The sequence below is a fragment of the Balaenoptera acutorostrata genome, chromosome X (assembly GCF_949987535.1).
Source record: "Balaenoptera acutorostrata chromosome X, mBalAcu1.1, whole genome shotgun sequence".
NCBI lineage: Eukaryota > Metazoa > Chordata > Mammalia > Artiodactyla > Balaenopteridae > Balaenoptera > Balaenoptera acutorostrata.
The window spans coordinates 118,945,269-119,017,357 of NC_080085.1; the positions used below are offsets into that span (position 1 = coordinate 118,945,269).

At 42.7% G+C, this 72,089-nt stretch overlaps 1 non-coding gene across 1 annotated transcript; it reads left to right on the forward strand.

Moving 5' to 3' along the window:
- Positions 1-38,441: 38,441 nt before the first annotated feature.
- On the forward strand, positions 38,442-38,513 carry TRNAV-CAC (transfer RNA valine (anticodon CAC)). The gene has a single exon. It is a non-coding gene; the product is annotated as a tRNA-Val (tRNA).
- Positions 38,514-72,089: the final 33,576 nt, after the last annotated feature.

The window sequence follows — 72,089 nt, forward strand, 5'->3', positions numbered from 1 at the left end:
GGAACCAAAATAGAGCTGGAATGGCTACTAATATGAGACAAAATAGACTTTAAGACAAAAGTTGTTACTAGAGACAAAAGGGACATTTCATAATGCTAAAAGTGTCAATCATTCAAAAAAACCTATAAACATATATACACTTAACAAGAGAGATCCAAAACACCAGACAATTTTATTTTATGTTTTTAATACACTATTTTCAAAGCAGTTTTAGGTTCACAGCAAAATTAAGCAGAAAATACAGAGTTCCCACATACCACCTGAACAACTTCTCCCACTATCAACATCCCACACCGGAGTGGTACATTTTGTTACAATTGATAAACTTACATTGACACATCATTATCATCCAAAGTCCATAGTTTATGTCAGGGCTCACTCTTGTATATTCTATGGGTTTTGTGGAATGTATTATGATATGTATCCACCATTATAATATTGTATGGAATATTTTCACTGCCCTAAAATAATTCCCTGTGCTTTACATAAACCATTTATCTCTCCCTCCCTCCCACCGAACCCCTGGCAACCATTGATGTTTTTGCTGTCTCCATAGTTTTGCCTTTTCAGGATGTCATATAGTTGAAATCATACAGCATGTAGCCTTTTCAGATTGATTTCTTTCACTTAGTAATATGCATTTAAAGTTGTTGCCTATCCTTTCATGGTTTGATAGCTCATTTCTTTTTAGCACTGAATAATATTCCATTGCACAGTTTAATTATTCGCCTACTGAAGGACACCTTCGTTACTTCCAAGTTTTGGCAATGATGAATAAAGCTGCCATAAACATCCATGTGAAGGTTTTTGGTGTGGACATAAGTTTTCAACTTCTCTGGGTAAATACCAAGGAGGGTGATTGCTATATCATGTTGTAAAAGAATGTTTTATAAGAAACAACCAAACTGTCTTCCAAAGTCGTCTCATTTTACATTCTCAGCAGCAGTGAATGAATGTTCCTGTTGCTCCGCATCTTTTGCAGCACTTGGTGTTTCAGTGTTCTGGATTTTGGCTATTCTAATAAGTATATAATGGTATCTCGTTGTTTTAATTTGCAATTCCCTAATGACCTAATTCTCTAATGTTGAGCATGTTTCCAGATGCTTATTTGCCATCTGTATATCTTCTTTGGTGTGGTGTCTATTCAGATCTTTTACCCATTTTTCAGTTGGATTGTTCATTTTCTTATTGTTGAATTTTTAAGAGTTCTTTGTAGCTCTGTTCATGTTTTCTTCATTCTTTTCTCTATCTGTTCCTCAGACTGAATAATTTCAATTTACTTATGTTCACTGGTTCTTCTGCTTAATCAAATTTGCTGATGAGTTCCTGTAGTGAATTTTTCACTGCAGTTATTCTGCTTTTCATCTCTAGAATTTCCATTTGATTTGTTTTTTATAATTTATGTCCCTTTAGTGAGGCATCTTTCTCATACCATTTTTTAGTTCTCTAGACATGGTTGCCTTTAGTTCTTAAATATATATAAAATGGCTGATGTTTAGTCATTGTCTAGTAAATACTACATCCAAACTTCCTCAAACACAGTTTTTCTTCATTACATTTTTCCTGTGTATAGACCATAATTTCTTGTTTTTTTTTTGCATGCCTCATAATTTTTTGTTGCAAAATGAGCATTCTAAATAATGTAATGTGGCAGCTCTGGAAGTCATATTCTTTCCTTTCCCAGAGTTTGCTGTTGTAATATGTTTGTTTAGTGACTTTTCTGAATGAATTTTCTAAAGTCTATGTTCTTTTGTGTTTGTGGTCTCTGAAGTATCTGCATCACTTGAGAGGGGTCTTATTAAAATGCTCCTTCCCTACCCTCAAATTCTACCATACAGTTCATACAATTTTCCCCATACAATTCAGCCACACTGATCTGTGCTTAAGGGGGGAGATTAGTAATGTATAGTGCTTAAGAAAAAGGGCTTGAAATCCAGGCTGCCTGGGTTTAAAGTCTTGTTCTGGCACTTACTAGCTGGTATCTGCTTCATTAATGATTAATAATGATATAATGAAAGGTGCTTAAAATAGTGCCTGGCACAGTACAAGTGACATAGTCAACAAACATTAGCTATTATTTTTTTTATATATATTTTATTTTTGGCTGTGTTGGGTCCCCGTTTCTGTGTGAGGGCTTTCTCTAGTTGCGGCAAGCGGGGGGGGTCACTCTTCATCGCGGTGCGCGGGCCTCCCACCACCGCGGCCCCTCTTGTTGCGGAGCACAGGCTCCAGATGCGCAGGCTCAGTAGTTGTGGCTTACAGGCCCAGCCGCTCCACGGCATGTGGGATCCTCCCAGACCAGGGCTCGAACCCATGTCCCCTGCATTGGCAGGCGGACTCTCAATCACTGCGCCACCAGGGAAGCCCATTAGCTATTATTTTTAAGAGATTTGACATTATTATATTCCCTCAGTAGGTCCTTTGTGCTTGATGTACTCTCTGCCTGCACTCTTCTAGGACTTCTTGTGGCTGGCCTCTTCTTGTCATATGAGTCTCTGTTCACATGTTACCTCTTCAGAGAGACTCTCCTGACTACTCAATATATGAAACCTTCTTCCATCATTCTCTGTTACATTACTCTGTTTTATTGTCTTCAGAGCATGTGTCACTCTGCAGTTTTTCTATTTATTTATTACTTCTTCATTGTGTGCCTGTTCACTGCACCCCCCAAATACAATGCTGCATGAGGACAGGGGCCATGTCTACTTTTGGTTACTTGTCAGTGGATCCTCAGGGCCTAGAGCAGTTCCTGGTGCATAATGGGGACTCAATACATATTTGATTAATGTATTTCCTTTGCACAGCCTTTACAGAAGAAAAATAATAAAAGTTATAGAAAAGCAAGTGGAAGACCTAAATAAACAGAGCAACATACTGTATTCATGGATAAGAAGACATGGTATCATAAAGATAAGAATTCCTTCTCCCAAAAAATCTAGAATTAATAGATTCCAAACATGGGTTTTTCATAGAACTCAATAAGCTAATCTACAATCCATATATAAGAATAACTGATCAAGCATAGTCATGACAATTTTGAAAAAGAATGTGGAGGAGAAAGTTGGAGAAGGATAGAACTGCAGGGAGAAATAAAGAAACCCACAATTATGGTCAGAAATTTCAATAACCTTCTCTCAATAACTGATATAAAAAGTAAACAGAAAGTCAGCAAGGATACAGTAGTTTGGAAAAACACTATCAACTACCTTGACCTAAATGTACTCTACCCAACAACAGCAGAATGCACATTCTTTTCGTGTGCACATGGAGCATTTACCAACATACACTACACTCTAGGCCATAAAACAAGTGTCAATAATTTTTCTTTTTATTGAATGAAAGATTCTTTAAATTCTATAGTGCTTTATAATTTTTGAAAGTTTCACACACGTGATTTCATATAATCCCATAATAACATTTAATTGTATTTCTATTTTTTAAATTTTTTATACAATTTTGAAAGGTTACTTTCCATCTACAGTTATTACAAAATATTGGCTATATTCCCCGTGTTGTACAATATATCCTTGAGCCTATCTTACACCCAATAGTTTGTACCTCCTACTTTCTCATCCCTATATTGCCCCTCTCCCCTTCCCACTCCCCACTGGTACCCACTAGTTTGTTCTCTATATCTGTGAGTCTGCTTCTTTTTTGTTTTATTCATTAGTTTGTTGTTCTTTTTAGATTCCATATATAAGTGATATCATACAGTATTTCTCTTCCTCTGTCTGACTTATTTCACTTAGCACAATGCCTTCCTAGTCCATCCATGTTGCTGCAAATGGCAAAACTTCATTCTTTTTTATGGCTGAGTAGTATTCCATTGTATATACATACCACATCTTCTTTATCCATTCATCTGTTGATGGACACATGTTGCTTCCATACCTTGGCAACTATAAATAATGCTGCTATGAACATTGGGGTGCATGTATCTTTTCAAATTAGTGTTTTTGGTTTTTTCAGATATATACCCAGGAGGGGAATTGCTGAGTCATATGGTAGTTCTATTTTTAGTTTTTTGAGAAACCTCCATACTGTTTTCCACAGTGGCTGCACCAATTTACATCCCCACCAACAGTGTACGAGGGTTCCCTTCTCTCCACATCGTCGCCAACATTTGTTTTTTGTGTTCTTTTTGATGATAGCCATTCTGACCAGTATGAAGTGATATCTCACTGTGGTTTTGATTTGCAGTCTGTTCTCTTATTTAATGGAATTAAAATGGAAAATATGTCACAGAAAGTTAACTGGAAAATTCCCAAATATTTGGAAAGTAAAACAACAAAACAAAAACCCCACCCTTCTGGATATCCCATGGGTCAAAGAAAATAATCAAAAGAAAAAGTAGAATTTTTTACACTGACTAATAATGAAAAGACACTATATCAGAATTTATGGGATGTCACTTAAAGCAGTCCTTGCAGTGAAATGTATGGCACTGAACACCTCTATTAGAAAAGGAAGAATGGTCTGAAATGAATGACCTCAGTTTGCACCTTAAGAAGCTAAAAAAAAGAAGTACAAAGAAAACCCAAAGTAAGTAGAAGAAAGCATAGGTCAATGAAATAGGGAGTAGAAAAACAATAGAGAAAATCAAAGAAACCAAAAGCTGGTTCACTGATAAGATCAATAACATTGATAAACCTCTATATAGACTGATCAGGAAGAAAGAAAAAAAACTGCAAATTACCAATGTTAAGAGTGAGAGAGGGGACATGATACAAGTGGTATCCTGGAAGGCAAGGAGGAAGTGTGTCAAGGTAGGAGGAAGTAATCAACTGTGCCCAATGCTGCTGCTAGGTCAAGAAATAATGAGGATGCAAAACTGGCGTTGGTTGAATTCCCTTGTGACCTTGGTAAAAGTTCTGGCAGAGTAGTGGGGAGAAAAGCCTCAGTGAATCAGGTTCAAAAGAGAATGAAATTAATCCTTTGTCAGTTGCTTCGTTTGCAAATATTTACTCCCATTCTGAGGGTTGTCTTTTCGTCTTGTTTATGGTTTCCTTTAATGTGCAAAAGCTTTTACGTTTCATTAGGTCCCACTTGTTTATTTTTGTTTTTATTTCCACTCCTCTAGGAGGTGGGTCAAAAAGGATCTTGCTGTGATTTATGTCATAGAGTGTTCTGCCTATGTTTTCCTCTAAGAGTTTTATAGTGTCTGGCCTTACATTTAGGTCTTTAATCCATTTTGAGTTTACTTTTGTGTATGGTATTTGGGAGTATTCTAATTTCATTCTTTTCCATGTAGCTGCCCAGTTTTCCCAGCACCACTTATTGAAGAGGCTGTCTTTTCTCCATTGTATTTGCAAACGAAGCAACTGACAAAGGATGAATCTCCAAAATATACAAGCAGCTCATGCAGCTCAATATCAAAAAAACAAACAACCCAATCCAAAAATGGGCAGAACACCTGAATAGACATTTCTCCAAAGAAAATATACAGATTGCCAACAAACACATGAAGGAATGCTCAACATCACTAATCATTAGAGAAATGCAAATCAAAACTACAATGAGGTACCACCTCACACCAGTCAGAATGGCCATCATCAAAAAAATCTACAAACAATAAATGCTGGAGAGGGTGTGGAGAAAAGGGAACCCTCTTGCACTGTTGGTGGGAATGTAAATTGATACAGCCACTATGGAGAACAGTATGGAGGTTCCTTAAGAAACTAAAAATAGAACTACCATATGACCCAGCAATCCCACGACTGGGCATATACCCTGAGAAAACCATAATTCAAAAAGAGTCATGGACCACAGTGTTCATTGCAGCACTATTTACAATAGCCAGGACATGGAAGCAACCTAAGTGTCCATCGACAGATGAATGGATAAAGAAGATGTGGCACATGTATACAATGGAATATTACTCAGCCATAAAAAGAAACGAAATTGAGTTATTTGTAGTGAGGTGGATGGATCTAGAGTCTGTCACACAGAGTGAAGTAAGTGAGAAAGAGAAAAACAAATACCGTATGCTAACGCATACATATGGAATCTAAAAAAAATGGCAATGAAGAACCTAGGGGCAGGACAGGAATAAAGACGTAGACTAGAGAATGGACTTGAGGACACGGGGAGGGGGAAGGGTAAGTTGGGACGAAGTGAGAGAGTAGCATTGACATATATACACTACCAAATGTAAAATAGATAGCTAGTCGGAAGCAGCTGCATAGCACAGAGAGATCAGCTTGGTGCTTTGTGACCACCTAGAGGGGTGGGATAGGGAGGGTGGGAGGGAGATGCAAGAGGGAGGGGATATGGGGATATATGTATACTTATAGCTGATTTCACTTTGTTATACAGCAGAAAGTAACACAACATTGTAAAGCAATTATACTCCAATAAAGATGTTTAAAAAATATAATGAAAGAAGAAGAATTTAAATCCATGAGTATAGACAACTCTTGAATTTTGCTGCAGAATGGAGCAGAGAAGTGGATCGGTATCTAGAAGAGGAAGTAGGGTCAAGAAAGAGTATACTTTTTAAGATAGGAGAAACAACAACATGATTGTATGGTAACGGGAATGACCCATTAGAGAGAGAAAATTCGATGATGCAGCAGGGAGCAGGAAGAATTGTTAAGCTCGTGTCTTTGAGCATGCAAAAAGAGTAGAATCTATTGTGTACACAAGAAGACGAGACGCTATCCTTAGCCAGTAGCACAATGGCTCATTCATAATAACTGGAGAGAAGGACAAGTCCAGGGGTACAGAATCTCCAGGTAGGTGTGAACACATGGTACTGGGAACTTGTGGATGATCTCTTCTGATTACTTCTGTTTTCTGGAGGAAATGGGAAACAAGGTCATTCGCTGAGAATGGGGATGGGAGAGGAGGTAGTAGAGGCTTGAGTAGACAGACGAAGATGTCTAAAGCCCCTTTCAATTCTGACATTCTGTGATCTTGAAGCACAGGATAAAATACAGAAGAGCCTTCACTTTTTTCCCCTTGGAGGGAGAAGTAAGTTCTTTCTATATAAGAACCACAGAAAAAAAAAAACTGCATGAGATTCCATGTGATATCAAAAAAATAGAAATAACCTAAATATCCATTAGCTGCTGGAAAGTTTAACTAAATTATGACCCACCCACATTATGGAATAGTATGCAGTGGATTAATAAAGTAGTTCTATACTAGTCCACATGGGAAGATCCCCTCGGCTTGTAAGGAGATGCAGTAGACGTCGTTTTTCTTCTCATTGCTATTCTCTTCCTTCCTCCCTTAAAAAGTCCTCAGCTTTGAATCTTGTAATCAGACTAAACCCCTCATCACCCCCTCTTGTTGCTGTTGTTCACAGACCCCCATGTTTTGCTGACACAAAGTGACCATCCTTCTATAGTTAAATGCAAACACTGGGAAGCAGGTATTAGATCATTTTGTTTCCTTTGCCATCAAAAAGGCCCCAGAGCAGTGAAAAGAGGCAGGCCAAAGAAAGAAGTCATATTCTGTGGTAATTGTTGCTAATACACAATGTCACACCTCTCAACCCATATTTCTGAGGATTTTAAAGTACAGAAGACTGAGTTAAGGCAGGGACCCAGGAGAGCAGGTGATGGAGACCATAAAGGAAGCATTCTTTTCACACAAAAGTTCTCTATTATGGGGTTTTTAAAGATGTCTTAATGTCTTATTGGATCAATTTACCTAAAGTAATAAAACACTATTTAATGGAAAAAGCACTGATCATGTGAAGCTAATGTTTTTATTGAAAAAATTTTCTAATATTCCTAGGCTAATTATAGTTTATGCTTCTGTCCTTCCTACCATTTAAAAGCATAAAAACAATAACTAACTTTAAGGATCAAAAATTGTTTGCAGGCACTGAAAAAGTATGAATGAAAATTGATGATGTGAACAACTAAGAAAAAGGAAGAAAAAAACGGAGGTGAAGGAAGAGGAAGAAGAGAAAGAGAAGGACAAAGGATGAAGAGACAATGATAGGAACCATCTCTGCCTTAGAGAAAGACGTCAACTTCAGAATCAGGGTAGTGATATTACAAAATGGACTTCTGGAGTAGATTTGCTTGCTTTCTTTTATAAGCTTATAGTTTCTGTTTACACTGTCAAAGCTTTTTGAAGAATATGATACTACTTCTAGCTTGTAAATTCCTTGAGGGCACAGGCCGTGTCTTATAGATCTTTGTATCTCACATAACATCTAGACAATTACTAGCCACAGTGGAGGTGCTCAATAAATATCTGTGGAAGGAATGACTGCAGAAGCCGAGGGATATTCTTTTTAAAAGGAGTAAAAAACGAAGTTTAATAAAATTTAAAATGCATTTTCCAAATATTATTTTAGGTTAATTGTAAATCCATACATTTCAAAGTAAATCTACTCTATTTTTGCCAAATAATTTCTATTTTATTTATTTATGTATTAGCTTTTTAATTATTTTAACATGCAATGAACTCTTTATGGCTCATGAAAACTTTTTTTTAATATGTTTTCTTAACTTTTCATTTTGGAAATTTCCAAACTACAAACAAATTTAAAGAATATAACCTTCACCTAAATTCATCAGTTGTTAATACTTTGCCAAATTTATTTTATAGCAAAAAAAATTCCTTTTGGAGCCACTTCAATAATACAAAGAATGTTGAAGCTTTTTTGTAGAAAGCAGAAAGGGTATTTCATCAACTCTGATGATGAAGTAAAACCTCAAACATTTCTAAGACTTTAAGACCTTGATGAAAGAGACTGCCAGGCCTATTTTAGTTCACAATTTTAAATCAACCTGAGACAAGTATAATTAGAACAGTTCTTTTTTGACATTCACTTAAAGCACGGATATATTTTTAAATTAAAACATGAATTTTTTTGGTTATAAATCTGTGAATAATTTTGACTAATAAGTGTAATACCATCTATATTAGTCTTTTGATTGGTGGTATATATTTACTTTGATTTTTAGAAGATAAATATATGATTTAGCACAGAACCTGGCACAAAAGCATTCCATGTTCTTTTTATTTTACCTGTGTTATAGAGGAGAGTTAAATTTGTAAATCTAGAATTAAGTATGATATTTGTACACTGCATGTCAAGGTTGAATTGTAGGCTAGATAATAAACATTTCAAACCACATATATGTCCTGGGAGTTAACCATACATTTGAACTCATTTCCTGCAATGCAGTTATCTTTGCTCACAATGGATTTCCAGGTTTCTTTTTTTTAATAACATTAGATAAAAATTTAGAAATTCGCAGTTTGTCTCAGTTGAATTTTGGTGCCCTGATTTTTCATATGCAAATTAGGATAGCTTATCATTATATATCATATATATATATGTTTTAAGGAATAAAAATATTTATTTAGCTCTTCCACAATTCACAAAGTCTTTTCACTAACATTACCTCATTCATTCTTCACAATATTCCTATGAACAAGCTAAGGATGTAGAGAGATCTGGAAATGTTTCACCCCATGAACAAATCAAAGACAGGCATTTTTTGAAGGGTAGATTCAGTAAGGTGGAAATTCTTCACATATGCTAAATTCTGCCTTGAGGAAGAGGAATCATATTTATTATGTTGCTTCCTGGGCAGAACTAAGACTAGTAGGTAAAAAATAATAGTAGTAATATAAAAAATAAGAAATATAAATAAAGCAATAATAAAGATCAATTTTACCATACATGATGTGGCAGGTACTTATAATTAGCACTTTACATACATTCTTTCATTTAATAATGGAAAATATATTATTATACCCACTTTACACATGAGGACACTGAAGCTTTGAAAGATTAGGTAACTTGCCTAAGGTCATACAGATAATCAGTGGTGGTGCAGGAATTTGAACATGTATCTGACTCCAGAGCCAGTGACCTCATCTTCCATGTTATACTCTCTTTTCTTTATGCCATACTGTCCATACATGGGAAATGGAGTTACCTGAAGGATTCATTCCAGAATGTACTAGGGGTGAACTGAGAACTCTCAATGGTGTTAAACGCTGATATTTGCCATGCAAACTGGCTCTGAACTACCGTTGGTTCATATTGAACACTAGGACTGAGTGGGGAGAACCTGGGGCATTCTGAGTGTTCTGGAAATAAAGCATTGACATTTGTCCCAGAAAAGAATAAGAGGTAGTGGCTGAATAGTTCCTAGAGGTCAGGAAGGCAAGATGGCATCCAGAATCCACATGGGTAAAGAGCAGGAAAGAAGCTAAGTACCACCATCCATCTAGTTGTTCAAACACAAACCTATCAATCATCTCCGATTTGTTCCTGTCTTTCCACTTAAACTTCCCCAATCTGGCTCACCAGGAGGTCCCATCAACACTATCTCCAACATATTTACTAAATCCCTCCATTTTTCTCCATCACCACCATCCTAGTTGAGATTCTCCTCATCTCCCACCTGAATAACCGCAAGAGCCTCTAGCTGGTCTTGCTGACACTCCAACTCCTACAATCTATCCTCACAAGAAGCCAGAGTGATCTTGTGAAAATGTAAGCCAGATCATGTCACTCCTCTGCTCAGAATAGTTCAGGAGTTCCTCTCCGGTCATAGGATACAGACAAATTCCTTCCTGAGACCTACAGAGTCCTCACATGGGCTGGCCCCCATTTGCCTGCCCAGTCTCCTCACACCCCACGCTCACCCTTGCGCTCTCCATGCCCCGGGAAAGGTAGTGGAGTGGTTGAGAGTCTGGGCTCTGGAGTCAGACCGCCTGGACTTGAATTCTGGCTCAACCATTTAGTAACTCTGTGACCTTGGGCAATTTACTTAAGGTTCCTGTACCTCAATTTCCCCTCTCTGTAAAATGGAAATAATAACAGTTACCTAGCTCATAGACACTAAACTCACTATGCAGTCCAAAATGTCGATAGTGATAGGTCGAAAAACCCCGTTGCAGGAAGAATGTTTAAGGCAAAAAAGGAAACAAGTTTCACTGGAAGAATGTATTAGGAGGAATGGAATTGTTTTAAGTGCCACTTTTTGTTTTCCCCTCATGACAGGCTAATCTGAGCATTAAATGTAAAATATGCCTTTCACTGTTTATCAATACAGGTCAAAATTAGCTAGCTCTTCTGGAAGTTATCACTCTTCAAACAGAATAAAGCACAATGTTGAACTACAGAACTGACCACCCATGATTTTGTCCACCAACACATTCTTTGCTCCTTTAATTCCCATTAATCCACAGTGGTGGATAGGGTTCAAAAATCTTTCTGAGCACACAACTCTGGGCCAGTCCTGACCTCTTGCTGCCATCTTATGGAAATAGCTTCTCCAACGGCCTCGGACCCTGTGGTCCTAGCTACATGAATGGTAGCTTCCATTTTGATTAAAATTCTTTAGCCACAGTCATATTTCCTTTTGTCTTTGTGGCAAACCGTGTGAAATAGATGAATGTGTCAGCACACACAAGAGCAAGGAGATGGGACTCTTATAATTGTAAGCTATTCACAAAGTTTTTCCATAATTGTGAATTCAGGGCACAGTTTTTATGCCCAGAAACAAATGGTTTGCAAAAAAACTCATCTTAGCACTCTTTTTCCCAAAAGGTTGATGATAACTATTGCTTTGTTAAACTTTATGAATTACATTTCAAAAGAGAAAATACCACTCTAATCCACTTTCTATTGATGACAGCAAGATTAACTGTTGCCTCAAACTCGTGTCCCTCCCACAATGACTAACGAAGTATTTGTATGTGTTGCCCAGGGATCTAGCCTCTCATTAAAAAGACCCATGTTGCAAATACCAATCTAGAAACCTTCTATTGGCTTCTAGAACAAATACAAATAAGCAGATTATGTCGTTTATCCCCTCTCTCTTTGTATCTGTAGTTAGATGTATGGAATAGAATGTGATAAAATAGATTTTAAGGAAATCGTAGCAGACAGAAATTTTGCTGCTGAGGAAAATACTTGTTTTAAGAAATACAAGCACCAATAAAAAGATCTGCCAGGCGCTTGGAGTTGGGGAGAATGGGGAGTAATGATTTACTGGGTACAAGGTTCTATTTTGGGTTGATGAACATTTTTTTGTTTGTTGGTTTGGTTTGGGTTGGGTTTTTTTTTAAGTGGGTGTTTTCATATGATTGGATTAAGATTGAATTTAGTAATGAAAGTAAGTTAATGTTTTTAAAAAATTACCATCTTAACCATTTTAAAGTGTACAGTTCAGAGGTATTAAGTACATTCATGTTATGGTTGTGCAACCATCATCACCGTCCTTGATGAACATGTTTTGTAACTACATAGCGGTGGTGGTTGCACAACATTGTGAATGTACTAAATATCACTGAATTGTTCACCTTAAAATGGTTAATTTTGTTATGTAAATTGTACCTCCATTCTAAAAAATGTATACATGTGGCTACTGAAATATAGTGGTTATATAACGCACATTCAACTTGACGTTCAGAGGGTTAACCTGCATCTCCAACATCATAAAATGCCTCCTGCATGTTTGCATACTTATGGTATTTATACATATTATAATTTTCTCCTCCTTTTTGATAAAACAGGATTTCAGCTAATAAAGGTAACCAAATTACCAGGAAATATAATCCAAGAATATTAAAAATATGTCATTGAATTTTAAATTATTGGTGAACCTAACTACTGAAAATGGAAGCTGTGTCCTGAATGTTTGTCAATTCCAGTTCTTCAGCTCTATAATGAACAGCAGTAGGTCTTTCACTCACTGAGACCAATATGATTTTTTTCCTACCTTGCATCTCTATTTCAGCTGAAAGAAAAGGAGAAAAAAAATCTTCTATGAAATAAGTGACCTTTCTATTTATTGTAGATCACTTCCGAGTTGCTTCAGACAACTGGCTTTTTTGTCCAGGTGTCTTGTTTATCTCTCCCTGTGTTATGGCAATAACCCAACCATTCTGACATCCCCATCTGCAAAACCAGGTGGGAAACTAACACACCATTACTCCATGCCTCCAGAGCCCCTTTTGAAAAAGGCTTCAACAGAAATAGATAAATTCCCCCCTCCTTCCAAGGCCAACATAACTCAAGGCAGCGAGATCAGACAAAAAATTCATTTATGGTTGGTTGGCCGAATCCCCTCCCCCTCCCCCAAAGGCCAATATATCTCCTGGGGTGTTTGGTATTTCCAGAGAGGTCCCTAAGTTGAGAGACAGAAGTAAATTGTTTTATATACACCTAACACACACAGTCAGAAAAGTAGAAAGAAGTAACTCAGCGGGCCAGTGCTAAAACCTTGCGAGAGAGACACGTGCGCGCGCGCAGCCAATCTATAAAGCCTAGTGCCTTCCCTCAGGCTGGTTTTTTCTATTCCCTCTTTTCTGCCCGGATACACGTGTTGGGGGAAGGGACCAGAGGCAAAGTTCGCAGGGCTTTCTTTCCTCAGCAACCCGGGCAAGGAGCTCCAGACTTCCCCTCCCCTCCCTCTCCCTTCATCCCAGAACGGCCCCCTGCATCTCCCCCCAGATCAGATTGATGCCACCGTCGAGTTAGTTCCTAGGGAGAAGTCCTCTTGCTATGGACGGTGAGCCCGTCCACACGGGGGCATGGGCAGGGGCAGCGGGGGCGGTAATGACACCTCACACCAAACAAAAACGACGATTATCAGATTGTATTTAATTTCTAATGAATCATTAAGACAAATAAGACCATTTTCGTTTCCATTGGACCCCTTTCCTTTCCGTGGGCCTCTCTTGCCCGCGCGGACCGTCCCCACATCCCCGGAGCCTCGCCGCTCTAAGGCGAGCAAGGAGTCCCCAGATAACTATTTAGTATAAACAAACCGTGAGGCTTTAATGGAATTACCTCAGCCTGCTAGTAAATAATTTATAGTAGGCAGTAAATAAAATATGGTTCTATGTCTTTAAAAGAGTTGTCAAGTGGAAAACACCCACCAGAGGGATGTAAACCCCGAAGATTGCCACGCTTAAAGACGCCGGTTGGGGTGGAGAGCCGGGGAAAAGACAACATGTTTTTATACCCTGAGGGAAGACGTCGGTGCTGCCAGAGCCGGAGCCGGCAGCTTTCAGGGAAGGTTTCCGCGGGCAGGAGGGAAGAGACACGAAGTCTCTTTCACTGAGCTGAGGGGCAAGTGATTAAAATGCAAAGGAAGGAGGCTGCACTTTCAGAATAATACCTTCCATTTGAAAGCCTAGACGCTTTCAAATTCGTTATCACACTTAATCCTCGCCACCACCCTTCCAGAAAGATCAGGCCGGGACCATGATTCCCATTTTGCGGATGGGTTAAAAAAAAAAACAAAAACAACGCTCTGAGGCTAAGGGCCAGCCTTCAGGTTAAGTGGATGACGGAAGTGTCCAGGTCTTTGCAGCTCCGGCCCGAGCAGTCGTTCTTCCCCGCGGCGCCCCCAGGCTAGTGCCCCCCACCAGACAACTCACGCTGCCCGCCCAGCACACTAGCCCAGTTTTACAACACTCCGGCATCTCTTCTGTTTTCGGTGACCTGAGGGCCCTCTAAATAAATTTTCTGCCCGCCCCCCCCCCGCTCTTCTCCGTATCACCCACCCCCCGAAGGCGCATCCCCAGTTCGGAGAGGAGGACAGATTTATGAGCGTCTCCTCAAGGTTACCCCCAAGACAACCTTGACCATGAAACCAGAATCTTGAACACTTGACCTAAATTTCCAAGGGCATCTGTTTCCGTCTGTAATTGTCACCAGGCTTCATTTGAAATTCGATCCTGTGTCACTAATGGTATTAACAGGAGCTAAGGTCCAACCTTCCAACGGGAGACTGTTGCATATGATTTTACTTCCAAACGAAAGTAAATCAGTTTCTATAAACCTGCAGCAATCCCCTCCCCGAGTACAATAAAACTGTTGTCGCAATCAATAAATCTCTGGTTTGGGGCAATGAAAATTAGATAACTGTTCTCTCTCTCTTTCTGTCTCTTCTCCCCCCACCCCCCACCTCCATAAGACAAAGCCACTATTCAAAGAACGGGGCGTCTTGTTAACCATTTCTGAAGTCCCTCGCTGTACCCGGCGCCTTTCAGACACGCACCTCTCAGTCATCGGAGAAAACCAGACGTTTAATTATGGTGACTTTTGTTCGATCATTACGGATAATAAAGGCAACCTTTTCGCTAGATACAATTATAACGCAAGCTGCTCCAACACCTGCACGGATCGCATTTGTCTCCAGCGTGGTTTCTCTCTCCTCCTCTAAACTGCCTTTGAATTTCTCCTTCTCTTCTGACCAGAAGATTTAATATGTTGTAAGAGATAGATTTCACGAAAACGCCTTGTCCCTTCTGTAGCTACATCTGCTCCGACCTATTAAGAAAAGTAAGACATTTTGATACTAATTGCAAATAAATTGTGATGTGTTCACCGAGTAATTGATTTAATGAAGTTCATATGAAACTCCTGAGATTGGCCAAGTGAAAGGCCCCCTGGTGCGTCTATTGTGCAGGGAAAGGAAGGTTGGTTTTTCCTTTTCTTTCTTTCTTAAAACACACACACACACACACACACACACATATATAAGTGGCGTGGCGGGTGGGGGGGGGTGAGGAGGGGGGGTCGGCACAGATGTTACCTCCGCAGTCGACGCGGTGGCGGGAAGGAGCCTCCGGGATCGCGCCTCCCGCCCGCCCGCCGCGAGCTCCGAGTCCCGCCAAACGAAGCGCCGGCGGCCGCGCCCCGACTGGGCCCCGGCAGCCCGGTACGCGCAGTTCAGCGGCAGACACGGCCGCTAGCGTCCTCGGAGTTGCCGAGGTCGCATCGGGTGTTGCCGCTAGGTTCTGCTCCTCCGCTTCCCGAAGTCTCGACGCCGGCCTCGAAGCCACTTTCCCGGCCCACAGGCCAGAGGCCAGGAGGCTGAGCGGGAAGGAGGGGGCACCAGGTGGCTCCTCGCTCGGTCCCGGCCCCCGGGCCGCAGCCGGGGAGAAGGCTGCTGTAGCTGGTACACGCCACCCCCTGCGGCTCGGGGGTTCCGGGGTGCTGGGGGCCCGGGCCCACCCCGCAGTCGAGAATCTGGACAACGAAGCCGCCTTCGGCGCTCACGCCGATTTTCCTTTTCAACCTTTCTGACCAAATTGGCAAGTTAAGGGGCTGGGGCTTGCGGGCTGCAGAAACGGAGTAAGAATTTTCTGAACACCTGCTGAGCCACAATTAGCTCCCTCCTTCCCAGCAGAGGGTATTATTGCTCCCCTTTAACAGATGCAGACACTGAGGCCGGAAGGACCCTTGGAGGTTCTCGAAAAACGTTCCCGTTTTCCCCCAGAGCCCTCCAAACATTCTCTTGGGTAACTTAGTCTGGAGGGCGTGGGGGCCAGGGCAGAACCGGCCGCAGGGCCCGGCCCATGTCTCCGGGTTGGCTGCGCACAGCCGGCGGCTCGAGTTTGGAATTTTTGTTTCGTTTTGTTTTAAAGACAGAGGAGCTCGTTTGAATAATCAGAGCCTGAGCTGAGCTAGCGGTTGACTCCAAGTTCCTCGGAGTTGCCCCGCTGATGAACTTTCCCCGAGCTGCTTCCTCCCGGGTCCGGGAGCCGCTAATCGGGGTCCCAGAGCGCTCGCAGGCCCCAGCGGGGCTGGGGGAGGTGCTGACTGCACCGCGGGCGTTCGCTGCCCGGACCCGCGAGCCCGGGTGGAGGGGCGAAAGGGGGCCCTCCCAGCCGCCTCCACCCACTTCGGGGCAGCCGCGCCCACTCTGCGCGGGGACTGGACCGCCCGCAGCGTGCAGGCCGGTTCTCCTTGGAGGTGGCAAAGAGTTTAAAACTCAGGCGAACGCAAACGGTCACCGCTGGGGTCCGACAGCGTCCACGTTCCCTCCCCGAGGGGCCAGCCCTGGCGCGAAACCAGGCGAAGGAAGCAGCCCCTTGCTTTCCCCTTCGACATTTCCGACTGGCTGGTGTTCCAACGCCCGGCCCCGAGCGCCCAAGAAGCGAGTGGGACCCGCCTGGGCCGGGCCGCCAGAAGTGCCAGCTCGTCCCGGGGCGGAACTGGGCACCAAGTGCTCAGCCTGCTCCTTCCCGGGGAGCTCCGCTCCCCACGCTTCTGTCGGGGTTCGCCCGGCGCAGGCCCACCCTTTCGGGGGCTCTCGGCCAACCCCATTCGTTGTTGGGACCGAAGCACCTCTCCTTTTGTCTCGGTGGAGCCCTTTCCTCCTTTTTCTGCCGGGACGCAGAAGGATGGGGGGGCTAGGCCACCTCGCCCCGGTCCGGGGAACCCCAGCTGGCCGCCCCTGCCCCAGGCTCAGCATTTCCGCCACCCGAGAGGGACTGGCTGGCCGTCTGGAGCCCCCTCCCCCATCTGTGGGCCTCGGAGTAGGTGAACTCGGAGCAACTTTCTCCAGCCCAAGGTCACAGGCACACTTCCTGGGGCCGCGAATCCCCGCCCGCCCCGTTCCCCCATCCGCTTCAGCACTGACGCCGGCCCGGAGGCCAGGGTGCCGAGGACGCGCGTCGGCTCTAGCGCCGCGGGGCCGGGAAGTCGGGGGGCCTGGGCCGCAAGGGTCTTCGGGATTGCGGCGGGAGGCGCCGGTCGGCGGAGAAAAGTTAGACCTGAGAGGCTCGGCGGGCCACGATTGTTTCGGATGACCTTTTCTCCCCAGGAAGTGGGCACCAGCAGCTGATAATCACGGACGAGGGGCGTGCAGTCTTTGTGAACATTTTTCACATTCCTGGGACCTGGGCAAGATTGACAGGGGCCCTGGAAGGTATGGGACTCGCGGTATCCCGCCTAGTTTGAAGTTGCAGCCTGTGCGCCCCACGACCCTGCCCCTCCCGGGCTCAGTGGACCCCAGGACGCGGCTGCACCCCCGGTCCGGGCGCCCCGCTGCGGCGCCCCCTAAGGCCGGGAGGTGGGACCCGGCGGGGGCGGGGAGCCCCGGGGCGGGGGCGGGAAGCTGGGTGCGCGCGGGCCCCGCCTGAGAAGCGGTCACCCGCGGGGGCTTGGCATCTGAAAGTGCGATATGGGTAGCTGGGAGTGGAGATTTACGATCCTAGAGGACAGAGCGTGAAAGGGGTATCATCATCAGTTTTGACTGAAAGAAAGAAAACATATTTTTAACAAAAAGAAGGGCCCTTGCCATTCACCCGCGTTGTTAGGACAACGTGAACTATCCTTGAAATGATTAGTTCCACTTCAAAGGAATTTACATTCAACAGTGAAAACTCAGCCTCTTTTTATTTATTCGAAAAGACTTTTCACTACGGAGAGTCATATGTTCGGTCCTTCTATTTATTTTTCCGCATTCACGGTGCACTTGTATTAAATCAACAGAAAGAGCTGCACAACGCACTCATTATGCGGACCAGCCCGGGGTTCCGGGGACCCAGAGCTACAGGTAGACGGGGCGGGGGAGAGGGTGCTGGGGTTGAGGTCTGGGACCACGCAGGCGACCGCCAGGCAGAGGGGATGCGGTGGAGAGTTAGGGGAGCAGGTCTGCGGAGGGGGAAGCATGGCACCGAAAAAGAACCTGACCTAAGCCCCACCCAAACGCAGTAACCGGAGATCTCCAGCGCTGGGTACAGCGCCTGGCACGCTTCACTGTTTCTCGTGAAGAGAGTGGACCCGAAGTTTCCAGCGACACCCCAGAAAGCTGTTAAAAACTGATCGGGTTGACACAACTTCGCCGGTCACGATTCAAGCCCATCTCCACAAATTGAGAAGACACACTCTCATGTCTTAGTAGCTTGGGATGTTTGCTCTCACACATATTCCCAGGGCCCACAAGTACACGCCCCAACGGCACCCCCGGGTCGCCACTTGTCGCCAAATCCAGGAAACCTCTAATCAAAGGAACAAAAGTAAAAAGTTTCGGTGAGCCGCGTCTTGGGGGCGGGGCGGAGTGGGGTGCTACCTCTCTAACGGTCTCCCGAGCATCTCTGGGCAGGGGCTGGGATAAGGTTCCACCGCCTCCGGCGACTGGGCAGCCGCCGCCAATTCTCAGCTTCACCTCACACACACCTCCAGCCCAGGAGCCCCGACACTCCCCACCCCACTCCAGACTTGCTCTTTTCTTCAGCCCAGGGCTAAGTTTTTCTCAGCAGTAACGGTGATGCTGAACTTTTTCTTGATGACCTTTTCCAGCTTCTAATTAAAGGGGAAGGAGAATCTGTGTTAGCCATTGTATTCAAGAGTTTGTCCACCATCTCCTAATGTATCTTGATTCACACAGCCCCCCATCACACACACACACAAACTGAGCCTATACGTTGAGTTATTGTCAACATGAATTCTAGCAGTTACCCTTTCTAACCAGGTTTCTGGGTCTCCCTCACTTAGATTCAGAAGCAGTGGCCACAGGCTGCTTAGCTAGGAATTAAAGGTGGCCGACATTTGCCACCTGTAGCAAAGATGTGAGCTGGGGTAGTGACTGGGGAAGGCCCTCATTCTCCTGTCTCTGCACAAGACCTTTCAGGGTTGAATGAGAAGTCCGGTTTTGTTCAGCATCCTTCCTCCCCCTGGATCCTCTTGGATTTATTTCACCCTCTTGGTCTGATGGTTTCCTTTTGCTTCTTCTCCTGCCCAAACCTGAAGTTTATCCTGAGACATCCCTTGACCTCTCCCTCTCCTTCTAAAAGCTCTCTGGAACAGCTTTCCTGTCCTCTCATCCCTGACCCTTCACAGAGAATCCAACTACAGTAAGTCAGAACCCCGAGCAGAACTCTGGATGTGCCAGTCCCCCAGGTGGATTGAGAGAATGTGCAGACAATCATGAGATTCAGACCCCCACCCCTAACTAGATCTACGCCTTAGTCAGTGAACTCTTGGAGACTTCCACATGGGTTAGTGTTTGTTCCTCAGTGGTATCTACACTTCGCTGCAGGTAGCAAATGCATTCCGGTATCCAACCCTGTACGGTTGCCTTGGAGGTGCCTCTCTTGATCTCATGAAGAAAGGAAGGAAGGAAAGAAAAAGAAAGAAGGAAAAAAGAAGAAAGGAAGAAAAAGAAGAAGGAAGGAAGGAAGGGAGGGAGAGCGGGAAAGGAGAGGCCCCAGTAGAAAGCAATACTGGGAGAGCTCTGGGAGGCCTCCAGCTGAAAAGGCTTGAGAATGAGAGGCTCCCGGCTCCCAAGGCAACTCTGGTGGGGGGAGGGCAGGAGGAGACGTGTGAGAAAAGTGACACATCCTAAAGCACACCCCAGGAGAGCTGGGGATCTAGGAAGGACTCAAAATGTATTTCTAATTACTTTTCATGCTCCCAGGAAAGAGGCTCCTTTTAAGTTCTATTTTAAAAGCTGGTTATTGTTCTGAGTCATAGTCTACACTCTGAAAGCGCTGTTTATACATTTTAACTTTTTGTATGGGGTAGAAGGATGGTAAATGCTATCAATATACTTTTCTGGCAAAATCTGTAGAAAATCAAAACTTGGCAACTTCTTCAATAATAGTTTTCTCATTATAAGAACTGATTAAGAGTAGCAAAGACATTGATTTGCAAAAAAAATTAAGAATCTAGATTCTTTATAAGAAATGAGGAAACTCTCATTCATGTCTTGTTTCTGTTTAATGTATCTCTCAGGTAGCTGAGGCTCCAAATGTGCAAATGTGAATTATGCAGACATGACTGCAGAGCAGACATCCAGTCAGCAGAGGGCAGACTCGTCACTGTCAAACCCTATTTCCAGATTTGGAGGTGACAATGGTAGGTAGGGGCCAGAATGGTGGATATAATCCCGTTGGAATGGGGCTCCAGTGGAGATCTAGAAAATGAGAATAAATGTCTATTTCTTGAAAGTAAAAACAAAGAGAGCAAGAGAGGACATGTTGGTAAGTTTTATACCCAAAGAGAGTTCAAAAAGTAAAAGTATCTCAGGACTGGAAAAACAGACCTTGAAAATCTTGATTTGACCGCTTTGAGGTTGAGTTCAGAGTATCCACCGAGTAAAGACCTGATGTTTGCTGTATGCCCATGATACCTGGAAACACTTACGCCTTCTCAAAACCACGAAGCAGCTGGAAATGCTGTAAAGATCACTGAATATGACATTGAAAGCCCTTGGTCCTTGTACCTTCCAGTGAGTTCTTAGTCAAGTCACTTCCCCTCTCTGCGTTTCAGTTTCTTCATCTGTAATAGGAGTAGATCACCTCTAAGGTCCCTTCTTGCTCTAACAGGATGGGATCCTGGGAACAAAATGAAATCTGAGCCCACTTAGAATTTAATCCTCATATTCTAGGATCCTCAAACCCTGGTTTCGAAAAGATGGTAACACGCAGGCAGGGATGAAGGTAGCAAGCAATGCTGACCACTTTGTGATGCTAACTTTTTGCGTTATCCAGCTTGAGAGCTGTTCTGAGAACGACACTTTAGCTTGTGTGCTAGAAACAGTGGAAACAAAGATGCCCTCAGGCTGATGGACCCAGACAGCAAATGAGTTGTAAGTAGAAATTCTTGAGGGAAAAAAAAAAAAGCCCTGAGACTGGGGCACTGTCCACCAGGGGAAGGCTGAGGTTTCGGGGTCAGGCCAGAATGCTAAAGTTTGAGTGGACCCTTAACATTCTCCTGGCCTCGGTCTAGTGACCTTGGGGAACCCTCAGATTCAAGAAGGCCACTGTCATGTCCGTTGACAGATTTGTGTTCCTCAGGCCTTTTCAACCCACAGTGAAGTTTTGGTTTTCCTCTGGTGAGCAGTTTTTACACTGATGGGAATACCTGAAGCAGTTGCTTGAATTGGACTTTCTTGTTTCTGTCTAGAGTGTATAGTAGATTGGTTAACACAAAGAGCAGGGCCACCGCTGATTTTGTTATTCCACTCTTAATTGGCATGAAGCTTCTAAAACTGACAACAACAAAGCCATTGCAGCTGTGGATGTGCACTTGTTCACTGGCTGAGTAGCTCAGAACGTGTCGTGAATAGGAAAAATCATGACATCCTTGAAGGCCTAAAGTCGACTGTGTTCTGGAACCTGCCTTCCTCTGTCGCCTCCACCTCACTTCCCAGCTTTATGTGGCCAAGCTGTGGGCTCATAGACTCTGAAGCTCCAGATAGACTAGTCTGGCATTCAGCAAAGTTAAGTGTTTGGGAGCAAGTGCTGACACTCGCCTTAGGCCTGCCCAGTCCAGTACTGTGGTCACTAGCACATGGGCACTTGAAATGTGGCTAGGCCAAACTGAGGTGTGCTGTAAGTGGAAAATGCACACTAGAGTTTAAAGACTTGGTACAAAAAAATGCTAAATATCTCAGTAATAATTTTCATATTTTACATGTGGAAATAATACTGGATTCAATATAATATATTATTAAAACAATTTCAACTGTTTTTCTTTTCACTTTTTAAATAGGTCTACCAGAAAATAAAAATTACACAATTACACAAATGGTTCACAATTGTGCCTCAGATTCTGACTCTGTTGGGTAGCACTCCCTAGGCAGTTGGGAAAGGGCTCCTAAACACCTACTCTGTGCCCAGCACTAGAACAGACCATATTTTCTTGCTGATGTATCTCCAGAGTCAAGTACAGTGCCTGACAGATAGTAGGGGCTTACACTTGCATGAATGCCCCCTCCAATACTCCAGACCTAGAAAACACTGACTTTGGAAGAGACAGCCAGGAAGGAGACGCTTTCCCCCAGGCAGCTCCACCCTGCTGTTGCATGCTTGTGAGTAAAAAGAGCTTGGGAAATTGCAGGAGACCTTAGTTCAAGATTCAGCTCAGCAAGTCACTCACTCACTGTGTGACCTTGAGCAAGTCACTTGTCTCCTAACCTCCTTCCCTTCCTCGGTGTAGTAAGAAGGTTGTGCCACATAGATATCCTAGGTGCCTTCCAGGGCTGATATTCTGGCTCTTTGAACAGGGAGGGGCAGAGAAACCTTTACCCACTCACAATCACCACGCCTCTCTCAAGTTCCCTTTGGGCTCCCTCTTGCTTGCTTTGCTTTTCCTCGTTTCCTCTTCACCTTTGTCCATTACACTCTGTGCTCTTGATCTCTCTCTCCCCCCATCCCCCCAAGCAATGCTGGTACTGTCTTTCTCCTGCTTTTGTATTGTTCTGCGTCTCCAGTTGCTGGGGATGGAAAACGAGGACGGAAAAGAAAACCTTTCCCATCCCGGAAGTGACGGCAGAGCAGGTTTTGGAGGGAGGGGGACTCCTCGTCCACCTTTACTTTTAGCACTCTGGCAGCGGTAAGGGACAGTACTGGCAAACAAGAGGCCCAAGATTTAGAGCAGTCAGGAGCTAGAGCAAGATTCCAGCCCAGACTTTTCAAGGAGGCCGTCACAATCTCAGCTCCTCTTGCTGGCACTTGCTAACCTGCTGGCGCTCTTAAAGTTTCCCCTAAAGTTAGGGATTCTACAGCGCCAGTTTGAAGCATTTGCTCATCTAGCTGTTGAATGGGAACAAAAAGCTTCTAGGTCATAAACCCAAATGCCTTCTCAGGGGTCAGGTAGGGAGCATCAGTGGGTAGGGTGGGTGAGTGGGAGACAATAAGGAATGGTGGGAGCCATGGCAAACCAGAGAGGGCTTGTTCTGGCTAAAGGCATTCAAAGTCTTCTTCCTTTTGATTTTTTAAATGCTGTGGTGATGAAGCAAAACACAACTCTAGCCTGAATTTGGCTCATATCCAATGTACTTCAAAGTTTGCCAGCCTGCCTAGCTTATCTATTGTCTAGGTTTTGGCTCGATTCTTTCTAGATATTTTTTAGGATGGTGGATGACATACTAAGACAAATAACTTTAGAATTCGTAGTCTATATTTAAAGTGTAATTTCCAATGAGCATATGCAAACCTTCCCTTCCTTCCCCTACTCTTTCGTCCTAGAAGCAATACTCATCTCTACCCTGGGGTCCTCCGTTGCTTTCAAGCGTTGCTTGAACATTAGTTATGTTTCAACTTCAAAGCAAAGCAAAGTGTCTTTTTGCGATTTGCATGCTTTGAGATATGATTATATATTTTCAGCAGATTTCTCCAAATACTTAAAATACTAGTACTTATATACACATAAGCTGAAGTTCTTGATAACTTGGCATTTCTTCTAATGGGAAGAGTTACTCTGAAACTGTCCAGGCTGTCATGGAGGTGGAAGGGTCTCAGAGCACATCCTGCCAAGGCCACATCTGCCTCGCTAATGCATCTTTCTACCTACTGAGGGGAAAGATGCCTTCACACCCAAATGACCTAAATACACAGAGTCATCACTCCTCTGTCATCCTGCATTGTCACCCCAGGAGACAACGGGCACTCTAAAGACAGGACCTGTGTCTAAGCCATCCTGTAGCCCCAGCACCCAAGTCTGGCACTCAGAGTTTATTGAACTGAACTGTCCTTCTGGACTGTTATGGAACCGAACTGGCTCCTTCCCTAAATATGCTTTTTCCCTGTTCATTTATTTATTTAGCACACATCCATTGCAAATATGTTTTCTGCTATGAAAATGGAAGGAGCAAATGTTTAAGCAGATTCTTTCCCTTGTAACCTTTTCAAAGAAAGGCATACATCCTGAGTATCATTTGTTGAGTGCCAGCCGCTCTTCTAGGTACTGAGGACGCACTGGTGAAATGACAGTCCCCACTGTCACAGAGCTCAGGACTGACAGTGGCAAAGGCTGGGCTTTAGTGGAGCTCAGGCATCACTTCTTGGAGGAAGCCTCCATGGCTCTTCATCCTCCTCCCTTGTGCCTCTTTTGTAATTTGCGTGCCCCTCGCCACAGACCTTGTTGTTCCATGTTTTAGTTGGCTGTCTGCTTAAAAGTTCTCCCAATCTGGACTCTCAGCTGCTCACATCTGGAGACTTGGGTTCCATCATTGCTGCATCCCCAGGGCATAACTCGGCTCCTGCTGTAGAAGTGGCACACAATCAAAGTGTGCTGACTTAGTGGATGAAGAATTGACAATTCTATACAGAGTTTGAAAATGACCAATGAGACTTAAGGATATTGGAGTCAGAACAATTTGTCGTTGAGGTCGAACACAAAGTAGTGAGTGGGTTACTAGAAGACAAAAGAAAGAGCATCTTGGCTCTGGGGTGATGGAAGTTCCATGCTGGAATCTGCTCTCACTGCATTCATCTGAGCATTCCGTTTCAGAGTGACATGAAACACTGTAACATTGTAGTTCAGTGGAAGACCACTGGATTTTGGAGGAGATGTTAATTTGAAGCAGAAATTTAAGAATATCCTTGGAGTCTATTTCTTTCACCCTTCCTGCTACATATATAGAGAAAGACACTAAGTCTATAATCCATATCCAGATCGATATCTCTATCTTTCTATCTTCAATTTTCTTTTGCTCTTCGGATTTAAAAATGCTTTTGAAGCCGAAGAAGAATAATGTGGGGAAACTAAACCATATGACGTTAGCATGTGGGAAGTGGGAGTGAGTGCCTTCAAAACATGTATTTTGGGGGTTCCCTGGTGGCGCAGTGGTTGAGAATCTGCCTGATAATGCAGGGGACACGGGTTCGAGCCCTGGTCTGGGAAGATCCCACATGCCGCAGAGCGACTGGGCCCGTGAGCCACAACTACTGAGCCTGCGCGTCTGGAGCCTGTGCTCCGCAACAGGAGAGGCCGCGATAGTGAGAGGCCCGTGCACCGCGATGAAGAGTGGCCCCACTTGCCGCGACTAGAGAAAGCCCTCGCACAGAAACGAAGACCCAACACAGCCATAAATAAATAAATAAATAAAATTTTAAAGTCCACTGTTTCAAATGTTTCTTAAAAAACAAACAAACAAAAAAAACATGTATTGTGCTTCCTGGATTTGAATTTTTTCTTCTTTCTTTCTTTCTTTCTTTCTTTCTTTCTTTCTCTCTCTCTCTCTCTCCCTCCCTCCCTTCTTTCTTTCTTTCTTTCAAAATTGTGTGAAGCTTTTTTACTTAAAGGTAATTGTTGGGGAATTGAGCATTATGTTTCCAGTTGTACTGATATAAAATATCCAGCCATTTAGATTCCTGTGTTGCAATTCCTTTTTCTATAGCTTTTCTGAATTCTTTTCTATCCCTGTCTCTGCCCATTGCACCTCTGTATTTTCTAGAATAGCACCCTCTTAACCTCAAATACAAAACACCATCAGAGACACTTTGGAAAGTCTCTTACACTGGGACAGTGTTTGAAGCATGTCCTTTTTTCCCCTAACATTTCCTGGGGAATTGTTTTAAACTAAATGCACCCTCATCTTCCAGCCTTTCATACGTCAGCTCTTTCCTTGTTATCATTCACTTAATAAGCTTCCAAAGACTGATGATTTCACCTGGGCGATGCCAAATGTCCTGTAAAATACTTCCTGTTTTCTTTCCTACATGTATCCCTTTGAGTCTGTGTTTTTCCGTAGCCCTTAACTTTGGGCTTAGGCAGATTGCAGTCAGCATCTGCACCTCCTAAAATGCCCCAGCGCCTGCATTCTGCTGCTCTGGTGCTGGGTCATCTTGATACCCATGGTCCCCACCTGTCTCCCCTGCGTGTCTCTTGCACACAAGCATAGAGCCCTCACTGGCTTCCAGTCAGAGCACTGTATGGAAAAAGGAGCCCTTTGAGTTGAGGGTCGGGGCCTTAGTGGGGAAGCTCCCTCTTCAGTGATCACAACGCACCTCAGTAAGCATTCTTTTCTGCCCCATTTTCTCCAGAGAGGAGGCTTGGGGTCTGTCATGTTGGAGGGCTGCTGAGAATGGTATAGCTTCCTTCCAGACCTGCCCCATGATTCTCCTAGACATTTCAACCCAGCCATGTGTTTGTTCCCAGTTGACTGAGTTCCTGTCATCTGAGGAATACGTTTAAAGTGGTTCAAGTCTGAAGTGTAGTGGTTGGCTTGACCCCGGCTGACAGGGCTGCTCGTGTTATCAGCAATTAGAAGAGCTCCCAGCCATTCATCTGTCTCCTTGTCTCTTTTCCCTTCCCTATAACCTTCTCGGCTAGGGGAAAGAGACAGCGTAATCACTTTTCCTGTCTGACCTCGACCAGGGAAAAGCTAAAAGAGAATCAGTTAGTTCTAGGAGATGAGAGGGTGTGTGTGTGTGTGTGTCTGTGTGGTGGGTAGGGAGGAGGGAATACAAATCAATCTAAGATTTTCTGGCCCCGTATTTTCATTTAAACATTTGAAAGGAAAAAATCTGAAGAATTAGTCATCCAGTTGCCAGTCGGAGATCTACAGCCAAGGCGAAAACACCTGCTCTGTGTCCAGCTCTGTTCCTGGTAGAGGAGGAGACTTAGAGGACGAAGTCCTTGCCCTCAGGTTATGGCCCATCTTTCTTCGGCTCTTTGAGGACTTGGAAGAGCAGTCTATACTTGAGGCCTCTGCTTCTTTCCTTCAACCCATGTCTCAGGTTGGGTTCTCTGGGAAGCAGAGTCTGAGACAGAGTTAGAATGCAGGATATTTATGAATGAGTTCCCTTGGGATTAACATCTGTGGAAGGGAAGGAGAGGAGGCGGGCTTAGGCCGAGGGAAAAGATGGGCCGTGATGCAGGCCCAGTGATTGCTCAGCCAACCTCACAGGGCTCTCCAGATGGAGGTGGTCCTTCAGAGTTGCCCTGAGCTAGACTGAGATGGCTGGGGCTTTATGCTCCCACATAAATCAGTCATTAGATGCGTGCCACCCTGAAAAGAAGTGTGACCTTTAGGTGAGGGGTCTCTCTGAAGCTGAGGCCATCTCTGAAGGGGCTGGCTGCTGAAGACCCTGTGCAGATACTACTCCCAGCAGCTGAGCAACAGATTTTGCATTGAAGGGAGATCTGGGTGGTACATCACAGTGGCTACCACAACCCACTGTAAGGTGGCTTTTCAGAAGCCAACTAAATCCCTCTTGCCAAGGTTAGCAATGAACCCCTCATTAGAAAGCTTAACAGACTTGCCCTGGTCCTCTTCTTACATGAATTTTCCGAGCACTTGGCACTGTTGATCAACTTCTCTGGCTTCGAAACCTCCCTTCACTTCTGCTGTAGTTCACTTTTACTTTTCTGAAACTCCTTCAAAGTCATCACTCTACTTTCCTCAGTGAACCATTCAATTATAGGTGCTGTCCCCGCCCCCTTGTTGCATCCTAGCTCCTTCTCCCTCTCTCTCTCTCTTTTTTTTTTTTTTTTTTTGGCTACACCGCACAGCTTCTGGGATCTTAGTTCCCTGACCAGGGGTCGAAGCCGCACCCTTGGCAGTGAAAGCTCAGAGTCTTAACCACTGGACCGCCAGGGAATTCCCTCTCCTTCTTTCTTTTCTGTGTTCTTTTTCCCTCTGGATGATCTATCCCATCCACCTCCAAATGCCAAGCTACACCTCTTTTCTGAGCTCCAGGTGTATTTCCAGCTGACCACTAGATATCCACAACATAAGTGTCCTGCTGTCGCAAATTCAGCCTGTCTGTATCAGTCAGCTTGGGCTACCATAACAGAATCCCACAGGCTGGGTGGCTCAAGCAACAGAAATTTATTTCCTCACAGCTCTGGAGACTGGAATTATAAGATCAAGGTGCCACTAGGGTTGGTGTCTGATGAGAGCTCTCTCACTTTGAGTTGAAGATTCCCACTTTCTTGCTGTGTCCTCACATGGCTTTTTCTCTGTGCACAGATGAAGAGAGAGAGAGATCTCTAGTATCTCTTCCTCTTCTAATAAGGACACCAGCCCTATCTGAATAGGGCCCCACCCATATGACCTCATTTAACCTTAATTACCTCCCTAAAGGCCCTATCTCCAAATATGGTCACATTGGGGAATAGGGCTTCAACATATAAATTTTGTTTTGCAGGAGGCGGGGGACACAATTCAGTCCAAAAAACTGTCCTAAAATGAACTCTTTATTCTATTTATCCTATCACTGTCCCTCATACTTGCCCTTACCCTCTCTTCCCTTCTCAGTAAATCACACCACCCAGTGGCTTAAGCCAGAAACTTGAGAATCGTCATTGCCTTTCCTTTTCCCTCACCTTCTACATCTAAGCTGCAGTATTTATGTATTGCTGTGTAACAAATTATCCCTAAACTTAGCATCTTAATACAATAAACACTTGTTATCTCACTCAGTTTCTGTGGGTGATAAATCTAAGAACAGCTTAACTGGGTGATTCTGGCTCAGAGTCTCTCATGAGGTTGCAGTCAAAATGTTGGCTGAGGATGTAGTCATCTGAAGGCTTGATTAGAGCTGCAGGATCAGTATTAAAAATTGCTCACTTACGTGGCCATTGGCAGGAGACCTCACTTCCTCATTGGCTACTGGCAAAAAGTACTCATTCCTCAATAGATGGGCTTCTCCACTGGGCTGCTTGAGTGACCTCATGACATGACAGCTAGCTTCCCCAGAGTGAGTGATCCAAGAGAGCAAGGAGGAGACCAAATGTCTTTTATAACCTAGTCTCAGAAGCTATACACCCTCACTTCTACCATGTTCTATTCAATAGAGACAAGTTACTGAATACACACTAAAAGAGAGGACAACTAAAGTCCTTTTGAAAGGAGGCGTATCAGATAATTTATGGACATATCTTAAAATCTCCTAAACGTCTCATACCCACCCAACTTCCATGCATTCTTAGACTGTTATACTGGCCTCCTGAATTGTCTCCTTGCTTTTAATTTTTCTAAAACCCAGATATAATCATGTGAACCCCAGTGGCTCCCTGGAACCTGCAGAATAAAGCCCACATTCATTAGCATGACATTCAAGTCTCTCCATAATTTTGCTAGAAACTTTTAAAAATTTAACTTCATTTTTTTTAAACTTCATTCTTTATTCTTAGTACCTCCCTCTGAACAATCCATTCATACCTCCATGCTTTCGATCATTTTTTACTCTCTCTCTGCCTGGAATTTCTGTGGTTGTTCTAAATTGTTCATCTTCCATGTATCTACACCTTCTGCCATGTAACTCTGCAGTTCCTCTAGAGGCAGAATATACTTCTCACCCTTCAGCTTTGGACTCAGCTATGTGACTTACTTTGACCACTAGTTATGTTAGTAGCTGTGATGTAAGCAAGGGCTTGAATGTGCTTGAGTAGTTGGACTTGCTCTCTTGCACTTCTGCCATGGCCATGAGAAGAGCTTTCGTTGGGCTGCTACTGCCCTTTCAGCCTGGGCTCCAGAAGGAACACACACACACACACACAACCCCTGCATATTGGAGCCAAGCCCCAGTGGAGCCCAGCCTAGAGCAGCTGATCTCCAGGCAACCTATGGTTGTATGAGTAGGAATAAATGATTGCTGTTTAAAGCCACTTAGTTTTGGGGTGGTTTGCTACACAGCATATGATCATGGCCATAGCTGACTAATCTACTCTTCCTTATTTTCTTTGCTTGCCAAAATCCTACTCAACCTTCAAACTCCAGCTCAGATGACACCTCCTCTATGAAGCCTTCCCAAGTTTTCACAATGAAAATGAATTACTCCCTCCTCTGAAATCTCATGTTTTATGTGCATTTTATTATAGTAACTTTTTTTGCTTTGTATTTTCAATTTCCTAATGGATTTGTAAGCTTGTTGAAAGCAGAATTCATATTTTGTCCTTATGTGATCCTCTGAACACTGGACACGTAGTAGGCACCCAATAAATGTTCAATGACTAGATAAATGAATGAAATCAGCAGATAACTTACTACTAGATTGGGTATTATAAAACATAAGCATCATAAGTTTTCAGAGAGTAAATCACAAAGGACCAGGATACTCCAGAGTTAATAAGGTCTAGTAGCTTCTATTGTCTAGTAGCTTCTATTGTCTAGTAGCTTCTCAATAAAGGTTTTATTTGTCATTAGTCATTGGTTACAAGGAACAGATACTCACCCAACCTAGTTCCCAAAAAAAGGAGAGTTTATTGAAACTAAATGACACAGGGGATTGTCACAGAACTCAGGGTCAGTAAACAAAGTAAGCCAGGCCTCATAGGGGCCGCAAAGGCATCGGGAATTGACACTACGTGGGACCACCCAGTCTCTCTCCCATGGCATCTCTGATCTACTCTTCTCTCTCATCGCAGACCTGCTTTCTCAATTCACTCAACCGCTTGCATATGGAGCTTCATGATCATCCTCAAACGGCTGTTGCCCATAGCGAAACAGCTCAGTGTCCTGGGACCTCAATTCCAGATTCCCAGGAAGAGGACTGAATTGGTCCAGCTTGAATTAGGTGGGCTCAGTCAGCTGAGAGCAGGATGCATGGGTTAACTTGGGCAGCTTAGGCTCATCTCTTCGGCAGGGATTATGGATGGGAAGCAGTTCTCAGAGAAAGAGTGTGTGGGGAGGCAGGCACTTCAGACTTACCTACTAAATGTTTACTGCATCAGAAAGTCATGAATATGTCTTAGAGGAGCTTTTTATTTTATGGGCCTACTCAGTCAGTAGCCTTAAAGTTCAAGATCATCAGAACTTGTATGAGCTAGAGAAGGAGAATCTCCTTGGCCTGTGACTATCACTCTTGCATGACACTCACAATAGTCTGGCCTTTGGAAAGAGCTTAGCACAGTGCCTAGCATATAATAACGCACTCAATAAACGTTAGCTATTGTTATTTGTAGTTGTTGCCAAGAGGCTGCATTACTGAAGTTTTGAATCTGTAGGCTCCTAGATGTGAAGATCTTCCTACAGAATCTTCAGGCCCTAAGAACTCAGGATGGAACAGGAGACTGAAAGGAAACAAACAGCTAACCTTATTTACCAACTATTTGGGAGAAAGGGCAGTCTCAGATGTCATAGTTAAGCATAGTTGAAAAACACAGGGATCAAGTATGTAAATGAGGCTGTATACAGTACATATTACTTCTTAAGAGATACTTGGGGCAAACAGCCCTTCCCTGGGGTGAGCACAGTGATCTCAGCCCTCAGCCAGCTGAGTGAAGCCAGAGAGATGGGAATGCAACTGCTCAGGAGTCATGCTGTTGAGTCATGAGGATGTTTTAAAGGAGAGGAAGTGTTTCAATAAGTGGTGTTGGGAAAACTGGAGAGCTACATGCAAAAGAATCAATTTGGACTACTTTCTCACACTATATACAAAAATAAACTCAAAATGGATTAAAGACATAAGTGTAAGACCTGAAACCATAAAACTCCTAGAAGAAAACATAGGCAAGATGCTCTTTGACATCAGTCTTAGCAATATTTTTTGGATCTGTTTCCTCAGGCAAAGGATACAAAGGGCTGGTTAGAGGGGGAGACTTTGCTATTTGAGCAAGGTGCTCTGGGCTTAGAAAAGACAAGGTGTTGGGCTGGCACTTCTAAGCTCCATTCAAGCTGGCCTTGGGTCTGTCACATTCACCAGTATGTTCTGAGAGCCTAGCACAGTACCTGCCACACAGTACTGATTCAAGACTTAACTTGAGCTAGCTAGAAGTCATTCATTCATTCATGTATTCATTTCTTTTCTCATTCATTCATTCTTTTGTCCATTCATTCAGGAATGCATGCCTTATAGGTTTTCTCAACCTCAGCACCATTGTTATTTTGAGCCAGATAATTCTTTGTTGTGGGAGGCTGTCCTGTGAATTGTAGGAAGTTTAGGGGATCCCTGGCCTCTACACACTAGATACCAGTAGCTGACCTCTCCTAGTTGTGACACCAAATGTGTCTCCAGATGTTGCCAAATGTCCCCCGGGTGGGGGCGAGGGGCAAAGTCATCTCTGGTTGAGAACACTTGTACCAGAATCCAGGAATTTCACTATGATCCCCCAAGAATGGTGGTTTCAATCTGAAATCAAGAAGTGTGCCTCTAGCCATGGAAAAGTTCAGCTTTTCCATGGCTAGAGGGAGCTGAGAAAAGTAATTCAGTCTTGGACTGGGAGTGTATACAGTGTGCAAGTGAGGAGAAAATGGCAAGAAAGGTCTCAAAGCAAGGATGTTCAAGCTTTCTTGCCCCTGTGCCTTTCTAAAACTATTTTGAAAAAATAAGAATTCCTCACACGCATTTTATTTTTATTTATTTATTCTTTAGGCTATTGGGGTATGAAGCACAATATCCTTTTTTTCCCACATTTTCCCAGCTTTACTGTACTATTATTGACATATAACCTATTAAGTTTAAAGTGTACAATGTGATGGTTTGAAACATAAATATATTGGAAAATAATTACCACAATAATGTTAGTTAATGCCTCCATCCCCTCACATAATTAGAATTTTTTGTGGTGATAAAATTTAAGATCTACTCTTTTAACAACTTTCAAGTATCAATATATAATACAGTATTGTTAATTATCATCACTGTGTTTTACATTAGATTCCCAGAACTTATTCATCTTATAGGTGGACGTTTGTATCCTTTGACCAACACCACCCCATTTCCCCCACCCCCAGCCCCTGGCAACCACCGTTCTTTATTTCTGTGAGTTTGGCATTTTTAGATTCCACATATAAGTGAGAACATACCAAATTATTTTTCTCTGTCTGGCTTATCTCACTTAGCATAATGCCCTCAAGATCCATCCATGTTACCACAGAGTGTGTGTGCGTGTGTATGTGTGTGTGTATGTGTGTGTGTGTATGTGTGTGTGTGTGTGTGTGTGTGTGTATTAATATATATATAGCTTCCATATCTTGGCTGTTGTAAATAATGCTTCAATGAACATGAAGGTGCAGATATCTCTTCAAGGTAGTGTTTTTTTTCTTTTCCATTATAGTTTATTACAAGACACTGAATATAGTTCCCTGTGCTATATAGTAGGACCTTGTTGTTTATTTTATATGTAGTAGTTTGTGTCTGCTAATCCCAAACTCCTAATTTGTCCCTCCCTCCTTTCCCTTTTTATAACCAAAAGTTTGTTTTCTATGTCTGTGAGTCTGCTTCTGTTTTGTAAATAAGTTCATTTATTCCACATATAAGTGATATCATATCATATTTGTCTTTGTCTGACTTACTTCACTTAGTATGATAATCTCTAGGTCAATCTATGTTGCTACAAATGGCATTATTTCATTCTTCTTTTATGGCTGAGTAATATTCCATTGTATATATTGCCACATCTTCTTTATCCATTCATCTGTCAACGGACATTTAGGTTGTTTCCATGTCTTGGCTATTGTAAATACTGCTGCAATGAACATTGGGGTGCACGTATCATTTCAAGTTATGGTTTTCTTCTGATATACACCCAGGAGTGGAGTTGCTGGGTCATATGGTAGTTCTATTTTTAGTTTTTTGAGGAACCTCCTTACTGTTCTCCATAGTGGCTGCACCAATCTACATTCCCACCAACAGTGTAGGAGGGTTCCCTTTCTCCATACCTTCTTCAGCATTTATTATATGTAGACTTCTTTATGATGGCCATTCTGACTGGTGTGAGGTGATACCTCATTGTAGTTTTGATTTGCATTTTTCTAATAATTAGTGATGTTGAGCATCTTTTCATGTGTCTATTGGCCATCTGTATGTCTTCTTTGGACAAATGTCTATTTAGGTCTTCTGCCCATTTTTTGATTGGGTTGTTTGATTGTTTTGGTTATTGAGCTGTATGAGCTGTTTGTATATTTTGGAAATTAATCCCTTGTCAGTCACATCATTTGCAAATATTTTCTCCTAGTCCATAGGTTGTCTTTTTGTTTTGTTCATGGTGTCTTTTGCTGTGCAAAAGCTTATAAGTTTGATTAGGTCCCATTTGTTTATTTTTGCTTTTATTTCTATTGCCTTGGGAAACTGACCTAAGAAAACATTGCTATGATTTATGTCAGAGAATGTTTTGCCTATGTTTTCTTCTAGGAGTCTTACAGTGTCCTGTCTTATATTTAAGTCTTTAAGCCATTTTGAGTTATTTTTGTGTGTGGTGAGAAGGTGTGTTCTAGCTTCACTGATTTACATGAGGCTCTCCAGCTTTCCCAACACCACTTGCTGAAGAGACTGTCTTTTCTCCATTGTATATTCTTGCCTCCTTTGTTGAAAATTAATTGACATAGGTGTGTGGGTTTATTTCTGGGCTCTCTATTCTGTCCCATTGATCCATATGTCTGTTTCAAGATACTGTTTTTATTTACTTCAGATATATACCCAGAAGTGGGATTGCTGGATCATGTGGTAATTCTATTTTTAATTTTTTGAGGAACCTTCATACTGTTCTCCATAGTGACTGCATCAATTTACATTCCCGCCAGCAGTGCATAAGGGTTCCCTTCTCTCCACAGTCTTGTCATCAACTATTGATGAGGCTTTTCTGCGAAATTAGTTCATGTACCTGAGATAACTATTATTTAATGCTAAAATGAGACAGGAATCAACATTGTTTTTATTTCTATTTTTCATTGTTATAGGTGTAAGTTCAAAGCAACTTTATTCACATAAGTAAGCATATTAGATTAGGAGGAGTGAAGTTTTGTCCAATGTCAGCTGATTTTTTAAACCTCTTTTCATGTTACATGCCCCCCAAATTACATAATAATTATCACTGAAAACTTTTAAAATTGTGGCAAAATATACATCACGAAATTTACCATTTCAACCATTTAAAGTGTACAGTTAAATGGCATTAAAGTGTATTCACATTGTTGAGCAACCATCACCACCATCCATTTCCAGAACTTTTCCATCTTCCCCAACTGAAACTCTGTAAGCACTAAACACTGACTCCCCAATCCCTCCTGCCCCTGGCAACTACCATTCTAGTTTCTGTCTCTATGAATTTGAGTACTGTAAGCACCTCAGGTAAGTGGAACCATACGATATTTTTCATTTTTATCTGGCTTATTTCACTTAGCATAGCGTCTTCAAGTTTCATCCATGTTGTATCCTGTGTCAGAATTTCTTTCCTTTTAAAGGCTGAATAATATTCCATTGTATGAATAGACCACATTTGTTTATCCATTCATTTATCAGTGGACAGTTGGGTTGCTCCTATCTTTTGGCTATTGTGAATAATGAGTATACACATATATGTTTGAGTCCTGCTTTGGGTTCTTTGGGGTTTATACCCAGAAGAGGAATTACTGGATCATATGGTAATTCTATTTTTACTTTTTTGAGGACCTGTCATACTGTTTTCCACAGTGGCTGCACTATTTTACATTTCCACCAGCAATGCACAAGAGTTCCATTGAAAAATCTGTTTAATGATCAGTCAGCTGACAATACAAGTAGGCCCTTCTTCAATTTTGTTAAAAGCGAAGAATTGGATACCACCTACTTGAAAAGAGACTTGTTAGCCAGTATTGATTAGAGTCATCCACTTTTTAAACACTGGCACAGTATTTCAAATTGCCTCCTTGTTTGTTTTCCCAGAGGTGTTTACATTCCTGGGTCAATGCACCATAGTGAGAGTTAGGATGGGTAAAAGTTAGCTTTTCTTTGGTGAACTGAGAGAAGGTTTGTGGTAAAAAGAGGTAGAAATGTAAAACTGGCTTGCTGCCTCCACCACTGACACTTTCTCAAGCAGATAGGTTTTAGGAAAAAGTACATAGTGAAATTGAGGATCTGGAACTTGGTTTCCTTAAAACTTCATGGGGAGTCTTCATGTACTCCCAAGGAAAATACAGACCCCAGTCTGAAGACCAATGGAATCTCTTAAAGAAAGGGCAAGTCTAACTGGAAGAACTTGGAGAGACTGAGTAATGTCCTAACTCAGTGCTTCATAAACTGCACTGTGCATCAGAATCACCTGGGTGGGAGGGCTTGTTAAGACACAGATTGTTGAGCCCCGCCAATGGAGTTTCCCGCTCAGTAGGTCTAGGTTGGGGCCCGAGAATTTGCATCACTCATAAGCTCCTGGTGATGCGGGTGCTGGTCCTGGCACCACACTGAGAACCACTGCTCTAAGGTCAACCACGTGAATCTTGGGAGTCCGTGCATTTACCTCTGTAACTGACTGATTCTTGCCTAGAGATTCTCCCACACTGTAGCAAATGAGTTTATGCACTTAATTGATGGCTGCACTGTTTGGACACTGCAGGGGAGAAATTCAGCCTGTTATATTCCTTGTTGCTTTGTATTATATCTCCATCCCCCACTGAAAGGTTTTTCTAAGGAGGAATTAGGTCTTACCTCCCTATCATCCATTGTAGATGCCTGATGACTATTTGTAGAACTTAATACTAGGATTGTCTTCCCATGAAAAAGTTTGACTGATACACTTATTAACTTAGTATTTCCAACAGGAAAATGTAGACATCATTTCTTAGGATTAAAACATGTGTTATTTACCCTTTTGAGACAAATTCAGATGTAATCAAGGAGAACATAAAAGGAAATAATGAGCTATAAGACATCATCCAAATCTAATATTACCCTTTAAGCAATGGCACTGCATTAACTAAATCTGCCCTCTTTTTCTGTGACCATGAGGCAAACAGGCATACATATATAATGGGGGTTTTATAAAAAGATTTAAAATCTATTGATGCTACAGATATGTAAAACACTATAGGATGAAGAGGACAAAAAAGAATCAAACACGTACCCTACCATCAAGAAGCTCCCAGTGTAGTCGGAAAAAGCAAATCTGAACAGAAATACCTAGGGAAAGTGCCCTAAGATAGAGAAGTAAAGGATTCTGGGATTTCACAGTACAGAAGTATAAACTTCAAGTTAGTCTTTGGAGAAGGTGGAACACTCAGGGAGACTTCCACGTAGGCAATGTCATGTGAGGCAGGCCACGGAGGAGAGGTAGGAGCTGCCTGTGGAGAACTGGGGCAAAGAGTGGGAAGAGAGAATTTCAGGCTGAGGGAACAAAGAACAGGAACAAAGCCACTGAGGCAGGGAACCATGGGAGCTCTGGGAGGAGCAGACAGAGACCCCACGTGATTGGAGGACACGGTGCATGAAATAAGTAGGGACCAAGGATGGGACCAGATCACACTGGGCCTTGAATGACTGACACGCTAAGGAATTTGAACTTTATTCGGTAAACAATGGGCAACCATTGATGGTGGTTGAGCAAAGAGTGGAATGATCAGAGATGTACTTCAGGAAGATTCATTTGAAGGGAATGTGTAGGAGAGATGAAAAAGGATAGAGCCCAATGGCAGGGAAACCAATTACAGTGGTCTATGGGGACAGAGAGGAGAGGACAGATGATGCAAGTTTAAGAATAGCCAAAATTTAGTAATTCATTGGATGTGACAGGTGGAGGGAAGAGAGGAATCATACACAGTGCTGAGGTTTTAGATCTGGGTAATTGGGTAAATGGCAATGCCAGAAATTGGGAATGGTGGTGGAGCAGACATCTTTTTGGATGTCTCACAGCAGTTAGTCAGAAGCGAGGTTCAGGAAGGCACCAAAGTTGTAGATGAAGATTTCAGACGTATTTCTATAAAGACGATAACCAAAGGGGTATTATTAGAGAGGGGAGATATGAGGGGATGGCCATGGCGAAAACAGTAGAAGGGGAAGAAGTAAATATGAGAGGCAAGGACTGACCCTTGAGAGACTCTGTATTTATTCCGTCAGTCTGCAGATTTTTGTTAGTGTGCCTACTTTGACTTAGGCCACTTATTTAGTGGGCGGGAGGAGGAAGAGGAAGGGAGATGGAGACAAGAAAGTAGTGATAGAGAGGTGGGAAGATAAAGTGCTGTGCAGTTGCAGTGAAGAGAGCATTACAAGCTGGGGATATTGCAAAAGTGAGCGGCTCCAGAAAGGTTGGAAAGGATAAAACATATAAAGAGTTCACTGAGGGCACTTCCCTGGCTGTCCAGTGGTGAGGACTTGGCACTCACACTGCCAAGGCCTGGGTTCAATCCCTGGTCAGGGAACTAAAGTCCCACAAGCCACGCGGTGTGGCCAAAAAAAGAAAAAAAGAGTTCATTGGGTTTGGCAATGAGGTCTCAAGTGATCTCCATGTAGTAGACAGACTTCTAAGATGACCCTCAGTGATCTCTGCTTCCAGGAATTCATGCCCCTCTGTAAGGTCTTCCCTTTTTGTATGGTTTGGACCTAGTGACTTTCTTCTAGCGAACAGAATACAGTGAAAGTGATGGGATATTACTTCTAAGATTAAGTTTAAAAAGACTGTGGCTTCCATCTTACTCACATTCTCTCTCTCTTGCTCTCTCACTTGCTCACGCTGATAAATCCAGCTGCCATGTTATGATCTGCCCTTTGGAGAGGCCCATGGGGCGGGGAACTGGGGGTGGCCTCTGGCCAACAGCCAGCAAGAAACTGAGGCCCTCGTTCATTCCGCGTCCATGAAGAATTGCATCCTGCCAACAACTACATGACTGAACTTGAAATTGAATCCTTCCCCAGTCAAGCTTCGAAAAGAGTGCAGCTCCAGCCGACACCATAATTGCCACCTGTGAAGAGACCCTGAGCCAGAGGCTCCAGTTATGCCATGCCCAATTTCCTGAGCCACAGAAACTGTGAGATAATAAATGTATGTTGTCTTAAGTCATTAAATTTGGGGGTAATTTGTGATGCAGCGATAAGTAACTAACACACTGCACTTTGAGTAGAGTCCTGAGGGCAGGAGCCAAAGCACAAGGGATTAAGGAGCACATATAAAGAAAGGCAGGCAGGAAATAACAAGCAACTCTTCTAAGAGGTGCAATGGTGAAGGGAAGGGAGAAAGCGATATTTACTACCCCAAGCTGATTTTCCAATGGATATAATCAATTAAAATATTATTTAGAACTATTAGAATTACACAGACTTACTGTAGCCTCAGGACTATTTGAAGTGACATTACTTAAACATGCAGAGATTTATGAGTCTTTATTAGGTTAGTTCTTGCTGAGAACCTACTAAGTAATAATAACCATCACCTTTCATACTTGGATATCCATGTGCACCTGGCCACAGCCTTCTCATGTGATAGCTGTGAACGCTCACTTCCTGTGATGTAGGCTTGGCAGGCACTACCGAAGCAAGATCCATCTTTATATCTTTGTAATGGGATGAACTTGGTTCTTGTGACACAACACTTACCGTTGGCACAATAAAAACTGAGCTAGAGGGCTTCCCTGGTGCGCAGTGGTTGAGAATCTGCCTGCTAATGCAGGGGACACGGGTTCGAGCCCTGGTCTGGGAAGATCCCACATGCCACGGAGCAGCTGGGCCCGTGAGCCACAGCTACTGAGCCTGCGCGTCTGGAGCCTGTGCCCCGTGACGGGAGGGGCCGCGATAGAGAAAGGCCCGCGCACCGCGATGAAGAGCGGTCCCCGCACCGCAATGAAGAGTGGCCCCCGCTTGCCGCAACTGGAGAAAGCCCTCGCACGAACCGAAGACCCAACACAGCCAAAAATAAAATAAATAAATAAATAAAGTAGCTATAAAAATAAAAATAAAAATAAAAAAAAAAAAAACTGAGCTAGACAGATGTGACCATAAAGTACAAAGCTGGTTCCACAGACCTTGTATGGCAAAGGTGTGTGGACTCCATGTGGGGTGTGGAGTTGTAATGGGGGGAGGGGTGTCCCGGTGCAGCATGAACACATCCTTACAAGCAAACGTATTGGGAGCCCCATACTGTCATGCTTCTGAGAGTTAAGCTCAGCTTGATTACACAATTCACCCCCCTCTGCCAGCACAGAGGCCCCAGCTGTTGCTCTTAGCAAAGGACTGACATTAACTGGCACTTTATCATTTTTATGGGCAGAACACTTGATACCAGCGATATCTCTGCCAGCTTTGGAAAGAAAACTCTCCCAAGATCTCTGCATTTTGGCGACATCTGCAAAAGGCTACAACGGAGCCTACTGATTTGTGGGCACACTTTGGCATGTGCCTACGAAGCTTGACTTTCAGAGTCTTCCTAATTGCCCCAGGCAATTACTCGGCACGTAATCCCTCAGACAACCAAGTGTTCCAGAAAAGCTGTGCAGAAGCTGCCAGTCAGCTCATCCATCCCAACCCACCCTGCTGTGCTTCAGACAGTGACTTCCAATCTGCATCAGTTTGGGGCGGGGGGCAAAAAACAAAACCTGGGGCCTTGTCCAGTGGCTTCAGAAGTCTAACACCACACTCATGCATGTGCTGGAATTCACAGCATCCTGACTCAGCTGGGCCATCCTAGGAGTATGTGAGCAAATGAAACAGGTGTTTATTCATGCCATACCGATTACTGGAAAACATTTTTCCTCCTCCTAAAAGGTAATGATGGTGGTAACATACACTTAGTGCTTTTATTTATTTTTCCATTCCTTTCATTTTGATCTTTCCATGGTTAAGAAAAATGATTTTCTCTACCCAGTGCTAGGGTTTCTAAAATGCTGCTTACAAAGAGGTAAAAACGAGTGGATTAGTCACCAAAACCTATTCGCACAGATGAGTCTTCACTTTATAAGCAATAATAGCAGCAATAAAGACATGTTTCTCCCTCTGATTTAGCTTTCTTAGATCTGTAATATGTAACTAATAATTTACTTAAAAATAATTCTGTCTTCTTGGTAATGGGAGAGGTTTTGTCCCCCATCCTCACCCGCAGACTATGCACCGAGAGGGGGAAAGACAGTGAAGACATCTGAAGTTTCATTTACAGGGTGTTACTAATTTATCTCTCTACTGTTTGTTTACATGGATAGTTCCTCTCATCTTCTGTTTCAATATTGAGTGTCGCCATCATTTATTTATGTACTATTTAACAGACACGCAGCACGTACTCTGTATCAGCCACTGTTCTAAGCACGTTACGAATATGAACTCATTTCCTCTTCCGAACAACTCCATGAGGCAGGTATCATTCTCATCATCGTCCCTATTTCAGAGACGAAGAAACTAGGGCACAGAGAGGTGAAGAACTTGCCCAAAGTTGCACAGCTGGGAATGGTGGGGCTGAGATTCTTCCCCAGGCAGTCCCTGCTCAAGCCTACTGCACTCTGCTGTCTCTGTCAGTCACTTCATTAGTTTGGCTCCTGAAGGTTTTCAAAGTGCTGTTTTAAGTCACATCAAACTGCCAACCACAGAGTGTGCCCGAGCACTGAGTCCATAGAAATGATGACAGCACTGCCCGTTCTTGGTAAATGACTTTCAGCCAAGGTTGGGCCCCCAGGGGCCAGGAACATGTTGCCGGTGAGACTTGGGATCCTTGGGAACTCTTTGAAGGGTGTTCCAGTGCCTTTTTTTCCATCTAGTGAACTGCTACTCATCCTTCAAGACCTAGTTCAAACGTCCCCTCCTTTGGACATCGCCCCTGAAATCCAGGCAAGCAGGACACAGTGATGGTGGATGGGCCAGAGGGCAGTCTGAGAGAATACTCTGAGGTGAATTATGCCCAAGGCTGGGGTTTAACAAGCTCCCAGTGATGTGGGGGTAATTGCAAACATTTCTAGAGTGCTTACTATATATATGTTTATATCCATATAAATGTATATATATATCTCACATATTTTTAATGAGACACAGTTTGGTGCGAGCCATGTGGTGTTGGCCTTTGGATTCCATTTCAGCTCTGACTGTGAGAACTGGGCAAGTCCTGAGCTCCTGGATGAATTTTCTCACCCATAAAAGAATAGGTGGTGCCTTCTAGTTCCAGCACCATCTTTTATTCTGAGTAGCTTTATTTTACCCAGCTATACATTGGAGATAATAATACATCGGCCCGCTTTTCTGCCCCAGTTCTCTCCTAACTCCTGAGGCAAGTGTGAGCCTCCTGGAAGTGGATGTGGGGACCCCAGTGGCTGTGTTTGGGCACATCTTTCCTCTTTTCCTAGAACCTGCCCTACCTAGCCCCCCTCTCAATACATACACCCAATATCTGTAACTCTACCTCTCAGGAAATTAATTGTAAATACAGCGCATGTTTCAATAAGATTATTTGAAATGCAAAAACATATACTTAGAAAATTTTCAAAAACTCATAGGAAAGTTGCAAGAATCGTATCAATATGTTTCTTCCCTGAATCATTTGATAGTAAGCTGTCAACATGATGCCCTGTCACCCCTGAATGCTTTGGTGTATTTTCCTGCAAAGAAGTACATTCTCCTTTATAACCACAATATAACCATTCAACGCAGGATGTTAACACTGATGCATCACTACCATCTAATCCAAAAACTCCATTCAAGTTTCTCCAAATTCCCCAACAATGAATGTCCTTTATAACAAAAGGATCCAATCCAGGATCACCGGTAGCATTTAATTTTCTTGTCTTTTTAGTCTCCTTCAGTCTGGAATAGTTCCTCAGTCTTTCCTTGTTTTTCGTGATCTTGACATTTTTGAAGACTACAGACCATTTCTTTTGTAGAGTGTCCCTTAGTTTCTGTTTGTCTGATGTTTCCTCATGATTAGGTCCAAGTTCTGTGTCTTTTGCAGGAATAGCACAGAAGCGATGCTGTGTTCTCATTGCATCCTATCAGGTGGCCCATGATTTCAATTTGTCCCATTACTAATGATGTTCACTTTGATCACTTCATTAAGGTGGCAGTATTTGCCAGCCTTCTCCACAGTAAAGTTATTCCCTTTGTAATTAATAAGTATTCTGTGGGGAGGGGAGGTACTCTGAGACTATGTCAATATCCCATTCCTCATCAAACTTTCACCCACTAATTTTAGCATCCATTGATGTTTCTTGGCTAAATTAATTATTACTATGATGGTTGCCAAATGGTGATATTTTTTCTAATTCAATCATCCCTTAGACATTTATTAGTTGATTTTTTATGCAAGAAGCTTTTCCTTCTCCCTATTTACTCATTTATTTAAAGATGGACCTGTGGGTTCCTATGTTTCAGTAAGACTTTACAAATCTTTCTTCCCTGCCTCTTCTCAAATCTATTATGTAATCTTACACTTCTCCCTTCTGGCAGAATGTGGGGCAGACAGCAATTGAAAAATTCAGCCTGTTCTCAGAGACCTTGTCAATCTCTCCAAGCCACAGAGCCTGATTGCACAAGGTTGACCTCATAACGTTGACCTTGTAACATAAGGATTTTCATTATAAGATAATGATAGCTAATTTTATTATGCACTTAGACCATTTGCTAAGTTGTTTACATGCATTATTTGAATTCACCAATAATAAAACTCTGTGAAGTAGATGTTATCATCATCTACACTTTACATAGAAAGGGATCAAGGCATTGAGAAGTTTATTTACTTGCCCAAGGACACACAGCCTGTAAGTGTCCAAGTAAGGACCTCAATCTGTATGAGTCCTAAACTGCTGCCAATGATCACGTTGCTGTCTTGTCCCCAACTTACCTTCTGCAAACACAGAAGGCCCTGAGACCTGCCTGAGTAATCACTTTCCATTTGATCCTCATTTTTATTTGTTCACTGGGCCAAAGTGCTAGCCTCTTCAGCAATCTGTCCTTGGAGTATAGCTTTCTTAAATCCATCATGGGGACTGAGGTTGAACCGGTTTGCTAGATAAAAACAGAGATTGTCAAACTCCAGGTGTGAAAAGTCAGCAGGCTTCAGAGACACTGAATTCAATGACGAAATAAAATCAGAAGACTAAAAAACCCAGCACCCTCCCTAGCCCCCAATGCTAGCTTTAAGACCTAAGATTTTGGGGCTTAGACTTAAATTTCCCAATGAATGTTCCAGTCAGAGTGGGGCATGCACAATGAACTGGGCTCCGCGGTGACATTCCCTTCCCTGCCAACGTCTTTGCTGAGCTTGGACACATCAGGCTGCTTGGAGTTAAGCCCCTGAGGTCGTACAGTTTGCAATTCATGCTGAAAGTCTGAGGCATTAAGGCCAACACACAGCAAGCCTTCCCTGAGTGTGACTGTGGGAGACTGGTGCTGGGGTACCTCATTCCCCACCCCCGACCCCTGTTCATTCATTCATTCATCGAATGTTTATTAAGCACCGTTGTCCAGGTGATGTAGTACAAGGTGACTAAAATCCTTGATCACAGAATTGAGTCATCAATTGGAGGAGTGAGACAAGTATGTGGGACTCCAGAAGTATGACCAGTGCTAAGGGAATAAAATACAATCCCTCATTCAACAGCTAGTCTCAAAACTCCATACTTCCCAAATGTCCCACAAAGATTATGTGTTCCTGTATTCCTTCATGCATTCAGTGAAGGACTATTTACTGACAATCTGCTCTGTGCTGGGCACCAGAAGCAGGGAGAAGGACAGCAGCCCTCAGAGAACTCACTGTCCTGCCCAGGAAATTGTCAAGTGGAGGGACAATGACAGTCCCCATTGGGAGAGACCCAGGCTTCAAGAAGCATAGGGTAGGAATCCCCACCTAGTCTGGATGAGAGTTAAAGAAGGCTCCGAAGGCTTTCCAGAAGAAGCGGCCTTGCAGCTGTGAGGGGAAGTCTGCCAGATCAAAGGGGAATTGGGTTTTCATGAGACCCAGGAGGCCCGGAGAGCAAGACAGCAGGCAAGATGAGGGCTGGAGCCGAGGGGCTCGGGAAAGATGAGGCCTCAGGGGTCATGGGTGCAGCCCAGCTAATGGAGACTGAGCTGTAACCTGAGGAAAGGAGGCTCCTGAGAGCAAATCAGGAAAAGCAGGATAAGGGAAGAGGACCCCAGGCTGCCACTGCAGAGAGCCTATCTAGGCCCTATTTCTCCTGCTAGCAACAGTCTCAAAGGCGCACCGAATACCCCTGAAGGAATCAAAATATGGTTCTAGTTACTACAAGTTTTCACCAGATTCCCCTAACACAACTGGTGAAAAGTAAATAGCTCTTGTCCCTGCTCAAAGGAGTCCTCAAGTGGAGCTTGTGAACACACGCATGTGCATGTGCAAACACACACACACTTCTTGCTAACCTTACTTATCTCTGTTGATATTGTTTGCGCAGGCCTGTGCAACTTTCCAGGGGCAGCTACTACCCAGGCCTCTGGCTGGTGACCACATTTGTCATGGCCTTGGCAGCCAGCCAAAAAGTTGAAACCACAAAATTCATGGCTTAGGGCAATTTACTAGAAGTACTGATTCATTTTATTGCATTTAAAAGATGTTAAGAGGCCTCCAAAGAAATATCCATTCCAGCCTGTTGTGACCTGCTCCTAGCTTAACTTCTGGGTCCTCAAGCTCGCTGTGGCCAGCAGCCTCGGGCTGTCTTTCCCACTGACTGCAGAGAAGGCCCTCGCACTCTGCTGCCCTATCGCCCTGGGAGCTACAGAAGGAGGGGTCTGGAGAGGGAGGTGAGACTTCTGATCAGAATTTCACCTTAAGAGCCCAACCCTGCAGCGCTTAGGAAATCCAGTGCTGTGTTATGTAAAGTCCATAGGCAGACCTGGTAGACCACGGCTTTACTGCCTTCAACCTCTGCAACCTTGGGCGTGTCACACAAGCTCTCTGACTCTCAGCTTCCTCTTCAGTACAATGAGAATAAGCCAATATTGGAGGCTTTGAGGGATGGTTAAACAAGATGACTGATGTAAAAGCACTCTGTAAACTCAGAAATATAAATATTTCTGCTGTCATTTTTCTCTTTGCCCAAAGGAAAGACCTGAGAAAGAGCCAACTGGTTACCTACTCGAGGCAGAAATGGCAGCAGGAATTGCTGGAGAGAGAGAGAGGACACCAGGGCTCTTGGCAGGGAAGAGGCTTGCAGGGCAGAATTGGGCAACTGGCCAAGCAGGCTTCAGGACCACAGTCTCCTGGTGGCCTTATGTGGGGTGTGCGCTTCGTCTTGTCTGACACTCTGATTTTCCCAGGCTGCCTTCTGAGAATACCCAGGTGTCCACGAGATCCAGTGCCTGGAGTCAGCCCCACTGTGTTCAGTACTCAGGGCTGTTTTTCTCCAAGAGTGCAACACACAGTCAGGATTGGTATCAACTTTTAACTCATGCCATCCCCATAAGGAAGAACAACTATGATTAACCCCATTTTACAGATGAAGGGATTGGAGCCTACAGGGGTTTCGAAGACATGCTCAAAGTCACAGTCAATGGTATTTTCCTTCCAGTATCCAAACAATGTCTTTGAAATATATTTATTCAGTCAACACATATTTATTGAACACCTACAAACAGCTAGACTTGTTCTAGGGGAAGGGGTTGCATAGATGACTAAGAACAACAAAAGTCACCAAAATTCCTGCCCTTAGAGAATACATAGATTCTAGAGAGAGGAAAACAACAAATGAACTTGCAAAGAAAGGTATTAACAAGCTAATTCCCCATAGAAGTAAGGGTCAGAAAGGCAGTAACAGAGGGAAGATCTTTCCGAGGAGGAGGGGGAGAAGGAGAAGGAGGTGGTTGTTGAGCTGATACCACGTGACACATGAGGAGAAAGAGTTTCCAGGCAGAGGGATGAAGAGGAAGAGCTTCCACAGACGTGTGGTTGCCAAGGGGGAGAGGGATGGGGGAGGGATGGAGTGGGAGTTTGGGATTAGCAGATGCAAACTAACATATGTAGAATGGATAAATAACAAGGTCCTACGGTACAGCACAGAAAACTGTATTCAATATCCTGTGATAAACCATAATGGAAAAGAATACGAAAAAGAATGTATATATATGTCTAACTGAATCACTTTGCTGTATAGTAGAAATTAACAGAACATTGTACATCAACTATACTTCAATAAAATAAAGTTTTTAAAAAACAGAAAGAGTTTCCATGTAGAGTGATAAAGAGGAAGGGAAGAGTTTCCAGGCAGAGGGAGTAGCAAGTGAACAGGCCCTAAGGCAGGACTGAGCCCTACAGGAAGAGAGCGTGTTCAAGGACCAGTGTGACCGGAGGGTCATGAATGACGGGGGAAGAATGAAAGGAGAGGAGATCCAAGAGAGATCGGCAGGGGCCAAACATGGAGGGCCTTGTAGACCAGTGTAGAGAGTTTGCATTTTATTCTAAGTACCCTGGGAAACTATCACAGTAGCCAACGTGAACTTCCATATTAGTTGTTTTAAAACCTCCTCTGGGGGACCTCCCTGGTGGTCCAGTGGTTAAGACTCTGCGCTCCCAATGCAGGGGGTCCGGGTTCGATCCCTGGTCAGGGAACTAGATCCCACATGCTGCAACTAAGGAGCCTGCCTGCTATAACTAAGACCCAGTGCAACCAAATCAATAAATATTAAAACCTCCGCTGTAGGACTGCTAGTGTCTTACAGTGATAAATAAGAGTGTTATGTAAGATAAGAAGTTTGATGGGCAACGTATGTCATTAGAACAGAAAGAGCAACTGATAGAGCCAAGGCCCCCTCCCCTGAAGCAACTCTTGCCCATAAAGAGGGACCACTGAGCCCACTGACTTGAAGGCTCCTCGCTGGAGGACCTGGCTCCACGCTGCTGGGCGCTGTTCAGAGGGTCACTGCCCGAGGCTCCTTGGGAATGGAAGCTGGCTCCTGCGCACGCCCGTGAGACCCATGGCCAGACCTGTGGCTGGACCCCAGCCCGCTCGCTGCTCGTGCGGAGACGCCTCCTCCCTGGACTCCTCCTTGGAGTGGTCCCTTACCCCCTTTCTGTCTTCCCTACTCTGACCAACCTATGTTGTGTGCTAATTGGGTGCAATCAACTGAGTGATCCGTGAATTGAATATTGGCTACATTTGGTGTATCTCCAATCCTGTGGTCCTTCCCTGGCCTCACTGCTGGGCCCTGTGACAAAACAGGGATTCACATGATCTGGCCAAAAGGTGTGGAATAAGTTGCAGGGAACAAGAGTGGCTGGAAGCAGGTAGATGGGTCAGGCAGCCATTGAAAGAAGTAGTTCTGACTGGAGCTGCCAATGCTGGAGACAGAGCGAGATGGGTAGATTCGGGATTCGCTGATGCATGGAGGACGGAGTAGTGAAAAGCGAGGAATCAGGGCTCAGAGGAACTGTGGGGGGCGGAGCCATTCCTCAGAAGGAGGATCTGGTGAAGCAGTAGCTTGGTGGGGTAGGTCGGGGTGTGCTGTGAGACCCATGGGTTGGGGCAGGCCACGTTAAATTTGAGATATCTGTTCTAGGCCCTGGGGGGTAAACGATGGACAAGAATAGGTACAGTCCCTGGCCTCAACTGTGGTCTCCAATAGAGGCTCTTAACTGGGGTCCATGAATATGCTTGAGGGGAGTCTGTGGACCTCCTGAAAGTCCATCACTAAATGTCCCTCCACCTGAATCCTTTTGGGATTGTGATCAAAACTATTGATTTCCTCAGAAAAAAAAGAACAGACACACACATACACACACACACACAGTAGGGCTGATACTCCCTCCTGTAAGACTTATATTGTAATGCTATTGAACTCTATGCAGAGCCCTGCACCTACTCAGCGATTTCGCACCTCCTAGCCTTTGCTCGTGAAGTCCGGCCACCCGGAAGGACTGCCCTTCATCTCGTGCCCCTGGTGCTTAGCTAACCTCTGATCATATTTCTTATCTCTGTGCCTTTCCCTGAATGAGAAATATACACCTGGTCCAGGCCCTCCTTGAACTGATGGTCTAGCCAGGGAATACAGACATAAAACAAGGAATGACCATAAAGTGGGATGAGCTCCTTGAAGGAGAAGTGCAGGGTGCTGGGGGACAGAGAAATCTAACCTCATCATAGGTGCTGGTGGGGAAGTCCATCAGGAGAGAGTTCCTGGAAGCAGCGATCTGGACATCAAGAACTGAAAGAGAAACAGCATGGGGCAGGTGGGGAGGGGGACAGGGAAGAAAAGCGTGTGTCTGGCAGGGAGAGAGCATGTCTAAAGGCCTGGCGTGAGGGGGCCATGGAGTATAAGGGAGAATACTTGGGAGAGGGCCTTGTAGGTCCAGTAAAGCTTCAATGGGAAGGCACTGAGAAGTTTGAAGGGGGACAGGACGTGATCAGATTTGTACCGGGGAAAGAGCACTCACTGCTGGGCGCAGCATGGTTGGAGGAGGGGCTGAGAGGAGGGCAGGCGGCCCTGTTCCTGCTGTAACCATCCCAGGGACAGGCGAGCGTGAGGAAGGAGGGAGCTGCCACTTCCTTCCTCCCACTCTCTACCTTAAGCCCCTTTTGAAACCACAATCATTTCTACCAACAGAAAGTGGCTTATTTTTCTTGGCCAAGAGGCCAAAACTCATCCTTTCTTGCCCATAGCCCATTTGGGCATCTGATAGAAAAGAGACTACGTCCCAGAGAATATGTCCCTGCTCCGTAGAAAAAGAGATGTGTTTAGACCCCACCTTTCTTCGGAACCCTCTAAGCCTGACCTTCCGAATTACTTGGAAGCACTTACTGCTGCGGATGGTGAGTGGTGGGCTTGCAAGCCCCAGTACGGCATTCTCGGGCCACACTCCCATCAGCCTGGCAGGAGGTGGAGAAATGGGATGGTCCCGGGATATGGGGGAGGGTGTCAGGGGACCCACAGAGAGAGAGGGCTTGGATCTTCTCAAGTTGACACAAAGGATTTCTCTCAAGACTGGGAGGTATAGGAAGAATGTAGCATTTGATTCTGGTTTATAATTAACTGGTGGAGTAGTCATAGGGGTAGATTTTGGAGACCATAATGCTTTCAAAATCCCTTCTGTGGTTTCCTGTGCTTTAGGGCTTATTAGTGTCCGAAGGTTGGAGGCTCTGTCCAAAACGTGCTCAGGGCATTGGAAATACTTCATGGGATCATATCCTTCTACCTTATGCATGGCATAGGTTTTGAACACAGGCTCAAGAGTCAGACTGCCTGAATTCAAAACGTGACACTGTTACTTAGCTGGGTGACACTGGTTAACACAACTGCTGGGAGCCTCTGTTTACCCGTTGGAAAATCAGGATGCTGATATTACCAACTTCACAGGATTGTTGTGAGGGTAAAATAGGATGGCACATGCCAAGTACCTGGTACATCATGTTAATAGTAGTTATTGAATACTTACTATTAACCTGTAACGAAACCATCTGGCAATTCAAACTTCCTCCCCACCCCCAATGTTGATTATCTTACTTCTTATGCTACAAACAAACACTTTTAGAGACTTCCTTAAATACTCTGGAATAAAGAGTCTCAAACAAGATTAGCCTAAAAACCAGTGCTTGGAGCTATGAAAGAATTGATTTGTTTTCTAACGTGAGTGATTTTGCTCAATCTAAGGAAACACGAAAAAGTGGAGAAAAACAATAAGACCAAATTTTAAACTTTGTATCATAATGCAGAAAAGGAGTAAACGTTTAGAAAGACAAACCCAGTGCCATCCACAATGAAACTAGAAAGCACAAACACTAACAATGGTTGTGTCTGAGTGATGAGGCCGTTCGTATTCTCTTTTCTTTTTTTTTCAACAAACCTGCATTTTCTGACTTTCCTTTAAGGAACTTATATTACTTATACACATTTTTTAAAATTACAAGTAAAAAGAAGAGAAAAAGCAGTGCAAATGCTGTCTTAAACTTCAATCTGAAAGTTCATAGCAGTGCAAAATAAGCTAATTACAGCTTCAAAAAATTAACTAGTTTAATTCATGCTGTTTGTTCACTGAGAGTTAATTTAATATACTTATCCTAGAAAATAATGCATTATTCAGTTTAATCAATATTCATTTGTTCTTTGCATAATCATATTTGCAAAAGCATTTATTAACAATGTGCCTGCAGACTCCCAGGGAAAGGCCATGCTATAAGTAGAGTAAAAATTTTGAAATAAAAGAAAAACAAAGAATTTGCCAACATTAGGCAAATGATTGATTCTAATATGCTGCAGGTTTTCATTTAAAATGCAGCCAGGAGTCTTTTGTATATGTGTTTTCACTGGAAGCAGCAACAGATACACCGTCAAATTAATGAATATCATGTTAATTCAGAAGGAAATTAAATCTGGGTTGTTATTGAATAGTTGGCATATTGGTACATGTGACACTGGCTCTTTCTACATAACCTCAGTTGACTGGAACAGTCAATGCAATGGATATTTGCAAATGTTTGTTCTTCTGTAGCTAAGAAATACATATTTTTCCATTTAAGTCCAGATGCTTAACGTGATGTAGACACAGATAAAGACTCATGTTAGGTTTCTCAAACATCGGGACTTGAAAAATGTCACCTTTTAGGAATAAAGAGAAGTGTCCTATGAAAGAGTCCTATTTGCATTGTTGAATTTTTCTTTGAAAATATTTCTTAGATTGTGATTATTATTTTTTATTGATTCATTTTATGTGATATTTCAGAGCTCAAACTTTCAAGAAAAAATGGGAAACTGGATTTAGAGAATTGTTGACTAGCCTCCATATGACGCTAAGGACAATACACCCTTTGGAGAATGGGTAACGTTACAGTGATGCCTTCATTTCCATTTTATTTGTTTAGTATTTTTTAGCTGAAATATAGTTGCAAATATTTAAAAAAATAAAGTAACGAATTAAAGCTATTTTCAGGTAGGTTGGAAACCTGGAGGAAAATACAGCTTGGGGACAGAGGTTGTGGGAGGCTAGGGTAAACACTAAATAAAGATATAATAGATTATATTCACTTCCAGATTGGAGAACTAACCCTGAAGAATTTTACATGGTTCTTTCCATGACATACAACTTAAACGGTTTTTTAATCCTAAGGAGAAGTGTTTAAAGACTTAAATTCCATTATTATTCAGAAACAGCGCTAAGAAAAAGGTGCCTACTAGTAGTAAGGTAGTACCCCACAAATGGGGGCAGGTTGAGGAGAAAAAGTAGTATTAAGAAAATTTTCATTGTCAGAATGGTCATGGATATCTTCCGAATATGAGTAGATCCCATTTAAACACAACTCATTAGGTAGAATATACTTACAGAAGTAACAAAGTATGGTAATAATCCTTCAGCCAGCATCTGATGCCTCAACTATGCAAAAAGATAAGGTGTCTTCTCCCTACTGAACTTAAAAGGGCATTGAGCAAACATTGCAACTCCTGGCAGCCTTGAACAGGGTAATTAAATAAACAGTGAAGGGATTTCCTATAAGACAAACCTCTCTACAGAAGGGGCAGCTAAATGCTTTGAGTTTTCAAAGAAAATATTTATCTAGGGAGAGGTGAGCAATGGAACACATTTAACAACTAAGGTAACACACAGGACATGTCTCCTTCAGATGTAATTCCATATCAAACTCAGAGGCTTCTCAGCTTGTGATTTTAGAAATAACCCTTAATATCATGGATGGTCCCAAGGACCCGCTTTTTTCCTCCTCCACCAGCACAGTCTTAGGAGTTTGTTAAAGAAAAACTTCATTTGAATATCCTGTCAGATCAGCACAGGTACAGTAGCCCAGGAGAAAAATAGTTTACAACCCAACTCGTGGTCGTAGCACGGTGACTTTAATTCTTAAAGACACATGCCTACTTTGCAGATGCCCATTGGTCAGGGTTCATCCTTGTCGATCAGGGGCACTATGTCTTATGCAGGGGAGACCTTTCTCAGTTCAGGAGATGTTGTATTGGGACGGGATCATCTCAGAGAAAAAAAGGTCCTGTAGGACACAGAGTTAGTTGCTCAGACGCCAGCAAACTCACCTGATAATCCAGCTGTAGACTCCAGAGGGCTGCAGCTGGATAAACAAAGCTGCTCTGTCATTTACTTAAAAAAACAATATGATAAAAACCCTCCAGAAAGTAGGCATAGAGGGAACTTACCTCAACATAATAAAGGCCATATATGACAAACCCACAGCCAACATCATTCTCAATGGTGATAAACTGAAATCATTTCCTCTAAAATCAGGAACAAGACAAGGTTGCCCACTCTCACCACTATTATTCAACATAGTTTTGGAAGTTTTAGCCACAGCAATCAGAGAAGAAAAAGAAATAAAAGGAATCCAAATCGGAAAAGAAGAAGTAAAGCTGTCACTCTTTGCAGATGACATGATACTGTACATAGAGAATCCTAAAGATGCTCCCAGAAAACCACTAGAGCTAATCAATGAATTTGGTAAAGTAGCTGGATACAAAATTAATGCACAGAAATTTCTTGCATTCCTATACACTAATGATGACAAATCTGAAAGAGAAATTAAGGAAACACTCCCATTTACCATTGCAACAAAAAGAATAAAATACCTAGGAATAAACCTACCTAAGGAGACAAAACACCTGTATGCAGAAAACTATAAGACACTGATGAAAGAAATTAAAGATGATACAAACAGATGGAGAGATATACCATGTTCTTGGATTGGAAGAATCAATATTGTGAAAATGACGATACTACCCAAAGCAATCTACAGATTCAATGCAATCCCTATCAAACTACCAATGGCATTTTTCACAGGACTAGAACAAAAAATTTCACAATTTGTATGGAAACACAAAAGACCCCGAATAGCCAAAGCAATCTTGAGGAAGAAAAATGGAGCTGGAGGAATCAGGCTCCCTGACTTCAGACTATACTACCAAGCTACAGTAATCAAGACAGTATGGCACTGGCACAAAAACAGAAATATAGATCAATGGAACAGGATAGAAAGCCCAGAGATAAACCCATGCACATACGGTCACCTTATCTTTGATAAAGGAGGCAAAAATATACAATGGAGAAAAGACAGCCTCTTCAATAAGTGGTGCTGGGAAAACTGGACAGCTACATGTAAAAGAATGAAATTAGAAAACTCCCTAACACCATACACAAAAATAAACTCAAAGTGGATTAAAGACCTAAATGTAAGGCCAGACACTATCAAACTCTTAGAGGAAAACATAGGCAGAACGCTCTATGACATAAATCACAGCAAGATGCTTTTTGACCCACCTCCTAGAGAAAGGGAAATAAAAACAAAAATAAACAAATGGGACCTAATGAAACTTAAAAGCTTTTGCACAGCAAAGGAAACCATAAACAAGACGAAAAGACAACCCTCAGAATGGGAGAAAATATTTGCAAACCAAGCAACTGATAAAGCATTAATCTCCAAAATATACAAGGAGCTCATGCAGCTCAATATCAAAAAAACAAACAACCCAATCCAAAAATGGGCTGAATACCTAAACACATTTCTCCAAAGAAGATATAAAGATTGCTAACAAACACATGAAAGGATGCTCAACATCACTAATCATTAGAGAAATGCAAATCAAAACTACAATGAGATATCACCTCACACCAGCCAGAATGGCCATCATCAAAAAATCTACAAACAATAAATGCTGAGAGGGTGTGGAGAAAAGGGAACCCTCTTGCACTGCTGGTGGGAATGTAAGTTGATACAGCCACTATGGAGAACAATATGGAGGCTCCTTAAAAAACTAAAAATAGAACTACCATACGACCCTGCAATCCCACTACTGGGCATATACCCTGAGAAAACCATAATTCAAAAAGAGTCATGGACCACAGTGTTCATTGCAGCACTATTTACAATAGCCAGGACATGGAAGCAACCTAAGTGTCCATTGACAGATGAATGGTTAGAGAAGATGTGGCACATATATACAATGGAATATTACTCAGCCATAAAAAGAAATGAAACTGAGTTATTTGTAGTGAGGTGGATGGACCTAGAGTCTGTTATACAGAGTGAAGTAAGTCAGAAAGAGAAAAACAAATACTGTATGCTAACACATATATATAGAATCTTAAAAAAAAAAAACTTCTGAAGAACCTAGGGGCAGGACAGGAATAAAGACTCAGATGTAGAGAATGGACTTGAGGACACGGGGAGGGGGAAGGGTAAGCTGGGACGAAGTGAGAGAGTGGCATGGACATATATACACTACCAAATGTAAAATAGATAGCTAGTGGGAAGCAGCCATATAGCACAGGGAGATCAGCTCGGTGCTTTGTGTCCACCTAGAGGGGTGGGATAGGGAGGGTGGTAGGGAGGGAGATGCAAGAGGGAAGAGATATGGGGATATATGTATACGTATAGCTGATTCACTTTGTTGCAGAGCAGAAACTAACACACCATTGTAAAGCAATTATACTCCAATAAAGATATTTTTTTAAAAAACAATAAACACTCTTCCAAATCCAAGGGGAAAGTTTTATAAAGGACCCCAAGGAATGTATTCCATGTTACCTAGAGGGGTTTTTAACTTTTTCATTCTTTTTTTTAAATTTTTTTTTATTTTTACAAGAGATAAATAGATTGACACCAAGCATTGTACATGGAAAACTTTTTCATTCTTATGCCAATTTCTTGCCAAAATGAAGAGCTACCATATTATATTTACAAATACACTTGTTAAACCAGGAGATCTTTTAGATTAATTACCCTGTGATTTAACAGTTGCTGTGGTATTGCCATTGTATGCAAAAGTAAGGATATAATCATAGCTAATCTTTGCCGCTACCTCTAGCGGGTCTCAGTGTTATCCCTTATTTAGCAAAACTTGGTATTTCCTACACATTCCACTCCCCCCAATATTGCAGTGTTATACTGTGATTCGTGCGTTTATTGCACCTGTATATCTCTAATAAGTCTGTATTTCTTAAGTGGGCTGGCTACAGGGATGAGTTTCTAGAACTGTGAATTTGCTTAAAACAGACAGTAATGTAAAGTCGTATAACATCAAGCAATGTTGCTCTTAATTCTTTGAAACTAGCCATCCCAAAGGATCTGCCTCCAAAATCCTATGAATCCAATAAGAAAAATATACCTGTGTTCAAATTAAGCCACTCATTTAAAACTCTTTTTAATAGGAAAACTTTCAAAATATACAAGTAAAAAGAATAGTACAGTTAAGCCCCATTGCCATCCTTGCTTCATCTCTTCACCGCCTACCTGTGTTGGGCTGAATTATGTTAAAGCAAATGCCAGAATCGTGTCATTTCTCCTCTGTGTACTTCAGGATACCTTTTAAAAATATATGGGCAGGGGCTTCCCTGGTGGCGCAGTGGTTGAGAATCTGCCTGCCAATGCAGGGCACACGGGTTCGAGCCCTCGTCTGGGAAGATCCCACATGCCACGGAGCAACTGGGCCCGTGAGCCACAATTACTGAGCCTGCGCGTCTGGAGCCTGTGCTCCGCAACAAGAGAGGCCGCGATGGTGAGAGGCCCGCGCACCGCGATGAAGAGTGGTCCCCACTTGCCGCAACTAGAGAAAGCCCTCGCACAGAAACGAAGACTCAACACAGTCATAAATAAATAAATAAATAAATAAATAAAAGAACGTGAATTTCTAAAAAAAAAAAACTTGCCCGGTCCAAAATGGCATTCATTAAAAATATATATATATATATATATATATATATGGGCATTTTCTTAGTTAACCAGAATGCCATTTTCATAGCGAATATAATTAATGACAATTTCTTGTCATCATGTAATACCCAATTCATAGTCACATTTCCCAGATTTCCTCCAAATCCAAACCACTCCATTTAATCATTCCTCTATGGGAGCAAGGAGGAGCATCGGGTTAGAGCTCCTTACCAAGTTTTCTATACAGAACAACCCTTCCAGTTCACACCCCGGGGCCCCCCACTTGTTTGTTGAATCTGGCCTTTCTCTTGTTTGAGGAAAGAAATCAAAGGTAACACAAGGAAAGGTAGTTTTTCCAGGGCAGCTGCAGCTCCCAGAATTGAAGCCCAAGAATGCTGCTATTGATTTCTGCAGTCTTCTGCCCAAGTGCAGTAATTCTCCTAGTGAATATTGCAGGCATATTGAAAAGGCCAACTTCCTAGCTGTCTCTGTTCTCTGTTCACTGTGTGCGTCTGCAGTTAACTGAGAAGCTGATTAAAGAATCAACTAACCCAAATTGAGTGGTTTTGTTGTCCCCTTTTTCATTTGATTCAGCTATAAAAGATTAAGTAAATGCATTTCCCCTCCTTCCCAAAGGTGCAAAATCTCGAACGCATGCCAGCTAACTGTTCTCTCCTATGACTAATTGATGTTTTGCACTCACAGCCTTGAAAAATAATCCTTTCCATGCCCAGTGATGGTTGTAATGAGATATATTATGCTGACAGCTTGAGCCCTCACGAAGGTATGGAGTTCAGCTTGTAAATAATTGTGTGTGCAATTTAAAAATTTCCTCTAAAAGGTGCACTGTTTGGGATGGAGTCTGTGCTTGCCAGCACTTGGCCAGCTGTGCCCAAAGGTGCAGCTCAGACACTGGCCCCAGAACCTTCAACCAGCCATGTGTAACCTGGGGCTGCTGTATAAGTCACCTGGCATCTAGCACCATGTTTGGCAAATGGGGATTAGTCAACAAATGTTTGTAGAATGAATGAATGAATAAATGAATGAGTGAGGACCAAAAGAAATCAGTCTTAACACAGTAAAGGTTTATTTCTCACCAAAGAAAGAAAAAGAAAAACTAAATCAGCCCAGTCCCAGACGAGCACACAGGAGGCTAGCAGCTCAGTGGGGTTCTGACTGAGCTCAATCCCACGTGCGATGAACAGAGGCTATTGGTTGACTCATTTCAAATGAGTTTTTAATGTGTTTTTTCTCAAAAGATATGCTCATCTCCCCAGCACTCACAAATTCGTATTTTTATCTGTGGATAAGAAAGTAAAAAACCTCTGTTAAAAAATTCTCTAAAACCATAAATAACAATGTTTCAGTTAGGAAAAGCAGGAAGACAGATTGACTCAAGTGGAACTATTGGGTGGCCTTGTGGATGACAGATTCAGGCAGGAGCTGCTGAATGGTACAAAGCTTTATACGAGACCTCTTGAACCATGCCTCTCCAACTACCCTTTGACCTAATAATCTCACGTATGGGACTATATCCCATGGAAATAAGCCAAAAGGCAAAACCTAATTTTATAAGGATATTTATAGCAAAGCCACTTATAATAGAGGAAAATTGGAAACAACCCAAATGTCCAACAGTAAGGGGATTGGCTAAGCCAAGAATAGCATATCAACTCAGTGGTTCACCGCGCAGCCATTAGAGCACTGAGCAGGTGGTTAGTTTCAACGTGTGGCAATGTCTGCATGAAATAATGGTAATTAGAAAAAGCAGAACCCAAAGCATCATGTGCCCAGTGATTACAACTCTGCAAAAATATACCTGGTATTTTGAAAAGGGTCAGAAAGTTATCTAGAGTGATATAAACACAGTTGTAAGTTCACTGAATTCCTTTTCGGCCTTGTGGGTGGTTAAATGTGTAACACATGGAAGGAAGGAAGGGAGGGAGGGAGGGAGGGAGGGATGGAGGGGAAACTGCTGACTGCAAAGGGGGACTACTATTTAAAACATTCTTTTATTCAGAGATGTTCATTGATTAAGAAACATCAGAGAGAAATACAAGTGGGAAATCAGAAAGACTCAGGAACATCTAGATCTAGTCTATATGCCTAAATAGAAAGTCGAAATTCATTTGGAACAAGATCCTTTCTGAATGCCTTGCAGCATTGGATCAACAATTGGAAGCCATAATGACCAAGATGTGTTCAGACTCCTACAGGGAAAGACAACTTCCCGCAACCAGCAGTGTGTGTTCCTTAGCAAACCACTTTTCAAGTGATGATGTCACCATTAAAGAAAAAAAATCAGCATCTGCAGAATTCACCATCACCCAGCAGAAAACAGCATGCCAAAACCTTTAGAATTGATTTCTGTGCATTTACAGCACACCTTCCAGATTCTATGGCTTAAATTAGTCACTAATGAAAATTAGAAAGCATTAGTTTTGGATCGTATTACAGCATGAGCTCTGCCACTAAAGGGGGGAGGGTCTTAGAAAATAAGTACAATCATTGCCTTGAGACTTAGTCCTAAAGGTTTGCTGGAGGACATCTTCAAAGATGTTTTTAAATCTTTTGTCTATGTTAAAATTAGCCTTCATTGTTGCTGATTTTTTTTCTCAGTATTTCTTACAGATGCAATTAAAATTGAGAAGGGAGGATATAATGTGTTTTGGAAGAAGGAGCATCACGTGTCTGTGGCTGTTGTAGCATTTTAAATATTACAGGACCAGATCCAGGGGGAAAATCCCTTAAAATTATTTTAGGTATCATGACATTCAATATCAACATGCAAGTTGGGAAGAAGCCAAAGATGATGACGGACAGCCGAAATGTGTTTGATCTGAAAGTTTTCATTTGTGCCACCATTTTATTGCTGCAAAGGGACGACAGCAAAATGGTGGCGGCCTATACTGTGTTTCTGTGAACAGGACACATGGAAAACAGCCGCCCCCGGGAGCTGTTAATACGCTACCTCAGCCTTAAACGCAGGGCCCTTGCTGACACACAGACTGACTCTCTGGCATCTGCGTTGATATTAAAGTTGCAAAATCAAATATTAAGAAGCCATATTTTTCTCAAAGGAAAAAGATTTACCAGTTTAATTAAACAGCACATCCCTTTTCTTCGCATCTCCCTCTCTTCCCTTCCCCCATTGCCCCCTGGGGAATAGAAAGAATTCTGGTGCTACAAGAAACCTAGAGCTCTAAGGAGCCTAAGTGCTTTGACTGTATTTGTGAGCATGAGATCTATTTAAAGACAAGTGGCTAGGTCTAGCTTTTCCTCTTTTAGCCACCGTTGGAGGTTCATACAGTGTGATTTCCACTTAGTTGTTGAACAAGCAGTGATTCTGTTTATTTTGTGATTTTTTTTTAAATGAGGGAATAAAGAAGTAGACACCAATCAGTCCCCTGACCCTAAACAAAGCACTGGTTTTTATTCTCTATCCTTTGTCTCTCCCTCCTCCCATACTCTCTCAGGTTCTAAAGAAGTTCATCATCTTTGCCTTTTCACATGCACAGATTGTGTGTGTGTGTGTGTGTGTGTGTGTGTGTGATGGTTAAGTTTCTTTAGCTATAAAATGGAGATAATACTTCTTGTTCTACTTCACCTCATAGGGTTCTTATGAGGATAAAATGAGATCAAGGATGTGAAAGTGCTTTGAAAAAAGTTAAAAGCACACTACAATTGAAAGTAATTGTGGGGCTTCCCTGGTGGTGCAGTGTTTGAGAATCTGCCTGCCAATGCAGGGGACACGGGTTCGAGCCCTGGTCTGGGAAGATCCCACATGCCGCGGAGCAACTGGGCCCGTGAGCCACAATTACTGAGCCTGCGCGTCTGGAGCCCATGCTCCGCAACAAGAGAGGCCGCGATAGTGAGAGGCCCGCGCACCGCGATGAAGAGTGGCCCTCACTTGCCGCAACTAGAGAAAGCCCTCGCACAGAAACGAAGACCCAACACAGCCAAAAAAGAAAAAAAGAAAAAAAATAAAATAAAATAAAAAAGAAAAAAAAAAGAAAGCAATTGCGATGGCCATCTTTTCCTTTGAGGTCTTAATAGTATTTATGCTACAGGTAGAGTGTTGAATTAGACAATTTCTACATTTTGGTAGGTATTTGCTGAAAGTTAAATAGTTTTCCAATGAATTTAACCAAAGTGTTAGTAATGTTTGTCCCTTAGACAGGTTCTCACATTGTTCCCAAGCTGGTCACTCTTGAAGCTTTGGTTTAGCTCTGTGCTTCAGAAGCGAGAAAAAAAATGACCAAGGGAGCGTCCAGATCAGCTTAGGCAAAGGGGGGGAATGGACACCAGCATGGGTAGGAGGGAGTGGAAAATGGGCTCTTTCATCACCAGTTACTTCTGGAAAAATATGCCTGGGGAGAGGAAAGAGGCTTGGATACCATTTTCTTTGGCAAAAGGTAATTAGATAAATATAAATCTTTATACCAAAATCTTGTTTAAAATATTCTTCGGCAAGTGCTGGGCTGCCCCTGGAGCTGAGGCAGTTTGTAATTAAGATCATGAGCTCAAGTGGTTGCTACTGAGTTGCTAAGGAATATCAGCTCTCCAAAGCTGGGTGAGTCCATTCACAATCGAAATGAAATGGTAGGCCTGCTTGGGAAAGCTTCATTCAAAGACCTTAGTAAGGCTTTCTTCAAACTGGCTGGCTCTGTGGTTCTGCAGTCGCACATTCGAGAATACATGGCACCCTCAGACCCCGCCTCTTTCCAGGCATGAGCGTCATCCTTCCTTATCTTCACACATTCAACACTTCTGCCATTCTACGTTGGTCTCCTAAAACTGCCATCTCTACACCCACTGCGGATTGCTGAGCAGTCACTGAATGGGAATTTTGGGGTGTCTCATGAGGATGCCACTTATTTCAGCAGCGTTAATTTTTTGGATACAGCAGTTCAGGCAACTTCTCATTTTGCATCCAGTCTTTATAAAAGTGAATGGATACAGAGAGCAAACTGGTGGAGGGGTTGGGCGAAATATGTGAAGGGGATTAAGAGATATAATCTTCCAGTTATAAAATAAATAAGCCACGGGGATGTAATGTATGGCATAAGAAATATAGTCAATAATACTGTAATAATTTTGTGTGGGGATAGATGATTACCAGAACTGTCATGGTGATCAGTTCATAATGTGTTTGATTGGTGGATCACTATGTTGTACAATGGAAACTAACACAATACTGTATGTCAACTACACTTCAATTGAAAGAAAAATAAAGTGATATGCAGATTCCAAGTAATAAATGAATGGAAAGTAGAAAACAGAATAATAAAAGTGTTGGTACTAGTGAGAAGAAGCTCGAGTCTCTTAGACATAATACGATTAAGATAAAGATGGAAATCATTACACGGTCCAAAATTAGAGACTCATTAATCTTAGTCTTTAGATTCAGTGTTTTGACACAGAGAATGTGTACAAAAGGCTGTGAATGTATCCTTCAGGTTAATGTGGGTTTTTCAATACTATTTTTCATTTTCTTGGAATGGGATACCCCACTCTATCCCATATCACGTAAGACAATTTTCCACACTCTCAAACTTCTACATGTATTTTAAGTAGTCCATTAGGCGTGAAAACAGGAGACTGTGTATACATCAGGTATTGCAGCACCAACTGCATTCTGGTGAGTTTCTCTCTGTCCAAGGACATAAAAATTCAGCCCTTTAATCGTACTGTTTCTCTGCCTGGAATAGCCTTCCTCTCTTTTACCCTGATCAAATTCCTATCCATCAATCCAGCCCCACCTCCTCCACGTAAGCTGGCTTACCACATAAGGAAACTGAGGCTTGGAGAAGTTAAATGACCTGGCCAAGTTTACATAGTTAGTAAGTGGAGGAGCCAGGTAACAAATGCAAGCAGTTTGACTTTAGAGCAAATACTCTTATACTGGCCTAATACTGTGCTCGTTGAGCATGCTTTCAAGTGCTTTAACCTTGAAAACCTAAAGTATATTTTGCCAAATACCTTTGTCTATTTTAAACAATTTTACTGAGGTATAATTTAGGTACTATAAAATGCATCCAGTTTAAGTGTACAGTGCCTTAGTTTTTAAACTCTTCTGCACTTTGCGAGAAATGAAGTATTTTGTTTCATCTTTACTTAGTTTATCAAAATGTTATCTCTTAAAAAATATTTGGTATTTAAGAATCCTCTGGTTCTTCACTCTAATTTACTTTTCTTAGAAACAGTAATTGCCATTAGTATAATGTAATAATATCCGACCCCAACCTATTTGAGTTCTTTTCAGCACTTCTAGCTACTAGTTCTCAAGTGGCTTCAAAAATCCAACACAGTATGAAATTTAAGCAATGGAATTTCTAAACCAGATTCTCCAGTATAGATTAAAAATGCATCTCGAGAAGACCACTGTTAAATTTGCTCAAACAAAACATGCTGAAGACTTGGAAGAATCCAGTGGAGTTGCATTACTGATGCATTACTATTGTCTGCTTGACACTAAAACAAAATGCTAAGATGTAAAAAAGCTACCCCCTGTAGTGGGACTGAACCGATTTTAGTTCCGTTCTGAGCTGAATCACAGAGTCTCCTCTGAGTTGCAAGGGAACCAAGTGATAAAGTTGTTCAAATCTTTTCTGGTACGTAAATGCCCTCAGCAACATGCAGCTTCTGCTTGAACACTTGATGGAGATCTCACTACCCAGAGAAGCCTCAATCATGAGAAACCTTAAGTTGAATACAAATCTACTGCTCTGTAACTCCTGCTAATTTGTCTTTCCGCTGCTTTCCAAAACTATCCAGAAAACAATCCTTTCCCAGTTCCTAGCTCCTCTAATATCTGAAGACAGCTCACAAGTCCCCAGCCAGCCTGTTAGCAGTTTGTTCATCTTTTCTCTCAGTAATACAGTTTTGAATCCCTAGATTATAGTAGGAATTCTCTGTGCATATTTATCAAAATTCTTTTTATGAAGTGTCCCCTAGAACCAAGCACAGTCCTCTAAATGTGGTCTAATCAGTGCAGAGCACAAAGGATATTCATCTTCTTTTTTTCTCCAGCTTTATTGAGGTATAGTTGACAAATTAGGGACTTCCCTGGCCGTCCAGTGGTTAGGGCTCGGCGCTTCCGCTGCAGCGGACATGGGTTAGATTCCTGGTCGGGGAACTAAGATCCTGCATGCCCTGCAGCCAAAAAAAAAAAAAAAAATTAAAAATGCGTACATTTAAAGTATACAATGTGATGATTCTACTGTGAGATGATTACCACAATCAAGTTAATTAACACATCTATAACCTCCTAACCATAGTTACCATTTTTTGTGTATGCGATGAGAACATTTAAGACCTACTCTCTTAGCACATTTCAAGTAACAAGCCAGTATTATTAACTGCAGTCACCATGCTGTACATTAGATTCCCAGAACTTATTCATCTAATAACTGAAAGTTTGTACCCCATTTCCCCCACCCCCAGCCCCTAACCACCATTCTATTCTCTGGTTCCATGAATTTGACTTTTTTGATTCCACATATAAGTGAGATCATACAGTATTTGTCCTTCTGTGTCTGGCTTTTTTCACTTCGTATAATGTCCTCCGGGTTTAGGATCCCTCATCTTGTGATTGGTGTTCTCCTTAACCATATGCAATTGCCATTTTGTAGGTCAAAAATCATCAAATATCAGCAACTTCAACTGGTCAATCTACTGCATTTCATTAATACAACCTACAATCGAATTATCTGTTTTAGCAGCAACATCATACTGTTGACTAATATAGAGCTTAGTCAACTAAAACTTACAACTGTTTCTATGCTCTATGCTTACTGTTAATCCACATTCTCCTAGTCTTGAAATTGTGCAGTTGCTTTTTTGAACCTAGGCGCTCACTTTACACTTATTGAAGATAACATTTGAAGAAGCCTTTGGAAATCCTGGTTATATCATCCAGAATATAGACTCTCCCCCACCATCGCTGTGTCATTGCAAATCAGATACTCATGCCCTCAAACTCCTCATATAGGTTGGTGATAATGAGGGTGAACATTATTGGGCCAAGAAAAAAACAACTGAAGGGCAGAGATCTTGTTAGTTACCCACCTTCTGTTTCAGGGAAATAAGTTACTCTGTACTCATTTCATTCCAGAGCAGTAAGGCTAACTTGAGAGAACTGCTTCAGACAGAACTCTTCCCAACTCTTGAGGAACTCAGGGTCAAGGAAACACAGTGAGGGTCCTTGGAGTTGTCATATAACCAACCTTATCTGGCAACTTTGTTTCTTCTAATCGACAAGCCCTTCGTATCCCCAAACTTCTCCATTATCTTCTGGTGGATGCCAAGAATTCCGTCATTGCCAATTTATTCCTTTAACTTAACGTTATTCCCTGTTCAACTAGTTTCTTCAAGGAAAGGTAAGCCATAGACTTTCTGGCAAGTCAGCGCAGTGTTCTTCAGCTGTTTCTCTGATATGACTGTGGAAGAGAGGGGAAAGGAGCAGGAGGAGGCCAGGAAGCCTAAAGAAACCAAGTACTTTGGGATTTATTTTCAGTTTGTAAGTGAATGAAATAAATATTAAACCTTGCTTAATAATAATAACAGTAAATACTTAAACAATGTTTGCCTCACATCAGCCCTGTGAGACAGGTAAAATTGTTAGCCCCTTTTCCAGATGAGAAAACTGAGGCTCAGAGAAATTAAATAATTTTCCCAAGGTCATACAGCTAGTAAGGAATACAGTCAAGCTTTAAACACAGGAAGTCTCGCCCTAGACCTTAAGCCTTACTGCCTCTGGCTGTGTCCCTTCTCGGTCCCTCCATGAGTCTTTCCTGTTGGTATTGAGAGCAGTCCACGGAACTCAGTCAGTGAGTGGACGTCAGTAGGAGAGGCCCCTGCAGCTGCTCTGTGGCAGGCCCTATGGGCACATTCCATAGGGAGAAGGTCATTGTCCCCACCATGTGCCCCCTGACGGGCACACGGCAGAGCAAATGAGTGGATAGCAGATGAGCAGACTTGCCTCATCAAATTGTCTGTAAGGATCATTACAATCTGAGTAATGTAGTACAAGCTTCATAAACCAGAGGGGTTCAGGCTCTACAGGAAACCTGATATAAGATAGTGTTGTCAGCTGAACAGTGCAGAGATTGGCTGATGGGTTTGGGTGAGCAAATAAACCCACAGGCGAGCTTAGGTACATCACAGAATCTCAGAGCTAGATGGGGCTTTAGAGAATCATCTGGTCTAGCAACCCATAAAACAATTACCTCTAAATTACCCCCCACGTACACACACCACCACCACAGCCAGTCGTAGTCTAGCTTAAACACCTCTAAGAATGGGGAACTCACTACCTCCCAGAGCTGTCTTTTCTGTCTGTTAAGAGTGATAGAATGCAGTTCAGTCCTGGTGATTAAGAATGCATTTTGTGCCTGTCAGAAGTTCATCACTGAAGTGGCAGGGAAGGAGAATTCTCAATACCTCTAACAGGGCCTCTGTCCCTGAGAGGTCACTTATATTCAGGAGGAAAAAGGACTCCAGATTTTTCTTAGGCAGCAATAATGAAAAGCCGGGTTAGGTAAATGAGAAACCCCACAGGAAGTCCTAGGAGTTCCCTGATTGAGCAGCTGCAGGGAGCTTCGGGGCTGAGCTTTTGGGACAGCTCCACTCGGCTCCACTGCCCTTTGTCTGGGCTCTGGGCCCCCCAGGGATGGGACTCCTACAGTGAACTTGACAAAGGAGAACAGAGAAAGATATTCTTGAAGCCCAACCTTCAGTCATAGGGCTCTCTGGGAAACAGCTGGGAATCGCGAGCCAGCCAGGCCAGCAATCCAGCAGACAGAAAGGGAATCTCTCTGCACCAGCAAGCACAGTCCAAGGCCCCAAAGAGAACAGGTGCCAAAGCAGAAAGAATTGTTACAGACCCAGCAGAGAAAGAATTTCGGCATCAGCCTCCTTAGCACAAAGTCTTGCTTCTCAGAGGCCTCAGCACCCCAAAGGTAACCTGGGGTAACGCCTTTAATAACAGTAGTAGATGCCAGTTAGTGAGCACTTACTCTGTGGCAGGCTCGGTGTCCCCTACTTTATATGTATAATCTCCTTTAATCCCCACAATATCACCAGAAGGTAGATGCTATTGTTTTCCTCATTCTTCAGGTCCAGAGAGGTTAGGTAATATGCCCAAGGCCACACAGCTGGTAAACGGCAAGGCCAGAATTCTAACCAGAACTGGAACCTAGGCTTCTCTGACTCCAGAATCTATGTGGTAGCCACTTTGTCAAGCCACCTGTCCCAGTGAGGCAGGACAAAGTCTCTCTCTGCTTCTCTGGTCACATGTAATTAATTCTTCACATTGCCCCCAGAGTTACCATCTTGCTAAAATTGCCAGCTCTACTCAAAATCTTCAGTGGCTCTGTTTCTGCTTCTAGCACAAAGTTCAAGATCTTAAGGATAGTATAGAAGGTCACCTCAGTTTGGCTCAACTTACTCTTTAGATCCATTTTCTAGTACTAGCTTCATCCCCCGCCCCCCGTCCCACCTCACCTCATCCTACCTTATGCTCCAACCATGCTGGCTGACTTGCCACTCTCTGAAAATGCCACACCTCATCCCGTCTTTTCTTCCACTGGTTCCTCTGCTTGGAAATTCCTTCCTTTCTTCACCTGGCTGGTTTATTTCTTCTTCAAAGCCCAGTTGACATATCAACTTCTTTCTGAAGTCTTCCTCAAGTCTCTCAGTTAGAATTATCCCCGCCTCCTCCCATCTCTTATATCCTTTTGTGGTTAATAATCTTATAATGTTTTCACACTCCCTATATTACAGTTATTCCTGCAAGAGTATCTCTTCTAGTCAAAAGAGAAAACGCCAGGAGCACACAGAAACCATGCCTTCTATTCAGCTCTGTCGCTGAATGAAGGGAATTGCAGGTTTTGGGGTTGCTCAACCCGAGGTCTCGCCTCTTAGGTGTGGTCTCCATAGGTCTAGGCCACGCCAATAAATGCAATCCAGGAAAGAGCAAAAGAGGAGGCTGAAAGAGGCTCCAATGACAATCTTGCCTCATTCACTTGCAAGTGTTCCCATCAGCTGTTTCACCTCCTTTGTGGTTGTCCCCATTCAAAAAGCCTCAACCTTCCCGCAATCTTGCCAAAACAAAACTTTCAAAATATTTTAAGAGAATTAAAGGCATCTCTTTGAGGATAGACTGCTGCAACAACCCAGATGAATCTCAAAAATTTAATGTTGATCAAAGGAAGCCACACAAAGAAGAATGCATCCTGTATCATTTCATTCAATGAGATTTAAGAACAGGTAAAAGTAATCTATGATTTTTAGATGTCAGCATAGTGGTTACCTTTGGGGGAGGGGGGTTAACGGGATGGAGGCACTGAAGGAAGCTTCTGGGGTGCTGAAAATGTTCTTTATCTGGACTTGGGGAGTGGTTACATAGATATGTGTATGTATAAAAGTTTCTTGAGTTGTACACTTAAACTTGATGCACTTCACTGTATGTGTGTTATACCTCGATTACAAAAAATAAATAAACAACCTTCCCTCCAAGTTCCCACAAACCAGACTTTCAAAATACTTTAAGTAATTTTTCCATGTGTCTTTTGAGGGCAGCCTGTATCTCTAAACCACAAAGACAACAAAAACCCTCCTAAGATTAAAAAAAAAAATGATTGCACTTTAGGATCCACACACAGTTTAAGAAATGTTCAGCCAAGATGATTTGAAGATTCAGATCCAGGAGTTTGGGACTACAGAAAACACTGAGTCCTACAGAGGCTCTAAGCGGGAGTAAGTTATAAGTTTAAATTTCATAAGAGCAGGTAGCCTCTCAGAAACACCATTTCCCATCGCTCCTCTACTCTACTCGACCTCGAGCCTAATTGCCACATCACCTCTTCTGTGGTGCATTCTCTGGTCCCTTTTGTACCTCACACTCCAAGATAAAAGCAATCCCAGCTAGTTAGTAGTAAAGCATGACTTAGGGCCTTGCTACTCAAAGTGTGGTCCACAGACAAGCAGCATAGGTATTACCTGAGAGTTTGTTTAGAAATGAAGAATCACTGGCTCCACCCCAGACCTACAGAATCAGAATCTGCATTTTAATTTGATTCCAAGGTGACTCCTGCACATGAAAGATTAAGACGAGGTTTAAGAGAGCTCTTACTCAAATTTAAAAGTGCTTCCAAATCACCTGAGGCAAGCCTTACAGCTGCAAATGCATGGGGGTCTTACCTCAGAGATTCTGATTCAAAAATTCTAGAGCTGGGAATCTGGATTGTTATAAGGCTGGGCTTGAAAGTTTCCAAGAAAGTTGGCTCAAACTTGAACAGTTTCTTGCTAATAGAGACAACACCACAGATGGTAACTGAGTTCCTTGCCAGTTCCCAGAAGCCTGCTGAACAGGTAGGTGTCAATCATGATTTGAGACCTAGCTATCAAAAGAGAGGTTCGTGGAAAATATAAACACTAGGCCTCACCAATCAGGACTCAAAGCTGCCCTTTCCTTACAGCCAGTGCCCGCCAGAGAATCTTAGGTCAAGTACTCATCCATTCTCTTTTTGGCACTTTCCATCTGTCTCAAGCAGGAGAAAACCCACCTCCTCCAGGATCTTGGTGTTCTTAGAACAGAGACTGTTCCACCTAGACTGAATGCCAGGTGCCACTGCAAGCAAACCAGGGCCAGGAGGAGTCAAAGACCCTGTCACCTGTCACTGTGGGCAAAACCTCCCTGGACAATGGCAGCCACGGGTACCTGAAGGCTTCTCCCAAGCCTGGTACCCTGGAGCCAGAGAGCAAGGAAAAGGCTTGGCAGGAAATTCTAGTCACCATGTTTGGAAACACTCACAGCAGTTGAAAGTGGCAACGTTCAGATGTCCCATCCATTGTTGATGTCAAGTACAGGATTTTACTAAGCATTCAACTAAAGTGGCCGGTTATCAGATTGACAAAAATGAAAATGAATATATTAATACCCAGGGTGGCTGAGGGGACACTCACACCACTGGGGAGACAATAAATCAAGACTAATTTTTAGAAGGCATTTTGGCAATATGTGTCCTGCAGGGAAGGTGCGAAGTGGGGTACTTGGAAATTCAGCGGAAATGACCTAAAACCAGATCAAGATTACAATCTCCTACCTTTTCTTGCCAATTATATTGGCTAACGCTGTAAAGAATGAGAACACCCATTGCTGGTGAGACTTTAAGGAAGTGGGCACTTTTATTTACTGATGATGGTAAGGTTAAACTTGGTATATCCTTTCTGGAGGGCATTTTGGAAATAATAATCAAAAGCCTTAAACGTGTGCCTGCTTGCTGATCTAGAAATTCCATCCTAAGAATTTATCCAAAGGAAATGATTTTAAATGTGTGAACAGATGTTTACGTAAAAATGTTTATCACAATTTTGCTTGTAACAGTGAAAAATGGAAACAACCTACATAGGCAACAAAAGAAGACCGGTTAAAGAAATGACGTGCAATCTGTACAGTGGGATTCCATGAAGCCACGGAAAATGTTATTTCAGTCTATTTTTATGGACCTACAAAGGTGTTCACAATATATTGTTAAATGAAAAATCAGCGTGTATAGTAGGATCCTGGTTTTCAAAATATATGTCTGCATAGATTTGTTAGCATAGGAAAATGTCTGGTGTGATAGATGGGTCTAGTCCTTGCATGGGAGGATTAGAGAGACTTTTTAAAATTACTTTTGTTTTTTCACATTTTCATATTTTTCTATAATGACTATGAATTTTTATGAAAATTTAAAAATAGTAATTCTTTCAAAAACTAAAGAAAGATCAGCCAGGATAAAGACCTAAAGGAGGACCTGCCCTGTTATTAGTCTAACGTGCCGATCTTCAGAGCACAGGGAACCCCTAGAGTGAAATGCAAAGCAGTTACAATTTGTTCTTGAAATGGGACTTATCGTAAATGGCTAAGGAACAGAGATGAAGTATCATCAATTAAAAAAAAAGAAGTGGAAGCTGAGCCCTTGTTTTCTCCCTAAAAAGATGTTACATTGGCAATCCTTCTAGCTTATCTACTTGACATATAAGGGCAGGAGGCTGAGAGAAAAGTACAGTTACTAGTACTGTCATTTTATTTGGACACACGTATTTAGATCCCATTCATACTTAGATGACATAGCCATCCTACTGACTTGCCCCACCATCAGACTACTCGCTGGGCAGCCCCAGAGCTTGCAGGGCAGGGCAGAGGAAAACATGGACATGTGGACATCTTTGAGAGCCAGCAGAGCTGCTGAGGGGACTTCATGAAATTGAGTCTCTTAAGCCTACCTGAAGAACGACTGTCCAGTAGTGGGGAGATCTGCTGTCTCCCAATAAGCCATGAGGCACCCAGACCAACGCAGCTGGACCAGGGCACTAGGGCAATGCAGAAGGGTGACCAAAAGGAGTTTTTTCATCAGAAGCATCAGTACAATGCTTCTCTCACCCCAAATCCTACTAAGAGCTGTGGTTGTGAACACTGCCGTTCATGACCCATTCGTGGGTCATGAAATCACAACCAGTATGTTTAAATATGCAATAGAACAGAATGATACAGGTTAAGATAGAATAGGAAAATACAAGACAGAAACTATGAAAGTGCCTCCTGGGTAGTAAGAGAACAAGTATGCTGTGTGTGTGTGCCTGTACGTGTGTGTATGTACTGGTAGTGATATTTAATGTATTATTTACTCTGGGACATGGTCAAAAAGATGGAAAGTTGAAGAACTAGAGGTTTTGTGTCTGGATGCTTCTGCCCGCTACACCACAGGGCATCGTCACTTGAATCCCCCAACCCACGTTTGCTGCTTTGGACTCATCAGCCTCTTCACCCAGATATGTTTTGACTGGGCCTGACTTTAAAGAAATTTTTAAATTTTATATTGGAGTACAGTATAGTTGATTTACAATGTTGTGTCAGTAACCTATATGGGAAAAGAATCTGAAAAAGAATGGATATATGTATATGTATAACTGATTCATTTTGCTGTACACCTAACTGAGCCTGACTTTTAAAAAATACAGTCCCAATGCCATAATTATTTTTCCGAGATGACCAAAAGCCTACGTAAAAATAACTATCAATATAAAAATACCTATCAAAAATACCCTTTAGTCAGGGAACAATGCTTGAATTTAAGGCACTTTTTTCTCCCACCTACTCATGTGCAGAGGATAGATTCATTTTATGAAACAAAAAAAGTCATGCTTACTATTTTGTACTTTTCTAAAATATTCTCTCTTTAAAATAATCTCTCTTTAGGCTTTACTGTTGATCGTTCCTAATAGATAGTATACTCGGCTTACAGAAAAGACATAGGTTTATTAAGTGGCCCGTTTTTAAAAAAACAAAACAAAAAAACCTAAAGACATAATTGGATCAAGAAGTGAAAGAAAAAATTAATCTCAACAAAATATCTCCTGGACTCAGTTTCTGAGCAATTG